This window comes from Poromitra crassiceps (genome assembly GCF_964638095.1).
Source record: "Poromitra crassiceps genome assembly, chromosome: 6".
In the NCBI taxonomy this organism is placed as follows: domain Eukaryota; kingdom Metazoa; phylum Chordata; class Actinopteri; order Beryciformes; family Melamphaidae; genus Poromitra; species Poromitra crassiceps.
In genome coordinates, this window is record NC_139627.1 from 61,790,670 (window position 1) to 61,859,058 (window position 68,389).

General features: G+C 43.8%; 4 protein-coding genes across 4 annotated transcripts; all 4 read right to left on the reverse strand.

The window, feature by feature from the left end:
* Positions 1–16,703: 16,703 nt before the first annotated feature.
* LOC310778012 (WD repeat-containing protein 76-like) lies at positions 16,704–25,826 on the reverse strand (the record flags this gene model as incomplete). Its single annotated transcript, XM_083638331.1, has 7 exons — positions 24,831–25,826; positions 23,464–23,625; positions 20,981–21,096; positions 20,640–20,747; positions 20,323–20,475; positions 20,174–20,227; positions 16,704–16,959 (listed from the first exon to the last, which is right to left on the reverse strand). Exons 1-7 carry the CDS (start codon positions 24,960–24,962, stop codon positions 16,704–16,706), a joined length of 981 nt encoding a protein of 326 aa, XP_083494457.1. The 5' UTR covers positions 24,963–25,826.
* Positions 24,891–35,323, reverse strand: LOC310778921 (WD repeat-containing protein 76-like). The gene is made up of 8 exons (XM_083639394.1): positions 34,278–35,323; positions 32,911–33,021; positions 30,428–30,543; positions 30,087–30,194; positions 29,770–29,922; positions 29,621–29,674; positions 26,136–26,406; positions 24,891–24,993 (listed from the first exon to the last, which is right to left on the reverse strand). Exons 1-7 carry the CDS (start codon positions 34,407–34,409, stop codon positions 26,151–26,153), a joined length of 930 nt encoding a protein of 309 aa, XP_083495520.1. The 5' UTR covers positions 34,410–35,323; the 3' UTR covers positions 24,891–24,993; positions 26,136–26,150.
* LOC310778923 (WD repeat-containing protein 76-like) lies at positions 34,338–46,396 on the reverse strand. Its single transcript, XM_083639397.1, has 8 exons — positions 46,213–46,396; positions 44,846–44,956; positions 39,875–39,990; positions 39,534–39,641; positions 39,217–39,369; positions 39,068–39,121; positions 35,583–35,853; positions 34,338–34,440 (listed from the first exon to the last, which is right to left on the reverse strand). The coding sequence occupies exons 1-7, from the start codon at positions 46,342–46,344 to the stop codon at positions 35,598–35,600; spliced, it is 930 nt and encodes a 309-aa protein (XP_083495523.1). The 5' UTR covers positions 46,345–46,396; the 3' UTR covers positions 34,338–34,440; positions 35,583–35,597.
* LOC310778920 (WD repeat-containing protein 76-like) lies at positions 46,273–60,554 on the reverse strand. Its single transcript, XM_083639393.1, has 9 exons — positions 60,525–60,554; positions 54,752–54,905; positions 54,338–54,499; positions 51,810–51,925; positions 51,469–51,576; positions 51,152–51,304; positions 51,003–51,056; positions 47,518–47,788; positions 46,273–46,375 (listed from the first exon to the last, which is right to left on the reverse strand). The coding sequence occupies exons 1-8, from the start codon at positions 60,542–60,544 to the stop codon at positions 47,533–47,535; spliced, it is 1,023 nt and encodes a 340-aa protein (XP_083495519.1). The 5' UTR covers positions 60,545–60,554; the 3' UTR covers positions 46,273–46,375; positions 47,518–47,532.
* Between the last annotated feature and the right edge of the window lie 7,835 nt (positions 60,555–68,389).

Sequence of the window (68,389 nt, forward strand, 5' to 3'; positions counted from 1 at the left end):
CTATAATCCACACAGAATCTAAGGGCACCTCCCTTCTTTCGCACTGGCACAATTGGTGCGGCCCAGGGGCTACATGAGGGCCGTATGATCCCATTTCCCTGCATCTGTTTTATATGGTCTGAAACCTCCTGTTGGATATGCAGGGGAACTCTTCGGGGCCCCATCTTAATAGGTCTTGCATCGCCAGTGTCAATTTGGTGTGTTGTAAGATGAGTTCTCCCTAGGTCAGTGTCGCCAGTGCTGAAGACCGAAACATGCCTGTGCAGGAGGTCACGAACAGACTGCACTTGGACAGGAGTGAGGCCCTTCTCGTCCAAACCAAACTCCCTGAGCAAGGAATCACCTGACCAAGCGCATGTGGTGGAAACCCCTTGCCCACTGTACCATCCATAATGGTTATATCAGAGAACAATTTGCCAATTTTCATGCCCTGTTTTAAGGTGAGGGGGTCGTCTGTGACATTAATTACTCTGACAGGCACTAAACCCTGCTTCACAGTGTTTAGATATAGAGGCCAAAGGCTCCATCATACCAGTAGTACATGCCCCGGGGAGCCCTTCAACAGCCCCTGAAATTATAAATTCACTACGGGCGGGCACAATGGTGTCTGTGTGAACAGTCACCACCTGTGGTGTAACTACATCAGGGGCAGAGACTAGTGGAAACTTTTTCCCCAGCAGATGGCAGCATTGTTTACCCATATCAACAACAGCCCCAAATTTGGACAACAAATCGAAACCCAGTAATATGTCTGGTGTTGGAACATCAGCCACCAAAAACTCTGTGACCAGGGCCAAGGACTCAAATTGGCAAATAGTCTGCCACCGCCCCACTACACACATGGGACCCCCATTGGCGGCAGATGCATCACCAGCATACTCCATTAACTCCCCCCCATTAGTCAGTTTCAACCATATTGATTTGGGGATAATGGAGGCGTTAGCCCCCGTGTCTACTAACACATAAGAATCTAACCCACCTATTTTAGCACGGAGATACATGGCAGACTCATTCTGGTTCGACAAGGCCATCTTGACAGCAGAAGGAAAGGGGGCGGGCATAACATATCTGCCTAGTTTCCCGGCAGATAGGGACAGTCTTGCCGCAGATGTCTATTACAGCCGCACTCCCAACACACCTCCCCCCGATTGGGCCCCCAGCTGCTCTGTGTACGGGGAGCTGACGCGCCAGGACGTACAGAAGTAGTGACTGTGGCCCTATCAACAGGTGTTTTAATGGACTGCACAGTGCTCTGTAATGTTTTAACTTCTTGGCGCAGTCCCTCAACTACTCCCAAAAGCAGCTCCATCTGTTTGTCACTTGGGGATTTTTCTATAACCCCATAGCTCAAGTTCTGATGCGAGATTAATTGCAGTCTCTAAAGTGAGGGGCTTGGCGCTACGAAGGTTCACACGCAACTCCCCACTGCCAACATGCTCAATGAAGTGGTCTCTAGCAAAAAGATCGCGAGTATCGGTGTCTGCATTGGGGTATGATTTAATTATCAATCTGCGTAATGCATTACCAAATTCTCGTGCGCTCTCATTGTGCAAGCGCCGCCGGGCGAGAAAACTCGCCCTGTTCCAATCAGCACTGTCACAGGGCTCTAAGCATCTCCCCAATGCGTCTTTCAGCTGTGCATAATCCGCGCGGGACTCTGGAGAGAGACCATTATAGATATCTCGAGCCCGGCCGGCCAATAACAGAGACATACATTTGAGCCTCAAATCCTCATTCCAGTGATTCACCTCCGCAGCTATTTCAAATTGACCTACCCAATCCGACCACTCTCGCCCAATGCCAGTAAAAGTCTCGGGCATAAACACAGGGCGTGCGGTATTCATAGTGGAGGAAGGGTGCTGATTTAACGCAGGTGTGTGGTTCAGCTCAGCTGATGAGCTCGCTGGGATTTGTGCGTCGCCCTCCGTCATAGTGGGACTGGTTCAAATTAAATCCCACCACTGCCACCAGTGTAATAAACCAGCCCGGAAAGGGCTCTGACGGAGGCAAGCAACACAAATCTCAGGAGTATATAAAAATAGATAGCTTTATTATTACAGGCTATTGGCAACAGAGTAAAACACAGAGGTGATCACAGGTGAGTATCAAATACGCTTCCCAACGGTCCCTGGGGTCTATCATAAGGCAACACCACTACACACATGAAGATGAAATCACTGCAAACTGGGCCACAACAGGAGAGGGGGTTGTATCATTTTTTAGTGGTCTGTACAGACCATTGGTCAGTACCACTAGGGGGTGCTAAAGCGAATGGTCCGGACCAGTTGGTGTGGTCCGTCACTGTACCACGGACCACTAGTGTGGTCTGTCACGTGGTCCGTCAGTGTTCCTTCTCCTCTTAATGCATCGCAGTCAGCGTACAGACGCTCTGACCATGGTCCGGACCATCAGTGTGTGGTCAGTCAGGTGGTCAGTGTGGTCTGTCACGTGGTCCGTCAGCGTTCCTTCTCGTCACAATGCATCAGTCAGCGTACAGACGCTCTGACCATGGTCCGGACCACCAGTGTGTGGTCTGTCACGTAGGCTACGTGGTCCGTCAGTGTTCCTTCTCCTCTTAATGCATCGCAGTCAGCGTACAGACGCTCTGACCATGGTCCGGACCACCAGTGTGTGGTCGGTCAGGTAGTCTGTCACGTAGGCTAGTGGTCCGTCAGTGTTAATTCTCCTCTTAATGCATTGCAGTCAGCATACAGACGCTCTGACCATGGTCCGGACCACCAGTGTGTGGTCTGTCACGTAGGCTACGTGGTCCGTCAGTGTTCATTCTCCTCTTAATGCATCAGTCAGCGTACAGACGCTCTGACCATGGTCCGGCCGTGGTCAGTCAGGTGGTCAGTCAGTGTGGTCTGTCACGTAGGCTACGTGGTCTGTCAGTGTTCCTTCTCCTCTGTGTGTGGTCGGTCATGTGGTCTGTCACACGTGGTCCGTCACGACAAATCCCCCCCAATATTTAAGCCTGATAAAATGTGCCCCCCCAATAAATTGATGTACAAAAATGAGAAAACAGAGATTTACTGCGCGATACAGCTGTTCGTGGCATTACCGCGGAGCCAGCGCTCCTAGGGGAGAGCAGAGCAAGGAACTAACCATTCTACTAACACGGAAATTGATGTAAGGGGTATATATACCACTCCCATAACATGTGTGTATCACTTAGGGTGTCGAGTCATAGTCTATTTTTAATTTATCTTCATTGAATGTTTCAAAACTACATGATCTGGTCCGGCCCATCCACCACCCTGTTGGAGTTTCATACACTCCTCAACACCTGGAATCCACACCTCCGGTTTACCATTGATCACCACCCAGATCGTATCAATTTCCTGGATGTCACTGTATACAAACAGCAAAACAAACTACATTCATCCATCTTTCGAAAACCCACGGACAGAAATACCCTGCTCCATGCCTCCAGTTACCACCCCTCACATCTAAAAGAACCTCCCCACAGGCCAATTCATGCGCCTCCGGAGATTATGCAGCGACAAATGTGACTTCTTGAATAAAGCCACACAGATGAAATTGAGGTTTCAGGAGCGTGGATATGGGCGGAGACCCATCTCACATGCGTACAAACGCGCACTACACTCCCACCGTGACATCCTGCTCCAGCCCAGAACATCAGACCCCCCCTCGCCTAGGGTGACAGCGACCCTGCAGTACTCCCCCTTGGCCAACAGAATCAAGCGGAGCCTGCTCAAATTCTGGAGAGTGCTACAGGTCCATGATGTCTTCGCCACACCCCCCAGGATCGCCTTCTCCCGAAATCAGAACATTAGGGACTGTCTAGTCAAGACGCTTGTCACCCCCAACATAATAACACAAACCACGATCGATTCCCGTCCTCCCCCTATAGGTCATTTCCCGTGCGGACACTGCGCTTGCTGCCCACAGACCACCAAGGTTAAAACACTCATTTTCACCAACGGACACACTGTCCATCTCAAACACCTCACCACCTGCGCCTCGCAGGGAGTGGTGTATGCCATCTCTTGCCCCTGCCCGCTCTGGTACATCGGGAAGACCTTGCGTCCGTTACGCACACGGATCACGGAGCACAAGAGCGCGCTCCGGCGCCAGGACACCAAGGCCCCTATCGTTGATCACTTTATTCGACACGACCATAGTGTTTCAGACCTCCGCTTCTGGGCCATAGACATTGTCAAACCCCACCCGAGGGGTGGCGACCTAGACAGGACGCTTCTCCAGCGCGAAGCGCACTGGATCCACAGGCTGGATACCTCCGCTCCTAACGGACTCAATGAGGAGCTGGACCTTGCATGCTTTATTTAGGTAGATCTTGAAGTCTGTAGTATTGGAAGCGCACTACTGTTATGCTATATTTATATTTATATTATTCATTAATTAGATGCATTGCCCTATGTGATTCTCACATCATATCCTTGCGTGATTTTGCTGATATGTTTGACATCAACATCAACATGATAGGACCTGTATTTTCCTACAGCATTATTGATGTGACATGTAGCCTATTTTTGCATTAGTATTTTTGTAATATATCATCATGTATGTATCTCTGCTAGTTCTGTCTATCCTAGTAGAGCAGACCATTTCCTCTGACGTCAGGGCTCTGCCCCCTTCACGTCACTCCACACTACCTGTGCCACGTAGGCTATGTTCTCTATATAACCTGGTGCGGTGGCCGACGCCCTCCCATACAGCCTGATGAAAACCAACGGTTGAAACGCGTTGCGTTTGTGCCTTGCCCGTATCACCTATTTGAAGATGTACACTGTTAACTGTGAAGTACGCAGGTACAAATTACTTCTTATTAAATTGATTTATCTTTAAAACTCTAAGCAGCTCATTTTTTGCTTTGATATTATAGTTGCCTGCTGAGTTGCTTTGGTCCACACCTTTTTGTGCTTTCCTATATTGTACAGTCTGGCATACTGTCAGTGGACATGACCGGTACCGATACCCACGTACCCGTTTGGGAAAACATACTGAGCTACAGCTCTGAGGACATCGAGTCCCTTCTGGCAACGGGTCCGTCTCTCTTTGAGACCCAACCCGCTTCGCCTGTGTCCCAGGATTGGATTAATATCCTGAGACTGGAGAAAAGAGTAGCTCGCCTCTCACTGCATGCGGGCACCCTGTCTGAATACTGCCGCGCCAAGAGAATCCCCCGTGGACTACGTATACAAAAAGCACCCACGGCATTCCAAGACAATACGGACTTCTCAAACAAATGGTGTGCTATCCTCAATAAATGCTCACTGGACCTGATGATCCTCCTTATCCACACCTCTAACTCTGAGGCCAGTAGGCTCAAAACTGAGATTGCTTCCAACATCACCTCCGTGAAAGACAAGACGACACCTGAGGACTTCAACACCCAGGCCTCCAACATCCAGGAGGCGATCAATAAATTGAAGGAGGAGACAAAAGCCTACAAATATAAGAAATTTGTACGCGACATTAACGACTACCAAAGAAACCACGTCTACCAGTGGCTGAACCCAGCTACACGCAGACCCAGGAGAGTCACCTTTAGGGACTCATCCCCCGACTACACCTGCTCCAGCGGCGATGATTCAGAGGGATATGCACCCTTCCCTGCATCAGCCTCCTCCTCATCGGCCCCTTTTTTTAGACCAAGGCCGTTCCGCGCGGACAGGACGGCAAAAACGAGGCTCCGGCACGAAGCCTCCTCCGTACCGAGGCGGTGTTTCCCAACCCCAGACCCGCTACTACACCAGGAGTGTGTCCCCCAACCCATACCTGTGATAAATCTCTCCTGCAAAGCATTAACACAATCACACCTTGATCTGCTATCTAAAGGTTTGTCTTTTGTCCCCACTGCCAAGTACCAGCCATTTAACACAAGAGTCAATCTACATAAATTCATTCGCAAACTCAGGCTTAGACTGTACTTTAGGCAACATAGCAGCAGTGATAACACCCCTCCAGCTTTGGCACCCCCCTCCTCTTTCATTCCACCTGGACCTATAGACTCTGCCATTGATACCTACAGTAAGCTCATACATCAGGACATTTCCGCGCTGGAACAGAGCATCCCCTCTGTTACACATAACATTACGCGCAGGGAAAGAGCATCTCTTACAGATTTACAAAGGGATGATTCTATTGTCATTCGACCAGCCGACAAAGGTGGAGCTGTTGTGGTCCAGAACCGTGCTGATTATATCACAGAAGCCATGCGTCAACTCTCTGACACATCTACTTATAAGCGTTGCATTAGTGACCCAGGTCCCCGCACCCGTACGACCATTAAATCTGTGATCGACACTGCACTGCAGGCGGGACAGATCACTAAACGCAACCATAGATTCCTGTTACACAAACACTATAGGACCCCAGCATTCTATCTCCTCCCCAAAATCCATAAAAACATAACCCCGCCCCCTGGCCGGCCTATCGTTTCTGGCAACGAGCTTACTCGAGCCTCTTTCTATATTCATCGACCACCACATACAACCTTTTGTACAGAGTCTACCAGCGTATATCCGGGACACGTCTGACTTTTTACGGATCATTGAGCAAATTGACATTGATGTGCCATCTGCCTTACTTGTCACCATGGACATTGAATCCCTGTATACCAACATTCCACAGCAGGGGGCAGTAGATACCATCAATCACACACTGACAGGTAGAATATCCACTCACCCCCCCAATGATTTCATATCCACACTGGCCGACATTAGTCTACGTAACAACTATTTCTTGTTCAACGGAGACTTTTATCTACAGACCTCTGGTGTTGCTATGGGGTGTGCCGCGGCTCCCAGTATTGCCAACCTGTACGTAGGTGCCTTTGAAAGAGACTTTGTTTACAACCCCAGCGTCAACCCCTTCATCTCATCCATCACCCTGTGGCGCAGATATATAGATGATGTGTTCATGATCTGGTCCGGCCCATCCACCACCCTGTTGGAGTTTCATACACTCCTCAACACCTGGAATCCACACCTCCGGTTTACCATTGATCACCACCCAGATCGAATCAATTTCCTGGATGTCACTGTATACAAACAGCAAAACAAACTACATTCATCCATCTATCGAAAACCCACGGACAGAAATACCCTGCTCCATGCCTCCAGTTACCACCCCTCACATCTAAAAGATAACCTCCCCACAGGCCAATTCATGCGCCTCCGGAGATTATGCAGCGACAAATGTGACTTCTTGAATAAAGCCACACAGATGAAATTGAGGTTTCAGGAGCGTGGATATGGGCGGAGACCCATCTCACATGCGTACAAACGCGCACTACACTCCCACCGTGACATCCTGCTCCAGCCCAGAACATCAGACCCCCCCTCGCCTAGGGTGACAGCGACCCTGCAGTACTCCCCCTTGGCCAACAGAATCAAGCGGAGCCTGCTCAAATTCTGGAGAGTGCTACAGGTCCATGATGTCTTCGCCACACCCCCCAGGATCGCCTTCTCCCGAAATCAGAACATTAGGGACTGTCTAGTCAAGACGCTTGTCACCCCCAACATAATAACACAAACCACGATCGATTCCCGTCCTCCCCCTATAGGTCATTTCCCGTGCGGACACTGCGCTTGCTGCCCACAGACCACCAAGGTTAAAACACTCATTTTCACCAACGGACACACTGTCCATCTCAAACACCTCACCACCTGCGCCTCGCAGGGAGTGGTGTATGCCATCTCTTGCCCGCTCTGGTACATCGGGAAGACCTTGCGTCCGTTACGCACACGGATCACGGAGCACAAGAGCGCGCTCCGGCGCCAGGACACCAAGGCCCCTATCGTTGATCACTTTATTCGACACGACCATAGTGTTTCAGACCTCCGCTTCTGGGCCATAGACATTGTCAAACCCCACCCGAGGGGTGGCGACCTAGACAGGACGCTTCTCCAGCGCGAAGCGCACTGGATCCACAGGCTGGATACCTCCGCTCCTAACGGACTCAATGAGGAGCTGGACCTTGCATGCTTTATTTAGGTAGATCTTGAAGTCTGTAGTATTGGAATGCCTACTGTTATGCTATATTTATATTTATATTATTCATTAATTAGATGCATTGCCCTATGTGATTCTCACATCATATCCTTGCGTGATTTTGCTGATATGTTTGACATCAACATCAACATGATAGGACCTGTATTTTCCTACAGCATTATTGATGTGACATGTAGCCTATTTTTGCATTAGTATTTTTGTAATATATCATCATGTATGTATCTCTGCTAGTTCTGTCTATCCTAGTAGAGCAGACCATTTCCTCTGACGTCAGGGCTCTGCCCCCTTCACGTCACTCCACACTACCTGTGCCACGTAGGCTATGTTCTCTATATAACCTGGTGCGGTGGCCGACGCCCTCCCATACAGCCTGATGAAAACCAACGGTTGAAATGCGTTGCGTTTGTGCCTTGCCCGTATCACCTATTTGAAGATGTACACTGTTTGTTAACTGTGAAGTTCGCAGGTACAAATTACTTCTTATTAAATTGATTTATCTTTAAAACTCCAAGCAGCTCATTTTTTGCTTTGATATTATAGTTGCCTGCTGAGTTGCTTTGGTCCACACCTTTTTGTGCTTTCCTAAATAAGAATAGGCTAATTATTATTTTACACCCACCACTCATTTATTTTGGTTAGTTACTTTCATGTAAAAAGGAAGGAACAAGCGGGGAGAAATATGCAAATGTATTTGTCCAATGTGGTCCAATGACATTGCTCTCTGTCAGAACTTGTTTGGATGTCCTTGTTGGTCTTGTTAGTTATGCCACCACTCTGTGTGTCTGATTAGGGGCAGTTCATTCATTCATACTGTGAGCTGCTGTGCTTTTGTTGATGGCTATTGAAAATTGAAAATATTGGAAATGAAATGGCTAAACTTAAATCTTGGTTTGATGAAAATAAGTTATCGTTAAATTTGAAAAAAAACTAAGTTCATGGTTTTTGCTAATAAAAGAAAGGATGAAGTCTCACTATCTATTGATGGAGTTAACATTGAGCAAGTTTCTGAGTTTAGGTTTTTGGGAGTTACAATGGATGAAAAATGTACATGGAAATCCCATATATCATTATGTTAAAAAAAAGGTGTCAAAGAATATTTTTATTTTGAACAAAGCTAATGTGTTAGATTGTAACACAATGAGAATGTTGTACTGTTCACTTAAACTGCCCTATTTTAGTTATTGTGTTGAAGTGTGGGTAACTCATATATAAGCAATATAATGCCATTGTTTTTATTACAGAAAAGAGCAGTTAGAATCATTCACAAAGTTGAATTTAGAGAACATACTAATAGTTTATTTATTAAGTCAGGGTTATTGAAACTTAATGAGATAATAGAACTGCAGACATTATTAGTTACTGTATATGTTTAAAGCCAAAAATAGGGTATTGCCAGAGAACATGCAAAAATTGTTTGTTTACCTCAGAAGATGAAAGTCACAGGAGGAGATTTGATTTTAAGCATCAAGCTACTCGGACCACTTTAAAACAAATGTGTATTTCTGTTATTGGTGTAAAACTTTTGAATTCTCAACAGAAGGACCTAACGGGTTGTACAAATATTTTTCAGTTAAAAAAGTTTTTATAAAGAGAGACAAATTAGACATTATGCACTTGAAACTTAATTGGATGTTAGTTTTATTTGATTTAAGCTTGCAATCTTTTTTTTCCTTTTATAGGTTATTTTTGTTTATGTTGTTGTAATCACGGTGTTGATGGTGTAGGTATCTGTAAATGACAGACCATTTAAGATTCTTTGTGTTCAAGTAAGGGCAGATACAAAATAAGAATTATATTCTTCTTTCTGCTCCTTTTCAGTCATGAAAAGCATTGATTTCAAACATGTATTTTGATGTATTGTGTGACCAAATTTATATTGTACTATTGTGCATTTTCATGACAGGAACAAATAAAAAAATGAAATGAAATGAAAACTAATTACCGGTAGTTCACTTAGTTAAACAAACTTCTCTTCAAAAGTACTTTGAATACTTCTCAATTGACTGCATAAAGTAATTTTACACTTGAAATGATTGGCTACAGATTCCAAACAGCCGACAGTGGTGAGAGTGTTGCTAGCCGACATGGCTTTTGACAGAGTGGACCATGCTAAGCTGCTACAACACCTGGTCGACATGAATCTGTGCCCAAGACTCCTGGCCTGGATACACAGCTACACCACAGGAAGGAGCCAGAGGGTAAAGGCCAATGACACCTATAGCTCCTGGACAGAGGTAATGTCTGGTGTGCCGCAAGGAGGGGTGGCCTCCCCATACAGTACTTATTCCTCCTGTGCATGTCAATCAGAAAAACAGCCTTCAGCGACACTCTGGACACTGGGTATGCTGATGGTATGGCCGGTCTTTCCCGGGCCATACCACTGACCAACATCTACAGCGACAGGTCAATGGAGATGGAGGCCAAGCAGCTGGATGACTGGGCTGCAGAGATGAGAATTTGTTTCTCCACAAACCCTCTGCAGCTGCCCCCTCTCTTCCTGGGAGGACAGGAGGTTCCCATCGTCACCACAACCAAATATCTTGGTTTCCACCTGGACAATGACCTCAGTGGAAACACTCAAGTGGAACAGTCAGTGAAGAAAGCTTCAAAAAGGTTACACTTCCTGACTGTGCTAGCCAGGCAAGGCCTACCCTGCGAAGATCTGGTGACCATCTATACCACCCAGGCCTTGTCTGGAATATGGAGGAGTCCTAGTGGGATGCAACAAAAAACAGACAGCACAACTGGAGAGAGTGCAAAGGAGAGCCATCAAAATCATCTCCAGAGGCAATCTGATTCAGCCTCAACTCCCATCCCTACAAAGCAGGAGAGAAGAGACAACAATAAAACTGGTCAAGGACATGATGAACACACATCACCCACTGCATGACCTGCTCCCACAGGACAGAGCCAGCTGCACTGGCCGGACACTGCGGAGTGGCAGACAGCTCACGACCTTCTTGGCCAGGACAAAACGCCTGACAACAGCAACCCTGCCCACTCCTGTGAGACTCTTTAACACTCAGTCTTAAGAGACTCTTGTGTCTGTGTTTGATGTAGGCTATTATTGTGTTTCTATGTCCTGAAAATGTGACCTGTGATATGTAATCTATTTTTATAATCTATTTTCTTGTTTTTAGCTAGATCTTAACAGTTCTGTGTGTAAATTCTGCTTTTATTCAGTGAATACTGTGAGCAAGAATCAAATAAACTCAAACTCAAATCAACCCCCCCCCCCCCTTTTTTTTTTTTACCCAAATGCATTCTGGAAATAAAGGTGTATGCTACTGTTCTTTCTTTTGTTCAATTCTTTCAGATGTTTTTAAAGGTCCATTTTCATGTACAAGATTTCCCATTTCCTGTTCGTCATTAGTGCTAAGATGTGTAAGGGAAATTAATTTATGATGCTGTAAGGCCTTGGACCATGGCATATAACATATATCCATATAATATACTGTATATGGAAATAACAGGGAAGCATGTGGAAGTCTTGTTTTGATTCAATAAAACTGCCTTAAAAATCTAACTCAGAGTGGGATACTTCCAACACCAATATCTTTTTGATCATAAATTGATCATAAATTACCATTATATTGGTTGATAAGCCTATGATACATATAATCTCAACAGACAACAAAGTATAGAGAGTGATTTCCATAACAACAACTGGCATGTATTTGGCTCATAGTCATAAGGATGTCTTTTGCTTTAACTTGTGTGTTCTGTATGTATCTTAAATAATCAAACATCAAAGCTTAATATTGTCATATCACAGCAGTCATATAGCCTAATAATCTATATAATTATATTTGATGATTCACTATTTTTATTTATTATTATTATTATTATTATTATTATTATTGTAACAGACTGTTCTGTATGTTATTGTGTACTCTTATTGTGAAGTCCGGAAGAGGAAGTGGACAGTTGGTTCACTCTCTGTATCTCTCTCGCCCCTGACCAAGTAAATGAGTGGCTGCAGCTCCCAACAACAAGCGGTCTCTGACTCATTTCTTCACCATAAACAATATATAAAGAACCCAAAACACTCGGTTACATTTGTAATATCCAGTGTACGTTTACATTGAGGCCATCGGCCATTGTTGATGACGTTTCACTGTGCGACACTCAGTTACTCCATGTCAGAAATAAAGATGGACGCACGTCGTATACCAGTCAAACTTATGTCTGTTTATTTAGACAATTATATGTCAATAGAACAGTAAACATAACATTATTATTATTATATTGATATTATTAATTTAGTAACGTTACTTAGTAACGTTAGTAAATGCCCAACAATGATGGTCATTGAAGCATGCATTTAGACGAGAAGGAACACGGACCACGTAGGCTACGTGACAGACCACAGGCACACATGACGGACCACACATCAAGACAAGTGGTCGTGTACACTGACTGACGATGCCTGACGACAAGGAACACTGACGGACCACGTAGCCTACGTGACAGACCACCTGACCGACCACACACTGGTGGTCCGGACCATGGTCAGAGCGTCTGTACGCTGACTGCAATGCATTAAGAGGAGAATTAACACTGACGGACCACGTAGCCTACGTGACAGACCACCTGACCGACCACACACTGGCCTAACCACTGCTCGTCTGTACAAGTCGACGAATCACAGGGCGAAGTCAATCTTTCTAAAGCCAACCACATGCCGAGCCGAATCTTTCAAGAACCAACCACATGGCGAGCCTAATAATTCAGAAGCCTATCAAATGACCAAGTGAATCTTTCACAAAGCCATCCAATCAGAAGGCGAATCCAATCTTTCATTCAGCCAATCCCAGCGAATCCAACCGCCGAGAGGTCACCGCCCTCTTCTTCTTCACTACGGAAGTACCCCAGTGTGTGGTTTGTTTGGCTAACGGATAGCTAGCCATTAGCTCTTATTATTATCCCTACACAACGTTACAGGTAAGCAACTGCCGATCCTTTTCATGTTTTAATTAAATACACATATTTCACGTCCACTTTGGCCATATCGTTGATATTTGCGCATATTTTTGATCGCGGTCTTTGACGTAAATATCACAGCATAACGTAACGAGAAGCTAACTAGCGTTAGCTGTGGCTGTGTTTTCGCTATCTGAACCCAAGTTCACGCTAACGTTAACAGCTAAATAAGAAATAGTAAACCTTGTTATCAGTAATCTGCATAATGAGAAACTCATACACAGATAAAAGTAACAGCAGGTACTGATATAAACAGTAGCCTAAATGCCTGTCTATGCCTGTGTTTCCGTGTGCATGTTTTTAGTATCTAATGTATGTTTGTTTATTGCTGTAAGTATAATTTAGTCTACTGTACATAATTTCAGATGTCATTACGAAACAACAAGGCTATGGCAGGTGACACTGAGTGGCTCTCTACTGGGGCGTCTGGTATGGCCATCCAGTGAGGGAAACATACCTGCTCCTTGCCCAAAAAAAGAGAGATGGCATGACCTTTATAAGGTAAGATTATATATATGGCTTATCCATGTTCAAGTTAACAACATGACCCTAACACAATACACTGTAACATCAGGTACAGTATGTGATGGTACATATATGCAAGTCCAGTTAAGTTACCGTATGTGCATTGTGTGTTTCAGACTGCCACAGCCAGGTATCTGCACAGCTCAGGGATTACTGAAGTATCCCAGCAAGATGGAGCAAGGTGACCCTCTACTCCAAGCAGGGCTTCAGGTATGACCTCACCTTCACCCACTCATGCCTCCTTGGCCAACAAGGTGAAATAGTCATATTTAATTTCACTGGGACTTATTTTTCCCTCTGTGTATCTTTCTCAAGGTGAGCGCCTACACTCCAGACAGCGTGTCCCAGGCATTGGAGTATCTGAAGGAGGTCCTGATCGTCATCCACCAGCACAACCACATCCTGTCTGCACGGGCACACATCCCACCTGCTACAGCGAGCGTGGACCAGCCTGCACAACTCTTGACAGTGAGTACCTGATTGTGTCTCCTGTCCAGATTGTGTTAAAAACATTTTATACAACCTCACACAGACAAGACTCAAGTCATTACTATTGCTTCAGACAAAATCATTTCCAAGGTTGCTCAGTGTTTAACTGTATGGTCTAATCTTAAAAATATTGGTGTTATTTTGATCAAGTTAAGTCATTGTCCTGTACATGCCACCCCCCACCCATTTTAGAAACAAACACTCAGGTCTGTTGTGTCTGGCCTTGGTCCGGACCATGGTCAGAGCGTCTGTACGCTGACTGATGCATTGTGACGAGAAGGAACGCTGACGGACCACGTGACAGACCACACTGACCACACACTGATGGTCCGGACCATGGTCAGAGCGTCTGTACGCTGACTGCGATGCATTAAGAGGAGAAGGAACACTGACGGACCACGTGACAGACCACACTAGTGGTCCGTGGTACAGTGACGGACCACACCAACTGGTCCGGACCATTCGCTTTAGCACCCCCTAGTGGTACTGACCAATGGTCTGTACAGACCACTAAAAAATGATACAACCCCTGCTGCACAACAGGCCAATGATTATGCACACACAGCACACGTGAGAAACTCCAAAGGCACGGTTAGCGTGCAATAGATGCAGTAGCTACACAGCAATTAGGCTACATTTCCACACAGGGCTACCCCAAACCGCCCGGGTTATGCACAGCAAGCAAAGAGCAAACATTCCACACAGGGCTACCCCAAACCGCCCGGGTTATGCACAGCAAGCAAAGAGCAAACAAATATGACACTGACCCCCTTGGAACAATTGGCCGCCTACTAGGACCCCCCGGATCATCTGTGGCTACAAGAAGAATAAACAAATAAACCAAATAAACAAACCAAATAAACAAACAAACATAAACAAGATAAGACTTAAAACTTAACTCGCCTGTCGGCGAGACCCCCCCCCGGGGTCTGAGCTAGGCACCGTCCGACTGGGGATAAACGGCTGGTCGGTGGTGCTGGCAGCGTACGGCGGCGGGCCGGACGCTGGTCTTGGCTGGAGAGCGGGTGGTGACCGAAGTGGACTGTACGGACTCCCCGGCCCTATATCTGCTGAGAGGGAGGCAGCTGTCCTCCTCATGGGCACGGGACACACAAGCACGAAACTCTCCAGCAAACCCCGAATCACTGGCAGGCTCTGCTCTTTAACCCAGAGCCTCACCCCCACCCCACGGCTGGAGGCAATCACCCCAATCAGTCCCCAATCAGTCCTGGCACATAACCCCCCCCCCACACAGGTTTACCACAACATGTTATTCATTTGAACCCAACCTCATTCGGGTGACCGATGCTAGACTGTTGCCCTAGTTGTTGTTTTTCTCATGGTTAAGGTAGTTTTCATTGCATGTACCGGTAGCAGAATTTTAATACTGCAAAATGCTGCTGATTAAACTATACTTGCATCCGAGATGAAGAATGAATGGTGAGTCTCGCTTTGGTTCCCCATGGTGTTCCCCAGCTTTTCTGTTTTATCTTCCCTGACCCATTGGGTGTACATTTTTCCAACTCCAAATTCTATCAAATATAATGAAACCACAAAGATGAACTGTAAAAGACCACACAAAAATATATTGTATAGTCAATTCTATTTAAACGCCCAGCGATGCATCAACATTTTTTTTTTTTTTTACAAATGTCAGATGTCTAAATATTCAGACTTAAACATCATAAACAGTCAGGACACAAAGTGACAAACAGGAGTCATGAGGTAAAGTTGTTTGAAGCCACTGTAGTTATCATAGTCTGAAGTCTCTAGTCGACTAGTCAACGGTGGGACTGTGAGCCGGGTCCCGCCTGCTCTCTGCAGCCCTGTGCAGGTGTTGCTCTCTGGTACAACACACAATCTCCAGCTCTTTCTACGGGTGCTGGTACTGTTCTTTATCAGCCAGCTGGTTGTTATCCAGCCAGGCGATGGCCTGGTGGCACCTCTCCGCACCTTCCTCTGGTCCTCCTCGCTAATCTTGCCCTTCACGTTGAAGGCGTATGACTCCAGGGATTTTTTTTTATTATTTTTTGTGCATTCGTGCAGGACTTCACCTGGGAGGATCGACAGGCAAGGGAACAACTGTGGCCGAAAATCAAGCAAGCCAGATCGCTGGGTAAGGTGGCTTTCTACAAAGGCCACGTCGCAGTAATTGATGGACGTACAGTAAAGGCTTAATGTATTAAATGCAAACAGCAGTCAAAAGAAACAAGAAAAAAAACATATAGACAATATTCCAAGGTTTGGCCTGCCATTAAGAGAACAGTATAAAACTCAATCAATTGCGACTCCAAGAATGAACAGTCTAAATTCTTCGCCATACGGTGCATTACGCAAAACAGCCAGAAGATGGCGATGTTGCCCAAGGCAAACAGCCTGGCAGATAGCTAAAACGTCTAAAACAAGCAGCTATTGACAGCTGTCTATTTTTGAAAGAGCAGTTGGAGTATCAGGATGTTGGAAATAGTCCTGAAAGTGAGACAAATAGTAAAGGGAGAAACTAGGTTTTCTGAAGCTTTGAACCAATTGTGAACCTGGGGACATCTGCTGGTCAAATTTGAAACAGGATGCCCCCTAAAAACAATGATTTAGTAGCCTAGTCTACATTATCCTGAAACAAATCCAATTTGTGGGACTTCATAATAGACATATGTAGGCATTTATAAATGGTGGCGTTGTTCGTGCACGTTTTGGTCCTGGTCTCAGTTGGTGAAGACATGCAGGCGTCCTGAGTTGTTGCCGCCCAGCAAAGCATTCCTTGTAGGATGGAAGGCTGTGATGGACAGCACCGTGCTGAGGTGGTGGTCGTCTCTGAAGGAGTGCTGCAGCTGGCCGCTTTCGTGGAAGACCTGCACCTGGCGAGGCCGCTCCATGCTTCCCACCACAAAGCAGTCCTCTTGTTTAGGGTCCCACACTGCTGATAGCTTCGTCAGCCATCGGCCTGTGTTCAGGTTATGTCTGAAAATAAATTTCAGACAACTTAGCATACAGTATAGTCTGATGAAGAATGTGTTACCCACTTCTAGTAAAATCTGACTGGACTCACTGTAGCAGGAGTAATGGCATGTAAACAATTGCATTGCCTTTTCATGTGGTTTTTTCTACCAAAGAAAAAGAAAAGGAAATCCGCACTGTTTTTTAAGCTCCCACGTGAGTTTTTTAATTACAAAAAAGCAACGGGTCTTCATCAGGCAGTACAGAGAACAAGCTCTCTGTGCATGGGCATATATATAACCTCACATGGGGTGGTGGTGCCCCAATCAGGTGACGACAGACACCTGTGATCATTACAAAATACATAATTGTTGAAAGAGTCCACAAGAATACAACTTTTTTTAAAGATCATATAATAACAGAGGTAAACAAATTCTAAAATACCCGATACAAAAGAAATACAAGAAGTAAAACATGCAGGTGAATATTATTATCCCTATCTATACCAATAAGAAACCAAAGAAATGTAAAAGTATAGTACGGTAGGCCAAGGTAGGTTCAGGCAGGGTTTGAACCCAGGACTCCCAGGTGAGAGTCGTACGTGCTACCCACATGACCGAAGAGCCAGGCACATGTCTACAATGGCCAAGGTGTATACATATAACAACAGAATATAATAAAGTTAAAACATCACAGCAATGGCTTGACGTCTAGTTCTTCATTGAGGCCATACGGTGCCAACGTGTTGAGTGTATATATGTGAAAAGCCACACGTTGTAAAAGTCATTGTTCGTGGTCACCTCCTCTAGGGGGCTTTTCAACCTTCTCTATCCCCATGTACCGGAGTGAGGAGATGCTGTGTCCTGCTTGTTTGAAGTGGACTGCAACAGGGTTACGTTCATCACCGCATCTGATGTTGCTGCAATGCTCGCTAATCCTAGTGCGGAGGGCTCTAGACATTTTCCCCACATAAGCTAATCCACAAGGACATTTTATCTTTAAAAAAGTTGTATTCTTGTGGAAAGACCTACTCTTTCAACAATTATGTATTTTGTAATGATCACAGGTGTCTGTCATCACCTGATTGGGGCACCACCACCCCATGTGAGGTTATATATATGCCCATGCACAGAGAGCTTGTTCTCTGTACTGCCTGATGAAGACCCGTGAGGGTCAAAATGTTGCTTTTTTGTAATTAAAAAACTAACCGTGGGAGCTTAAAAAACAGTGTGCGGATTTCCTTTTCTTTTTCTATACGCGTATTTTTTCCAGCACCTGTTGAAATAATCTTGGATGTGCGTGCACTCTACTCTTCTGCATATTTCTACCAAAGACACACAATTGTTAATTTTGGTTTGACATTTTTTTTATGTACGGTAATTTAAGTGCCGAGTTGGAAAGGCTTGTTGTCGCTGTGATACTGGCTTATAATAAAACTGTAATAAAAATAGAAACAGTGATAAGTATTATGATGACCTGAGATAAACCTTCTACTACCCAAAACTCAAATGTATCAATCACTGTGGCACTGATGAAGATCCGCCATTAGGCCCTCTCTGCACTTTCACACAGAACCAAGCAGCCCTGCCATACAGGAGTGTGCTTTAGATAGCATCCACCCCTCCCGGATTGAAATTAGGCGTGAACCATGGGCGTTAAGCTTATTATGTCTGAGGAGTCTATTTATTTAATTTTATTTTGCCTTTATATAAACAGGTAAATCAGTGCGACCTGAATTTAACGAGCAACTTTCAATATTCGTCTGATCGACTTTATGGATCACAAAGGCAGCATCATGTATTACAAGCTACACGTAACGGAAGGCTTTCTTACCTTTGGTTCCAGTTTTTTTATAAAGCATATACCCATGTTGTGAAGTAGCCTAATTAAGTCCGTTCTGAAAGCGTGTTGACTGGAAGAAAAAAAGTGTGAAACAGCTGCAGTCTGATTTTAATAACGTTATCGACGGCGTCATTATAGACCACTTGGTTTCTACTTCTGGTTATGTCACTTTCAGAAGAACAGAGCGAATCTCAGGCACAGTGGGCAACGCAAGGCACACACCTGCTCAAGTGACTCGGGCTATAGTAGGAGCACAGTCTGAATGCTAACATTAGTTGTTTTTCGTAAGGGAACGCACAACAGGCGAGACAGCCTGCAGATATGCTTCGGTTAACTTATTTCTGATCGGAGAACTTCAATCTGGAGGTTGTTTTCCCTCAGTCCTCCTGTCATTTCTTTATGAATGAGCCGAGATTGCCGTCTTCCCGCGGCTTAGCCTTTTAGACAGACGTCGATTCTGCGCTGATACTACCTCTACCGGGGGAACGAAAGGCGTAACAAAATGACACGCCATTCCGTTCTTGCGACTTTTATACAGGAGGCATCATTCTACAGGCGGCGCCCCCGCCAGGCCAGTAAAATAATTGCAATTTGTTTTTTTGTTTTTCTGCTCTCCCCAAAATTTAAATATACCTTTATGGCATATTATTACAATTACAATATAGCAATAATGGTGTTGACAGTAATAGAAGATGCCAAATCATTCAAAACAATCAGCATTTTGCTTTTAGGAGCATTGTGCCAGCGTGCGGCGCTGTTCCAAAACATGTAAACGTGTCGTTGCCTGCGAAACGCTCATCCCATAATACAAATGTTCGCATCGCATCCCATAATAGTATGATGATACTTGGGATGCCATTGCGAACATAGATGCGAACAGGTTAGCTAAAAGTTTAGCGTCACCAGCGAGGGGCCCCACCGTTGCGGTCGAGGTACATTTCGAAATCCCTCCAGGCCTGAAAATCTTTCTAGGGGAAACACTGCAGGAGGCGAGACATAACGCTGCAACGAACGCGGCTTTCACAGTCTGTGTTAAAGGGGCTATAGATTGAGACAGCTTTCCTGATTTCCCCTCCCCTGATCAGGTAACATAATGACTTTGGAAAAACAGTTAGCAAGCACGACTCCCATAAAGATATATAAAAAGTATACAGGTGCCTGGGTCGGAGGATACTAGTAGGTGACAGATGTCCCGGCACACGCGGTTTAAGAAAAAATATCTTATTTATTGTGGGCAAGCAAGGTGATGAACGTTTCGCCTAGAAGCCTTCTAGGCGAAACGTTCATCACCTTGCTTGTATAATAAGATATTTTTTCTTAAACCGTGTGTGCCGGGACATCTGTAACATAATGACTTTCCCACACTGAGAGGCTATGTTCAAGTGAGTGGATGTACCCGATGGAAGTCAGCAAAGGAGCTGTGGTGGTCATTGCTGAGGTGTCATATATCCTATGGAAAAAGAAAAGAAAATGCACATTCAATTTAGAGATGTAATTCCAAAACAAGTAGTGCAGTGCAAGTGCTTTAAGCTGTGTCAGCCCCACCTAATCGTGTTGTCCATACAGGAGCTGAGCACTCTGTTCCCTGTACTAGGGGAGAAATAAGCACTGGTTATGCTTAAAGAGTGGCCGTGCAGCTGGCAGACCGCCTGGCTCTCGGTCTTCTTCAGACAGCGGCTATCGTAAATACTCACAAGCCTGCAGAGAAGAAGGAAAATTAGTTTGGACTATTTATAGACTGGACAGACTACAGCTGAACTGACTACAAGCAGGCAATCCAATTTAACAACTTTAGAAAACAAATGATCAAAGTGATTACTGCTCTGGAGAAAATATAAATTAATCAAAGATATGAGTCATACCTGCTCTCGGCCACTGCAAAGTACTGCTTGTTTAGTGGATGGACGCTAACACAGTGAAGGCTCTTGGGGTTGAGGGTGTAGAGGGTGTGGAGGGACTCATGGGAGTTGCTGCAGAGAAATTAAAAACATTAAGAGATTAGAAGCAGCTTTGTACCAGTCTGGAAAACATTATGCATGTTTCTGACAATGTTGTTTATGATTAATAAAAAAAGAGAGCAGGCGGTTAGCACTCTTCATGCTTACTGACATTCAACATGATGAAGAGAGATGGTAAAGAATAGAGAAGTGCTGCATTTTTTAAATCATTAATACAACAGTTGAAGAAGATGGCAGTATGTTACCCTGGGGTGCGCCTATCCACAATGGCAACATCTCCACCAAATTGCCCGACAACTAGTGTCATACAGTCATGTGACAGGAAGTCAAAGGTTTTCAGGCCATCTTCAATAGAATACACCTGGTAGGAAGTAGAAAATGATTCAGATCAGCTGGTGAAGTAGGAATATCTTAAAACTGGAGTGGGTTTACAATTCATGCACGATTTTACATCAACTTAATGAGGACATGGAATGTTTTTTTAAACATCTCCACTGATTTATAAGTTTGTTGCAAAGCAGTAATGAGTAAGTCCAGAATATTTCAGCAAAATTAACAGATGTTGTGCTTGAGGGCGGCTGTTCCAACTACAGATTGTTTATTTTTTCTATATGCACACATCCAGGGAGAATCGAATTGAAAACCTTAACAAGCGTTAATGACCCATGCCAGCAGGCGGGGGAGGATTTCTCAATGCAGAAAATATATAGAGAATATATAGAGAAGGTAAACACTGTCCATCTGCTTATATTACGGAGATTGTAAACTGATGCAAAGTGGGTTGAAAATCGGCAAAGCCTTCCTTTAATTACACATAGCTGCATCAAGACTTGTTTGTGTAAAAACTGTTCCTGAAATGGAACTGTACACCTGTGATGTCAGCCCCAGCAGAATGTCCAGCAACAAGTGATGTCACAGGTGTTTAACACCCATTTAGAATCCTACCCTTTTCTCCATACTGTATTTCTGCCCTGGGGGCCTGTATCTTATTATAATATATATAGGGGGGGGGGGGGGGGAGGTTCATAATGATCATGAGCCCAAAATGTAAATTCATTACCCCCGCCCCCCCCAAAAATAAAATAATAATAACACCGCGCTCTTCAAGTTAAAAGGTATTGGTTCAAACTGTACTTACTGGCTGAAATTATGATTATTATTATCATTATATATACAGTATATATATATTGTTACAGAGTGATATGTGATTGACATGTGATTGTCAGGGACCCCCTTGTTTAACTCATTGAGTGCCAATGACGTCGATCGACGTCAAATGCGTTTTTTGACGGTGGGACGTGGATCAAAGCCTCCTGCATCTCCTGTACAAATATTGTAGCTATTGGATGTGTATAACCTATTTTACGGACTCATTAGGTGGCGACAGTGCTCTCCAGATTAGAGAAAGGTCAGGAAAACAGTAGGAAAAAGCCCCGTGATGAAAGTGAAACCGCTCATGCTGCAGGCGGAGCCATATAGATTGCTCTGGCTGCAGCTGACGTTGGCTGCGAACAGCAGTCAATCCGCTCCCACAACTGAGCCCCTCTGCCTCTGTCTGTCTGTCTGCATAGTTTCTCCACACGATTAGCCGCCAGAAAAGCAGCACCCGACACTGAAAAGCCAAACAATTCTCAGCAGTCCGGTTTGGCTTTTCCGTGTCGCGCTGGGAGCCGGCGCACAAAAACGGAGCACTCCGAAAATAGACGCTGGGTGCGTGAGGCTGTGTGTTAGTGTGGGGAGGAGTTTGCAGCTGAGGGGGGGGGAGAGGGGGGTGGGGCACGCAGGGCACCACACAACTACACCACGTCACTACATCAGAAAATATTAGCTAGAGTCAGTGAATGTGCTTGAAATGCTTCATTTCACAAAAGGCTGAATAACTCAGCTTCTAATTTGAAACGCCTGAAAACGCTGAAAACAACCTATCTTCTCCGGCTCATAACTAAAGAACGGAAAATGGTATCAATAAACTTTTTTTTGCTGATGATACAATAGAGTCTCCTTGTTCTTTGTGCGTGTTCGGTGTTTACATAGTAATATCACACAATATTCTGTGGGCCTCGAGAAATCACTGAAAACGCTCTGAAACTCTGGCACTGGGAGCGTCCGTTCTCCAAAAGTGGCTGGCACTCAATGAGTTAATTATAATATGTCAATTTACGTCTTTGCATCAGAGGATCAAACAGGAAGTGGGAGTGGCTTAGAGATTATATCCGTGGCATTTCAGGTGCGCAGGCCCCCCCCCCCCCCTCTCTGCCATGTTGGTCTGCTAGTCTGATCAGGAAGCCATGTATCGCTCCTGTTCCCCAGTGCTCTATTGATCCCTCCGTTTCCACGTGTATGGGTGTGACTGTGTGTGTGAGATATTATTTTGAATTAGCGTCCCCAATCTACTGAACGGGAGCTGCTGATGGCCCGCTCCACACTACCGACTGAGCTGTCCACACAAGCCGGGCTGTCTAGGTGTCATCGCCCCATGCTGATAGCAGGTGAGCTGCTCCCATTCACTTTGTGACTTCTTGTTTGATATTTCTGTGCAAAGACGTTCTGTGTTGTTGTGGCAGGTGTGGACTGACTAGACACGAGCTTGATCCTATTTTGAGAGCCAGATCTGTCACAATATATATATATATATATATATATATATATATATAGTAAATTCGTAGATAGATGCCACTGGGGAAGGGGGGGTGATCAATAAAACTACATTTTATGGAACAAAATTTACATCTTCAAAGAGGGCCTTCTCTACATCCATGCAGCGTAGAGATCCATCGTAGCTGAGGGTCAGCAGGTGGCTAGGATGAGTCCTGGAGAACATCATGCAGCTCACTGGACGCTGAGAGTGGGGCTCAAAAAGCAGCACGCCATCATCACCGTAATCACCACCCTTAACTCATTGAATGCCATGGACGTCCTTCGACGTCCAATTAAATAGTGACGTAGAGTGCCACGGACGTCCTTCGACGTCCAATGCGTTTTTTGACGGTGGGACGTCGATCAAAGCCTTCCGCAGCTCCTGTACAACTATAGTAGCTATTGGAGGTCTATAACCTATTTTACAGAAGCCTTAGGTGGCGACAGTGCTCTCCAGATTACAGAAATGTCAGGAATACACAGCCTGAAATAGCCTTGATGAAAGAGAACCCGCTCATGCTGCAGTCCAGAGCCATGTAGATTGTTCTGGCTGCAACTGACGGTGCGTGCGAACACAGTCAATCCGCGCACACAACTGAGTCCTTCTGCCTCTGTCTGTCTGTCAGCATAGTTTCTCCACATGATTAGCCGCTAGAAAAGCAGCAGCGCGACACTGAAAAGCCAAACCTTTCACTGCAGTCCGCGTGTGGCTTCTCCATGTTGCGCTGCCTGGGAGGCGGCGCTTCCCAGGCTTCCTAGACGCTTGGTGCGAGGCTGTGTGTTACTAGTGTGGGGAGGAGTTTTCAGCTGAGGGGGGGGAGGGGGGGAGGGGGGGTGGGGCACGCAGGGCAGGACACAACTACACCACATCACTACATCAGAAAATATTACCGTATCTAGAGTCAGTGAATGTGCTTGAAATGCTGCATTTCACAAAAGGCTGAATATCTCAGCTTATAATTTGAAATGCCTGAAAACGCTGAAAACAACCTATCTTCTCCGGCTCATAACTAAAGAACGGAAAATGGTATCAATAAACTTTTTTTTGCTGATGATACAATAGAGTCTCCTTGTTCTTTTTGCGTGTTCGGTGTTTACATAGTAATATCACACAATATTCTGTGGGCCTCGAGAAATCACTGAAAACGCTCTGAAAACTCTGGCACTGGGAGCGTCCGTTCTCCAAAAGTGGCTGGCACTCAATGAGTTAAAGAGTAAATAATAAATCAATCAAGTTGTACTGTAACACTGTACTTTTCCCCTAAGTGTCCAGTCATTGATGTTTTACTTCAGGAACTCATTTCCTTGTCATTTTAGCGGACATCCACAGGCTGGCAAAAGTAGGAACCAAATTTATGTATTTTTTGTGTCACTGGAATACGATTCAGAACATCCAAACTCCCAAATTCTAAAAAGATGGTGTTAGCAAATGGTTATGATCAAAGCAAAGAAACTCACCAAGTTCCAGAGTCCTACATGCCCCCATTTATCTCCTGCAGCCATGAGCAGACTGCTAGTGCAGGGGTGGAAGGCAGCAGAGTATATGCGTTGTTGAACCACTTTGGCCACTTGATCTTCAGTTATCCTCATGGTCTTAAGGGAAGAGCGATACCTGCATCACCTGCAACCACAAAGATGAACTGTAAAAGACCACACAAAAATATATTGTATAGTCAATTCTATTTAAACGCCCAGCGATGCATCAACATTTTTTTTTTTTTACAAATGTCAGATGTCTAAATATTCAGACTTAAACATCATAAACAGTCAGGACACAAAGTGACAAACAGGAGTCATGAGGTAAAGTTGTTTGAAGCCACTGTAGTTATCATAGTCTGAAGTCTCTAGTCGACTTCCTCAACGGTGGGACTGTGAGCCGGCTCCCGCCTGCTCTCTGCAGCCCTGTGCAGGTGTTGCTCTCTGGTACAACACACAATCTCCAGCTCTTTCTACGGGTGCTGGTACTGTTCTTTATCAGCCAGCTGGTTGTTATCCAGCCAGGCGATGGCCTGGTGGCACCTCTCCGCACCTTCCTCTGGTCCTCCTCGCTAATCTTGCCCTTCACGTTGAAGGCGTATGACTCCAGGGATTTTTTTTTATTATTTTTTGTGCATTCGTGCAGGACTTCACCTGGGAGGATCGACAGGCAAGGGAACAACTGTGGCCGAAAATCAAGCAAGCCAGATCGCTGGGTAAGGTGGCTTTCTACAAAGGCCACGTCGCAGTAATTGATGGACGTACAGTAAAGGCTTAATGTATTAAATGCAAACAGCAGTCAAAAGAAACAAGAAAAAAAACATATAGACAATATTCCAAGGTTTGGCCTGCCATTAAGAGAACAGTATAAAACTCAATCAATTGCGACTCCAAGAATGAACAGTCTAAATTCTTCGCCATACGGTGCATTACGCAAAACAGCCAGAAGATGGCGATGTTGCCCAAGGCAAACAGCCTGGCAGATAGCTAAAACGTCTAAAACAAGCAGCTATTGACAGCTGTCTATTTTTGAAAGAGCAGTTGGAGTATCAGGATGTTGGAAATAGTCCTGAAAGTGAGACAAATAGTAAAGGGAGAAACTAGGTTTTCTGAAGCTTTGAACCAATTGTGAACCTGGGGACATCTGCTGGTCAAATTTGAAACAGGATGCCCCCTAAAAACAATGATTTAGTAGCCTAGTCTACATTATCCTGAAACAAATCCAATTTGTGGGACTTCATAATAGACATATGTAGGCATTTATAAATGGTGGCGTTGTTCGTGCACGTTTTGGTCCTGGTCTCAGTTGGTGAAGACATGCAGGCGTCCTGAGTTGTTGCCGCCCAGCAAAGCATTCCTTGTAGGATGGAAGGCTGTGATGGACAGCACCGTGCTGAGGTGGTGGTCGTCTCTGAAGGAGTGCTGCAGCTGGCCGCTTTCGTGGAAGACCTGCACCTGGCGAGGCCGCTCCATGCTTCCCACCACAAAGCAGTCCTCTTGTTTAGGGTCCCACACTGCTGATAGCTTCGTCAGCCATCGGCCTGTGTTCAGGTTATGTCTGAAAATAAATTTCAGACAACTTAGCATACAGTATAGTCTGATGAAGAATGTGTTACCCACTTCTAGTAAAATCTGACTGGACTCACTGTAGCAGGAGTAATGGCATGTAAACAATTGCATTGCCTTTTCATGTGGTTTTTTCTACCAAAGAAAAAGAAAAGGAAATCCGCACTGTTTTTTAAGCTCCCACGTGAGTTTTTTAATTACAAAAAAGCAACGGGTCTTCATCAGGCAGTACAGAGAACAAGCTCTCTGTGCATGGGCATATATATAACCTCACATGGGGTGGTGGTGCCCCAATCAGGTGACGACAGACACCTGTGATCATTACAAAATACATAATTGTTGAAAGAGTCCACAAGAATACAACTTTTTTTAAAGATCATATAATAACAGAGGTAAACAAATTCTAAAATACCCGATACAAAAGAAATACAAGAAGTAAAACATGCAGGTGAATATTATTATCCCTATCTATACCAATAAGAAACCAAAGAAATGTAAAAGTATAGTACGGTAGGCCAAGGTAGGTTCAGGCAGGGTTTGAACCCAGGACTCCCAGGTGAGAGTCGTACGTGCTACCCACATGACCGAAGAGCCAGGCACATGTCTACAATGGCCAAGGTGTATACATATAACAACAGAATATAATAAAGTTAAAACATCACAGCAATGGCTTGACGTCTAGTTCTTCATTGAGGCCATACGGTGCCAACGTGTTGAGTGTATATATGTGAAAAGCCACACGTTGTAAAAGTCATTGTTCGTGGTCACCTCCTCTAGGGGGCTTTTCAACCTTCTCTATCCCCATGTACCGGAGTGAGGAGATGCTGTGTCCTGCTTGTTTGAAGTGGACTGCAACAGGGTTACGTTCATCACCGCATCTGATGTTGCTGCAATGCTCGCTAATCCTAGTGCGGAGGGCTCTAGACATTTTCCCCACATAAGCTAATCCACAAGGACATTTTATCTTTAAAAAAGTTGTATTCTTGTGGAAAGACCTACTCTTTCAACAATTATGTATTTTGTAATGATCACAGGTGTCTGTCATCACCTGATTGGGGCACCACCACCCCATGTGAGGTTATATATATGCCCATGCACAGAGAGCTTGTTCTCTGTACTGCCTGATGAAGACCCGTGAGGGTCAAAATGTTGCTTTTTTGTAATTAAAAAACTAACCGTGGGAGCTTAAAAAACAGTGTGCGGATTTCCTTTTCTTTTTCTATACGCGTATTTTTTCCAGCACCTGTTGAAATAATCTTGGATGTGCGTGCACTCTACTCTTCTGCATATTTCTACCAAAGACACACAATTGTTAATTTTGGTTTGACATTTTTTTTATGTACGGTAATTTAAGTGCCGAGTTGGAAAGGCTTGTTGTCGCTGTGATACTGGCTTATAATAAAACTGTAATAAAAATAGAAACAGTGATAAGTATTATGATGACCTGAGATAAACCTTCTACTACCCAAAACTCAAATGTATCAATCACTGTGGCACTGATGAAGATCCGCCATTAGGCCCTCTCTGCACTTTCACACAGAACCAAGCAGCCCTGCCATACAGGAGTGTGCTTTAGATAGCATCCACCCCTCCCGGATTGAAATTAGGCGTGAACCATGGGCGTTAAGCTTATTATGTCTGAGGAGTCTATTTATTTAATTTTATTTTGCCTTTATATAAACAGGTAAATCAGTGCGACCTGAATTTAACGAGCAACTTTCAATATTCGTCTGATCGACTTTATGGATCACAAAGGCAGCATCATGTATTACAAGCTACACGTAACGGAAGGCTTTCTTACCTTTGGTTCCAGTTTTTTTATAAAGCATATACCCATGTTGTGAAGTAGCCTAATTAAGTCCGTTCTGAAAGCGTGTTGACTGGAAGAAAAAAAGTGTGAAACAGCTGCAGTCTGATTTTAATAACGTTATCGACGGCGTCATTATAGACCACTTGGTTTCTACTTCTGGTTATGTCACTTTCAGAAGAACAGAGCGAATCTCAGGCACAGTGGGCAACGCAAGGCACACACCTGCTCAAGTGACTCGGGCTATAGTAGGAGCACAGTCTGAATGCTAACATTAGTTGTTTTTCGTAAGGGAACGCACAACAGGCGAGACAGCCTGCAGATATGCTTCGGTTAACTTATTTCTGATCGGAGAACTTCAATCTGGAGGTTGTTTTCCCTCAGTCCTCCTGTCATTTCTTTATGAATGAGCCGAGATTGCCGTCTTCCCGCGGCTTAGCCTTTTAGACAGACGTCGATTCTGCGCTGATACTACCTCTACCGGGGGAACGAAAGGCGTAACAAAATGACACGCCATTCCGTTCTTGCGACTTTTATACAGGAGGCATCATTCTACAGGCGGCGCCCCCGCCAGGCCAGTAAAATAATTGCAATTTGTTTTTTTGTTTTTCTGCTCTCCCCAAAATTTAAATATACCTTTATGGCATATTATTACAATTACAATATAGCAATAATGGTGTTGACAGTAATAGAAGATGCCAAATCATTCAAAACAATCAGCATTTTGCTTTTAGGAGCATTGTGCCAGCGTGCGGCGCTGTTCCAAAACATGTAAACGTGTCGTTGCCTGCGAAACGCTCATCCCATAATACAAATGTTCGCATCGCATCCCATAATAGTATGATGATACTTGGGATGCCATTGCGAACATAGATGCGAACAGGTTAGCTAAAAGTTTAGCGTCACCAGCGAGGGGCCCCACCGTTGCGGTCGAGGTACATTTCGAAATCCCTCCAGGCCTGAAAATCTTTCTAGGGGAAACACTGCAGGAGGCGAGACATAACGCTGCAACGAACGCGGCTTTCACAGTCTGTGTTAAAGGGGCTATAGATTGAGACAGCTTTCCTGATTTCCCCTCCCCTGATCAGGTAACATAATGACTTTGGAAAAACAGTTAGCAAGCACGACTCCCATAAAGATATATAAAAAGTATACAGGTGCCTGGGTCGGAGGATACTAGTAGGTGACAGATGTCCCGGCACACGCGGTTTAAGAAAAAATATCTTATTTATTGTGGGCAAGCAAGGTGATGAACGTTTCGCCTAGAAGCCTTCTAGGCGAAACGTTCATCACCTTGCTTGTATAATAAGATATTTTTTCTTAAACCGTGTGTGCCGGGACATCTGTAACATAATGACTTTCCCACACTGAGAGGCTATGTTCAAGTGAGTGGATGTACCCGATGGAAGTCAGCAAAGGAGCTGTGGTGGTCATTGCTGAGGTGTCATATATCCTATGGAAAAAGAAAAGAAAATGCACATTCAATTTAGAGATGTAATTCCAAAACAAGTAGTGCAGTGCAAGTGCTTTAAGCTGTGTCAGCCCCACCTAATCGTGTTGTCCATACAGGAGCTGAGCACTCTGTTCCCTGTACTAGGGGAGAAATAAGCACTGGTTATGCTTAAAGAGTGGCCGTGCAGCTGGCAGACCGCCTGGCTCTCGGTCTTCTTCAGACAGCGGCTATCGTAAATACTCACAAGCCTGCAGAGAAGAAGGAAAATTAGTTTGGACTATTTATAGACTGGACAGACTACAGCTGAACTGACTACAAGCAGGCAATCCAATTTAACAACTTTAGAAAACAAATGATCAAAGTGATTACTGCTCTGGAGAAAATATAAATTAATCAAAGATATGAGTCATACCTGCTCTCGGCCACTGCAAAGTACTGCTTGTTTAGTGGATGGACGCTAACACAGTGAAGGCTCTTGGGGTTGAGGGTGTAGAGGGTGTGGAGGGACTCATGGGAGTTGCTGCAGAGAAATTAAAAACATTAAGAGATTAGAAGCAGCTTTGTACCAGTCTGGAAAACATTATGCATGTTTCTGACAATGTTGTTTATGATTAATAAAAAAAGAGAGCAGGCGGTTAGCACTCTTCATGCTTACTGACATTCAACATGATGAAGAGAGATGGTAAAGAATAGAGAAGTGCTGCATTTTTTAAATCATTAATACAACAGTTGAAGAAGATGGCAGTATGTTACCCTGGGGTGCGCCTATCCACAATGGCAACATCTCCACCAAATTGCCCGACAACTAGTGTCATACAGTCATGTGACAGGAAGTCAAAGGTTTTCAGGCCATCTTCAATAGAATACACCTGGTAGGAAGTAGAAAATGATTCAGATCAGCTGGTGAAGTAGGAATATCTTAAAACTGGAGTGGGTTTACAATTCATGCACGATTTTACATCAACTTAATGAGGACATGGAATGTTTTTTTAAACATCTCCACTGATTTATAAGTTTGTTGCAAAGCAGTAATGAGTAAGTCCAGAATATTTCAGCAAAATTAACAGATGTTGTGCTTGAGGGCGGCTGTTCCAACTACAGATTGTTTATTTTTTCTATATGCACACATCCAGGGAGAATCGAATTGAAAACCTTAACAAGCGTTAATGACCCATGCCAGCAGGCGGGGGAGGATTTCTCAATGCAGAAAATATATAGAGAATATATAGAGAAGGTAAACACTGTCCATCTGCTTATATTACGGAGATTGTAAACTGATGCAAAGTGGGTTGAAAATCGGCAAAGCCTTCCTTTAATTACACATAGCTGCATCAAGACTTGTTTGTGTAAAAACTGTTCCTGAAATGGAACTGTACACCTGTGATGTCAGCCCCAGCAGAATGTCCAGCAACAAGTGATGTCACAGGTGTTTAACACCCATTTAGAATCCTACCCTTTTCTCCATACTGTATTTCTGCCCTGGGGGCCTGTATCTTATTATAATATATATAGGGGGGGGGGGGGGGGGAGGTTCATAATGATCATGAGCCCAAAATGTAAATTCATTACCCCCGCCCCCCCCAAAAATAAAATAATAATAACACCGCGCTCTTCAAGTTAAAAGGTATTGGTTCAAACTGTACTTACTGGCTGAAATTATGATTATTATTATCATTATATATACAGTATATATATATTGTTACAGAGTGATATGTGATTGACATGTGATTGTCAGGGACCCCCTTGTTTAACTCATTGAGTGCCAATGACGTCGATCGACGTCAAATGCGTTTTTTGACGGTGGGACGTGGATCAAAGCCTCCTGCATCTCCTGTACAAATATTGTAGCTATTGGATGTGTATAACCTATTTTACGGACTCATTAGGTGGCGACAGTGCTCTCCAGATTAGAGAAAGGTCAGGAAAACAGTAGGAAAAAGCCCCGTGATGAAAGTGAAACCGCTCATGCTGCAGGCGGAGCCATATAGATTGCTCTGGCTGCAGCTGACGTTGGCTGCGAACAGCAGTCAATCCGCTCCCACAACTGAGCCCCTCTGCCTCTGTCTGTCTGTCTGCATAGTTTCTCCACACGATTAGCCGCCAGAAAAGCAGCACCCGACACTGAAAAGCCAAACAATTCTCAGCAGTCCGGTTTGGCTTTTCCGTGTCGCGCTGGGAGCCGGCGCACAAAAACGGAGCACTCCGAAAATAGACGCTGGGTGCGTGAGGCTGTGTGTTAGTGTGGGGAGGAGTTTGCAGCTGAGGGGGGGGGAGAGGGGGGTGGGGCACGCAGGGCACCACACAACTACACCACGTCACTACATCAGAAAATATTAGCTAGAGTCAGTGAATGTGCTTGAAATGCTTCATTTCACAAAAGGCTGAATAACTCAGCTTCTAATTTGAAACGCCTGAAAACGCTGAAAACAACCTATCTTCTCCGGCTCATAACTAAAGAACGGAAAATGGTATCAATAAACTTTTTTTTGCTGATGATACAATAGAGTCTCCTTGTTCTTTGTGCGTGTTCGGTGTTTACATAGTAATATCACACAATATTCTGTGGGCCTCGAGAAATCACTGAAAACGCTCTGAAACTCTGGCACTGGGAGCGTCCGTTCTCCAAAAGTGGCTGGCACTCAATGAGTTAATTATAATATGTCAATTTACGTCTTTGCATCAGAGGATCAAACAGGAAGTGGGAGTGGCTTAGAGATTATATCCGTGGCATTTCAGGTGCGCAGCCCCCCCCCCCCCCTCTCTGCCATGTTGGTCTGCTAGTCTGATCAGGAAGCCATGTATCGCTCCTGTTCCCCAGTGCTCTATTGATCCCTCCGTTTCCACGTGTATGGGTGTGACTGTGTGTGTGAGATATTATTTTGAATTAGCGTCCCCAATCTACTGAACGGGAGCTGCTGATGGCCCGCTCCACACTACCGACTGAGCTGTCCACACAAGCCGGGCTGTCTAGGTGTCATCGCCCCATGCTGATAGCAGGTGAGCTGCTCCCATTCACTTTGTGACTTCTTGTTTGATATTTCTGTGCAAAGACGTTCTGTGTTGTTGTGGCAGGTGTGGACTGACTAGACACGAGCTTGATCCTATTTTGAGAGCCAGATCTGTCACAATATATATATATATATATATATATATATATATATAGTAAATTCGTAGATAGATGCCACTGGGGAAGGGGGGGTGATCAATAAAACTACATTTTATGGAACAAAATTTACATCTTCAAAGAGGGCCTTCTCTACATCCATGCAGCGTAGAGATCCATCGTAGCTGAGGGTCAGCAGGTGGCTAGGATGAGTCCTGGAGAACATCATGCAGCTCACTGGACGCTGAGAGTGGGGCTCAAAAAGCAGCACGCCATCATCACCGTAATCACCACCCTTAACTCATTGAATGCCATGGACGTCCTTCGACGTCCAATTAAATAGTGACGTAGAGTGCCACGGACGTCCTTCGACGTCCAATGCGTTTTTTGACGGTGGGACGTCGATCAAAGCCTTCCGCAGCTCCTGTACAACTATAGTAGCTATTGGAGGTCTATAACCTATTTTACAGAAGCCTTAGGTGGCGACAGTGCTCTCCAGATTACAGAAATGTCAGGAATACACAGCCTGAAATAGCCTTGATGAAAGAGAACCCGCTCATGCTGCAGTCCAGAGCCATGTAGATTGTTCTGGCTGCAACTGACGGTGCGTGCGAACACAGTCAATCCGCGCACACAACTGAGTCCTTCTGCCTCTGTCTGTCTGTCAGCATAGTTTCTCCACATGATTAGCCGCTAGAAAAGCAGCAGCGCGACACTGAAAAGCCAAACCTTTCACTGCAGTCCGCGTGTGGCTTCTCCATGTTGCGCTGCCTGGGAGGCGGCGCTTCCCAGGCTTCCTAGACGCTTGGTGCGAGGCTGTGTGTTACTAGTGTGGGGAGGAGTTTTCAGCTGAGGGGGGGGAGGGGGGGAGGGGGGGTGGGGCACGCAGGGCAGGACACAACTACACCACATCACTACATCAGAAAATATTACCGTATCTAGAGTCAGTGAATGTGCTTGAAATGCTGCATTTCACAAAAGGCTGAATATCTCAGCTTATAATTTGAAATGCCTGAAAACGCTGAAAACAACCTATCTTCTCCGGCTCATAACTAAAGAACGGAAAATGGTATCAATAAACTTTTTTTTGCTGATGATACAATAGAGTCTCCTTGTTCTTTTTGCGTGTTCGGTGTTTACATAGTAATATCACACAATATTCTGTGGGCCTCGAGAAATCACTGAAAACGCTCTGAAAACTCTGGCACTGGGAGCGTCCGTTCTCCAAAAGTGGCTGGCACTCAATGAGTTAAAGAGTAAATAATAAATCAATCAAGTTGTACTGTAACACTGTACTTTTCCCCTAAGTGTCCAGTCATTGATGTTTTACTTCAGGAACTCATTTCCTTGTCATTTTAGCGGACATCCACAGGCTGGCAAAAGTAGGAACCAAATTTATGTATTTTTTGTGTCACTGGAATACGATTCAGAACATCCAAACTCCCAAATTCTAAAAAGATGGTGTTAGCAAATGGTTATGATCAAAGCAAAGAAACTCACCAAGTTCCAGAGTCCTACATGCCCCCATTTATCTCCTGCAGCCATGAGCAGACTGCTAGTGCAGGGGTGGAAGGCAGCAGAGTATATGCGTTGTTGAACCACTTTGGCCACTTGATCTTCAGTTATCCTCATGGTCTTAAGGGAAGAGCGATACCTGCATCACCTGCAACCACAAAGATGAACTGTAAAAGACCACACAAAAATATATTGTATAGTCAATTCTATTTAAACGCCCAGCGATGCATCAACATTTTTTTTTTTTTACAAATGTCAGATGTCTAAATATTCAGACTTAAACATCATAAACAGTCAGGACACAAAGTGACAAACAGGAGTCATGAGGTAAAGTTGTTTGAAGCCACTGTAGTTATCATAGTCTGAAGTCTCTAGTCGACTTCCTCAACGGTGGGACTGTGAGCCGGCTCCCGCCTGCTCTCTGCAGCCCTGTGCAGGTGTTGCTCTCTGGTACAACACACAATCTCCAGCTCTTTCTACGGGTGCTGGTACTGTTCTTTATCAGCCAGCTGGTTGTTATCCAGCCAGGCGATGGCCTGGTGGCACCTCTCCGCACCTTCCTCTGGTCCTCCTCGCTAATCTTGCCCTTCACGTTGAAGGCGTATGACTCCAGGGATTTTTTTTTATTATTTTTTGTGCATTCGTGCAGGACTTCACCTGGGAGGATCGACAGGCAAGGGAACAACTGTGGCCGAAAATCAAGCAAGCCAGATCGCTGGGTAAGGTGGCTTTCTACAAAGGCCACGTCGCAGTAATTGATGGACGTACAGTAAAGGCTTAATGTATTAAATGCAAACAGCAGTCAAAAGAAACAAGAAAAAAAACATATAGACAATATTCCAAGGTTTGGCCTGCCATTAAGAGAACAGTATAAAACTCAATCAATTGCGACTCCAAGAATGAACAGTCTAAATTCTTCGCCATACGGTGCATTACGCAAAACAGCCAGAAGATGGCGATGTTGCCCAAGGCAAACAGCCTGGCAGATAGCTAAAACGTCTAAAACAAGCAGCTATTGACAGCTGTCTATTTTTGAAAGAGCAGTTGGAGTATCAGGATGTTGGAAATAGTCCTGAAAGTGAGACAAATAGTAAAGGGAGAAACTAGGTTTTCTGAAGCTTTGAACCAAATGTGAACCTGGGGACATCTGCTGGTCAAATTTGAAACAGGATGCCCCCTAAAAACAATGATTTAGTAGCCTAGTCTACATTATCCTGAAACAAATCCAATTTGTGGGACTTCATAATAGACATATGTAGGCATTTATAAATGGTGGCGTTGTTCGTGCACGTTTTGGTCCTGGTCTCAGTTGGTGAAGACATGCAGGCGTCCTGAGTTGTTGCCGCCCAGCAAAGCATTCCTTGTAGGATGGAAGGCTGTGATGGACAGCACCGTGCTGAGGTGGTGGTCGTCTCTGAAGGAGTGCTGCAGCTGGCCGCTTTCGTGGAAGACCTGCACCTGGCGAGGCCGCTCCATGCTTCCCACCACAAAGCAGTCCTCTTGTTTAGGGTCCCACACTGCTGATAGCTTCGTCAGCCATCGGCCTGTGTTCAGGTTATGTCTGAAAATAAATTTCAGACAACTTAGCATACAGTATAGTCTGATGAAGAATGTGTTACCCACTTCTAGTAAAATCTGACTGGACTCACTGTAGCAGGAGTAATGGCATGTAAACAATTGCATTGCCTTTTCATGTGGTTTTTTCTACCAAAGAAAAAGAAAAGGAAATCCGCACTGTTTTTTAAGCTCCCACGTGAGTTTTTTAATTACAAAAAAGCAACGGGTCTTCATCAGGCAGTACAGAGAACAAGCTCTCTGTGCATGGGCATATATATAACCTCACATGGGGTGGTGGTGCCCCAATCAGGTGACGACAGACACCTGTGATCATTACAAAATACATAATTGTTGAAAGAGTCCACAAGAATACAACTTTTTTTAAAGATCATATAATAACAGAGGTAAACAAATTCTAAAATACCCGATACAAAAGAAATACAAGAAGTAAAACATGCAGGTGAATATTATTATCCCTATCTATACCAATAAGAAACCAAAGAAATGTAAAAGTATAGTACGGTAGGCCAAGGTAGGTTCAGGCAGGGTTTGAACCCAGGACTCCCAGGTGAGAGTCGTACGTGCTACCCACATGACCGAAGAGCCAGGCACATGTCTACAATGGCCAAGGTGTATACATATAACAACAGAATATAATAAAGTTAAAACATCACAGCAATGGCTTGACGTCTAGTTCTTCATTGAGGCCATACGGTGCCAACGTGTTGAGTGTATATATGTGAAAAGCCACACGTTGTAAAAGTCATTGTTCGTGGTCACCTCCTCTAGGGGGCTTTTCAACCTTCTCTATCCCCATGTACCGGAGTGAGGAGATGCTGTGTCCTGCTTGTTTGAAGTGGACTGCAACAGGGTTACGTTCATCACCGCATCTGATGTTGCTGCAATGCTCGCTAATCCTAGTGCGGAGGGCTCTAGACATTTTCCCCACATAAGCTAATCCACAAGGACATTTTATCTTTAAAAAAGTTGTATTCTTGTGGAAAGACCTACTCTTTCAACAATTATGTATTTTGTAATGATCACAGGTGTCTGTCATCACCTGATTGGGGCACCACCACCCCATGTGAGGTTATATATATGCCCATGCACAGAGAGCTTGTTCTCTGTACTGCCTGATGAAGACCCGTGAGGGTCAAAATGTTGCTTTTTTGTAATTAAAAAACTAACCGTGGGAGCTTAAAAAACAGTGTGCGGATTTCCTTTTCTTTTTCTATACGCGTATTTTTTCCAGCACCTGTTGAAATAATCTTGGATGTGCGTGCACTCTACTCTTCTGCATATTTCTACCAAAGACACACAATTGTTAATTTTGGTTTGACATTTTTTTTATGTACGGTAATTTAAGTGCCGAGTTGGAAAGGCTTGTTGTCGCTGTGATACTGGCTTATAATAAAACTGTAATAAAAATAGAAACAGTGATAAGTATTATGATGACCTGAGATAAACCTTCTACTACCCAAAACTCAAATGTATCAATCACTGTGGCACTGATGAAGATCCGCCATTAGGCCCTCTCTGCACTTTCACACAGAACCAAGCAGCCCTGCCATACAGGAGTGTGCTTTAGATAGCATCCACCCCTCCCGGATTGAAATTAGGCGTGAACCATGGGCGTTAAGCTTATTATGTCTGAGGAGTCTATTTATTTAATTTTATTTTGCCTTTATATAAACAGGTAAATCAGTGCGACCTGAATTTAACGAGCAACTTTCAATATTCGTCTGATCGACTTTATGGATCACAAAGGCAGCATCATGTATTACAAGCTACACGTAACGGAAGGCTTTCTTACCTTTGGTTCCAGTTTTTTTATAAAGCATATACCCATGTTGTGAAGTAGCCTAATTAAGTCCGTTCTGAAAGCGTGTTGACTGGAAGAAAAAAAGTGTGAAACAGCTGCAGTCTGATTTTAATAACGTTATCGACGGCGTCATTATAGACCACTTGGTTTCTACTTCTGGTTATGTCACTTTCAGAAGAACAGAGCGAATCTCAGGCACAGTGGGCAACGCAAGGCACACACCTGCTCAAGTGACTCGGGCTATAGTAGGAGCACAGTCTGAATGCTAACATTAGTTGTTTTTCGTAAGGGAACGCACAACAGGCGAGACAGCCTGCAGATATGCTTCGGTTAACTTATTTCTGATCGGAGAACTTCAATCTGGAGGTTGTTTTCCCTCAGTCCTCCTGTCATTTCTTTATGAATGAGCCGAGATTGCCGTCTTCCCGCGGCTTAGCCTTTTAGACAGACGTCGATTCTGCGCTGATACTACCTCTACCGGGGGAACGAAAGGCGTAACAAAATGACACGCCATTCCGTTCTTGCGACTTTTATACAGGAGGCATCATTCTACAGGCGGCGCCCCCGCCAGGCCAGTAAAATAATTGCAATTTGTTTTTTTGTTTTTCTGCTCTCCCCAAAATTTAAATATACCTTTATGGCATATTATTACAATTACAATATAGCAATAATGGTGTTGACAGTAATAGAAGATGCCAAATCATTCAAAACAATCAGCATTTTGCTTTTAGGAGCATTGTGCCAGCGTGCGGCGCTGTTCCAAAACATGTAAACGTGTCGTTGCCTGCGAAACGCTCATCCCATAATACAAATGTTCGCATCGCATCCCATAATAGTATGATGATACTTGGGATGCCATTGCGAACATAGATGCGAACAGGTTAGCTAAAAGTTTAGCGTCACCAGCGAGGGGCCCCACCGTTGCGGTCGAGGTACATTTCGAAATCCCTCCAGGCCTGAAAATCTTTCTAGGGGAAACACTGCAGGAGGCGAGACATAACGCTGCAACGAACGCGGCTTTCACAGTCTGTGTTAAAGGGGCTATAGATTGAGACAGCTTTCCTGATTTCCCCTCCCCTGATCAGGTAACATAATGACTTTGGAAAAACAGTTAGCAAGCACGACTCCCATAAAGATATATAAAAAGTATACAGGTGCCTGGGTCGGAGGATACTAGTAGGTGACAGATGTCCCGGCACACGCGGTTTAAGAAAAAATATCTTATTTATTGTGGGCAAGCAAGGTGATGAACGTTTCGCCTAGAAGCCTTCTAGGCGAAACGTTCATCACCTTGCTTGTATAATAAGATATTTTTTCTTAAACCGTGTGTGCCGGGACATCTGTAACATAATGACTTTCCCACACTGAGAGGCTATGTTCAAGTGAGTGGATGTACCCGATGGAAGTCAGCAAAGGAGCTGTGGTGGTCATTGCTGAGGTGTCATATATCCTATGGAAAAATAAAAGAAAATGCACATTCAATTTAGAGATGTAATTCCAAAACAAGTAGTGCAGTGCAAGTGCTTTAAGCTGTGTCAGCCCCACCTAATCGTGTTGTCCATACAGGAGCTGAGCACTCTGTTCCCTGTACTAGGGGAGAAATAAGCACTGGTTATGCTTAAAGAGTGGCCGTGCAGCTGGCAGACCGCCTGGCTCTCGGTCTTCTTCAGACAGCGGCTATCGTAAATACTCACAAGCCTGCAGAGAAGAAGGAAAATTAGTTTGGACTATTTATAGACTGGACAGACTACAGCTGAACTGACTACAAGCAGGCAATCCAATTTAACAACTTTAGAAAACAAATGATCAAAGTGATTACTGCTCTGGAGAAAATATAAATTAATCAAAGATATGAGTCATACCTGCTCTCGGCCACTGCAAAGTACTGCTTGTTTAGTGGATGGACGCTAACACAGTGAAGGCTCTTGGGGTTGAGGGTGTAGAGGGTGTGGAGGGACTCATGGGAGTTGCTGCAGAGAAATTAAAAACATTAAGAGATTAGAAGCAGCTTTGTACCAGTCTGGAAAACATTATGCATGTTTCTGACAATGTTGTTTATGATTAATAAAAAAAGAGAGCAGGCGGTTAGCACTCTTCATGCTTACTGACATTCAACATGATGAAGAGAGATGGTAAAGAATAGAGAAGTGCTGCATTTTTTAAATCATTAATACAACAGTTGAAGAAGATGGCAGTATGTTACCCTGGGGTGCGCCTATCCACAATGGCAACATCTCCACCAAATTGCCCGACAACTAGTGTCATACAGTCATGTGACAGGAAGTCAAAGGTTTTCAGGCCATCTTCAATAGAATACACCTGGTAGGAAGTAGAAAATGATTCAGATCAGCTGGTGAAGTAGGAATATCTTAAAACTGGAGTGGGTTTACAATTCATGCACGATTTTACATCAACTTAATGAGGACATGGAATGTTTTTTTAAACATCTCCACTGATTTATAAGTTTGTTGCAAAGCAGTAATGAGTAAGTCCAGAATATTTCAGCAAAATTAACAGATGTTGTGCTTGAGGGCGGCTGTTCCAACTACAGATTGTTTATTTTTTCTATATGCACACATCCAGGGAGAATCGAATTGAAAACCTTAACAAGCGTTAATGACCCATGCCAGCAGGCGGGGGAGGATTTCTCAATGCAGAAAATATATAGAGAATATATAGAGAAGGTAAACACTGTCCATCTGCTTATATTACGGAGATTGTAAACTGATGCAAAGTGGGTTGAAAATCGGCAAAGCCTTCCTTTAATTACACATAGCTGCATCAAGACTTGTTTGTGTAAAAACTGTTCCTGAAATGGAACTGTACACCTGTGATGTCAGCCCCAGCAGAATGTCCAGCAACAAGTGATGTCACAGGTGTTTAACACCCATTTAGAATCCTACCCTTTTCTCCATACTGTATTTCTGCCCTGGGGGCCTGTATCTTATTATAATATATATAGGGGGGGGGGGGGGGTTCATAATGATCATGAGCCCAAAATGTAAATTCATTACCCCCGCCCCCCCCAAAAATAAAATAATAATAACACCGCGCTCTTCAAGTTAAAAGGTATTGGTTCAAACTGTACTTACTGGCTGAAATTATGATTATTATTATCATTATATATACAGTATATATATATTGTTACAGAGTGATATGTGATTGACATGTGATTGTCAGGGACCCCCTTGTTTAACTCATTGAGTGCCAATGACGTCGATCGACGTCAAATGCGTTTTTTGACGGTGGGACGTGGATCAAAGCCTCCTGCATCTCCTGTACAAATATTGTAGCTATTGGATGTGTATAACCTATTTTACGGACTCATTAGGTGGCGACAGTGCTCTCCAGATTAGAGAAAGGTCAGGAAAACAGTAGGAAAAAGCCCCGTGATGAAAGTGAAACCGCTCATGCTGCAGGCGGAGCCATATAGATTGCTCTGGCTGCAGCTGACGTTGGCTGCGAACAGCAGTCAATCCGCTCCCACAACTGAGCCCCTCTGCCTCTGTCTGTCTGTCTGCATAGTTTCTCCACACGATTAGCCGCCAGAAAAGCAGCACCCGACACTGAAAAGCCAAACAATTCTCAGCAGTCCGGTTTGGCTTTTCCGTGTCGCGCTGGGAGCCGGCGCACAAAAACGGAGCACTCCGAAAATAGACGCTGGGTGCGTGAGGCTGTGTGTTAGTGTGGGGAGGAGTTTGCAGCTGAGGGGGGGGGAGAGGGGGGTGGGGCACGCAGGGCACCACACAACTACACCACGTCACTACATCAGAAAATATTAGCTAGAGTCAGTGAATGTGCTTGAAATGCTTCATTTCACAAAAGGCTGAATAACTCAGCTTCTAATTTGAAACGCCTGAAAACGCTGAAAACAACCTATCTTCTCCGGCTCATAACTAAAGAACGGAAAATGGTATCAATAAACTTTTTTTTGCTGATGATACAATAGAGTCTCCTTGTTCTTTGTGCGTGTTCGGTGTTTACATAGTAATATCACACAATATTCTGTGGGCCTCGAGAAATCACTGAAAACGCTCTGAAACTCTGGCACTGGGAGCGTCCGTTCTCCAAAAGTGGCTGGCACTCAATGAGTTAATTATAATATGTCAATTTACGTCTTTGCATCAGAGGATCAAACAGGAAGTGGGAGTGGCTTAGAGATTATATCCGTGGCATTTCAGGTGCGCAGGCCCCCCCCCCCCCCTCTCTGCCATGTTGGTCTGCTAGTCTGATCAGGAAGCCATGTATCGCTCCTGTTCCCCAGTGCTCTATTGATCCCTCCGTTTCCACGTGTATGGGTGTGACTGTGTGTGTGAGATATTATTTTGAATTAGCGTCCCCAATCTACTGAACGGGAGCTGCTGATGGCCCGCTCCACACTACCGACTGAGCTGTCCACACAAGCCGGGCTGTCTAGGTGTCATCGCCCCATGCTGATAGCAGGTGAGCTGCTCCCATTCACTTTGTGACTTCTTGTTTGATATTTCTGTGCAAAGACGTTCTGTGTTGTTGTGGCAGGTGTGGACTGACTAGACACGAGCTTGATCCTATTTTGAGAGCCAGATCTGTCACAATATATATATATATATATATGGTGAAGAGAGGATTCCCATGTGCACAGCCAGTAGAAAAATCAGGTGCTGGTCGGTTGCAGGATAAACATGAAATGAAAAATTAAAGGAACCACCGCAACACTGAAAATGACTTACTGATGTTTATTTGTGAACAACGCGTTTCGCGTGCAGCTTCATCAGGTTCACAGAGAATGCAATTAACACCGACAGGTGAGTTAAATACATTAGGCAGGGTCACATGACCAATTATCACAGTCATCTTTTTTAAAGATACAAGTTACAAAACGAGTTTTTCAAAAGAGTGACATGTATTTACCAATATATCACAATTATGGCAGTTAATTTACATAGTATATCAAATATTTTTGAAGATATTTAAGATTTTTCAAAGGAAAAAATACATTAAGAAAAGTAAAGAGTTAATATTCAGTTACAGAATGAGAACATATTTTTTTTAAGACTAAGCATCTGCACTCCTTCTATCACTAAAGGGGGGGAAAAGTGTAATGGGACTTAGTGGCTCGTCTCTTCCTAGGCTCCAGATCACCTGTAGGAAGAGACAAATATTAATATAGGTCACAAAAAACAACTAAAATCTTGCATTTCATTAAGGCCAAAGGGTTCAATGGTGTGTAATTCAAAAATCCAGAAAGCCTCTCGTCTCAGAAGTTGATTGACCAGATTGCCTCCTCTTGGGTTGGGCTGTATTTTTTCTATGCCAACAAACTTGAGGGAAGTGGCTGCACCGTGATTCTTTTCTTTATAGTGTCTGGCAATTGCATAGTCCATGTTACCATTTCTGATAGCAGCTTTATGCTCGGCAATTCTCACTTTAAGATGGCGTTTAGTTTGCTAACAATATAACAATATTGTAACATTATCATTATGCTAACAATATCTTGTTTTTCAGAATGTATATTGATGACATCATTATGGGGTTTGCAGGCTCTGTAAATGAACTTAGGGCTTTTAGTGACTATATAAATAGCACTCACCCCACTTTGCATTTTACCATGGAATACAGTTGTGAAAATATCCATTTCCTGGATCTTTCGATAACTATCAATGAAAACAGAAAATTGGATACATCTATTTATCGAAAAGAAACTGACAGAAACACCATTCTGCATTCTACCAGTTTCCATCCTGACCATATGATCAGCAACATCCCTTATGGTCAGTTTGTGAGACTGAGGAGGATCTGCAGCAAAGTGGAGGATTATCAATCCAAAGCTAACAAAATGTCCCAGCGCTTTAAACAAAGGGGGTACAACCAAAAACTTATTGATCAAGCGGTTGAAAAAGCCAGTAGACGAGACAGGGGAGAATTACTGCACCCTGTCCCTAGACAGACTGAAAGTAGAGTCACTTTTGTGTCTGAGTATTCAACTGCTTCTAAACAAATCAAACGCATCATAAGTAAACATTGGCGTATTTTAGAATGCGACCCTAGTTTAAATCATTTGTCATCCTCTAGACCTCAGTTTTGTTTTAAAAGAGGCAGAAATGTAAGAGATGGTGTTATTAATTCTATGTATAAAGAACCTACTCCAACTAATTGGCTTTCTCAACAAGTATATGGTAATTACAGATGTGGAAAATGTGCACACTGCTCTAACACATTTGACACCAAGTCATTTAACCATCCACATTCAGGTAAGAAATATGCAATAAAAGAATTTATTAATTGTCTTTCCACCCATGTTGTTTATGCCTTGAAATGCCCCTGTGGCCTCATGTATGTGGGTCAAACTAAACGCCATCTTAAAGTGAGAATTGCCGAGCATAAAGCTGCTATCAGAAATGGTAACATGGACTATGCAATTGCCAGACACTATAAAGAAAAGAATCACGGTGCAGCCACTTCCCTCAAGTTTGTTGGCATAGAAAAAATACAGCCCAACCCAAGAGGAGGCAATCTGGTCAATCAACTTCTGAGACGAGAGGCTTTCTGGATTTTTGAATTACACACCATTGAACCCTTTGGCCTTAATGAAATGCAAGATTTTAGTTGTTTTTTGTGACCTATATTAATATTTGTCTCTTCCTACAGGTGATCTGGAGCCTAGGAAGAGACGAGCCACTAAGTCCCATTACACTTTTCCCCCCCTTTAGTGATAGAAGGAGTGCAGATGCTTAGTCTTAAAAAAATATGTTCTCATTCTGTAACTGAATATTAACTCTTTACTTTTCTTAATGTATTTTTTCCTTTGAAAAATCTTAAATATCTTCAAAAATATTTGATATACTATGTAAATTAACTGCCATAATTGTGATATATTGGTAAATACATGTCACTCTTTTGAAAAACTCGTTTTGTAACTTGTATCTTTAAAAAAGATGACTGTGATAATTGGTCATGTGACCCTGCCTAATGTATTTAACTCACCTGTCGGTGTTAATTGCATTCTCTGTGAACCTGATGAAGCTGCACGCGAAACGCGTTGTTCACAAATAAACATCAGTAAGTCATTTTCAGTGTTGCGGTGGTTCCTTTAATTTTTCATATATATATATATATATATAGTAAATTCCTAGATAGATGCCACTGGGGAAGGGGGGGTGATCAATAAAACTACATTTTATGGAACAAAATTTACATCTTCAAAGAGGGCCTTCTCTACATCCATGCAGCGTAGAGATCCATCGTAGCTGAGGGTCAGCAGGTGGCTAGGATGAGTCCTGGAGAACATCATGCAGCTCACTGGACGCTGAGAGTGGGGCTCAAAAAGCAGCACGCCATCATCACCGTAATCACCACCCTTAACTCATTGAATGCCATGGACGTCCTTCGACGTCCAATTAAATAGTGACGTAGAGTGCCACGGACGTCCTTCGACGTCCAATGCGTTTTTTGACGGTGGGACGTCGATCAAAGCCTTCCGCAGCTCCTGTACAACTATAGTAGCTATTGGAGGTCTATAACCTATTTTACAGAAGCCTTAGGTGGCGACAGTGCTCTCCAGATTACAGAAATGTCAGGAATACACAGCCTGAAATAGCCTTGATGAAAGAGAACCCGCTCATGCTGCAGTCCAGAGCCATGTAGATTGTTCTGGCTGCAACTGACGGTGCGTGCGAACACAGTCAATCCGCGCACACAACTGAGTCCTTCTGCCTCTGTCTGTCTGTCAGCATAGTTTCTCCACATGATTAGCCGCTAGAAAAGCAGCAGCGCGACACTGAAAAGCCAAACCTTTCACTGCAGTCCGCGTGTGGCTTCTCCATGTTGCGCTGCCTGGGAGGCGGCGCTTCCCAGGCTTCCTAGACGCTTGGTGCGAGGCTGTGTGTTACTAGTGTGGGGAGGAGTTTTCAGCTGAGGGGGGGGAGGGGGGGAGGGGGGGTGGGGCACGCAGGGCAGGACACAACTACACCACATCACTACATCAGAAAATATTACCGTATCTAGAGTCAGTGAATGTGCTTGAAATGCTGCATTTCACAAAAGGCTGAATATCTCAGCTTATAATTTGAAATGCCTGAAAACGCTGAAAACAACCTATCTTCTCCGGCTCATAACTAAAGAACGGAAAATGGTATCAATAAACTTTTTTTTGCTGATGATACAATAGAGTCTCCTTGTTCTTTTTGCGTGTTCGGTGTTTACATAGTAATATCACACAATATTCTGTGGGCCTCGAGAAATCACTGAAAACGCTCTGAAAACTCTGGCACTGGGAGCGTCCGTTCTCCAAAAGTGGCTGGCACTCAATGAGTTAAAGAGTAAATAATAAATCAATCAAGTTGTACTGTAACACTGTACTTTTCCCCTAAGTGTCCAGTCATTGATGTTTTACTTCAGGAACTCATTTCCTTGTCATTTTAGCGGACATCCACAGGCTGGCAAAAGTAGGAACCAAATTTATGTATTTTTTGTGTCACTGGAATACGATTCAGAACATCCAAACTCCCAAATTCTAAAAAGATGGTGTTAGCAAATGGTTATGATCAAAGCAAAGAAACTCACCAAGTTCCAGAGTCCTACATGCCCCCATTTATCTCCTGCAGCCATGAGCAGACTGCTAGTGCAGGGGTGGAAGGCAGCAGAGTATATGCGTTGTTGAACCACTTTGGCCACTTGATCTTCAGTTATCCTCATGGTCTTAAGGGAAGAGCGATACCTGCATCACCTGCAACCACAAAGATGAACTGTAAAAGACCACACAAAAATAAATTGTATAGTCAATTCTATTTAAACGCCCAGCGATGCATCAACATTTTTTTTTTTTTACAAATGTCAGATGTCTAAATATTCAGACTTAAACATCATAAACAGTCAGGACACAAAGTGACAAACAGGAGTCATGAGGTAAAGTTGTTTGAAGCCACTGTAGTTATCATAGTCTGAAGTCTCTAGTCAACTTCCTCAACGGTGGGACTGTGAGCGGGCTCCCGCCTGCTCTCTGCAGCCCTGTGCAGGTGTTGCTCTCTGGTACAACACACAATCTCCAGCTCTTTCTACGGGTGCTGGTACTGTTCTTTATCAGCCAGCTGGTTGTTATCCAGCCAGGCGATGGCCTGGTGGCACCTCTCCGCACCTTCCTCTGGTCCTCCTCGCTAATCTTGCCCTTCACGTTGAAGGCGTATGACTCCAGGGATTTTTTTTTATTATTTTTTGTGCATTCGTGCAGGACTTCACCTGGGAGGATCGACAGGCAAGGGAACAACTGTGGCCGAAAATCAAGCAAGCCAGATCGCTGGGTAAGGTGGCTTTCTACAAAGGCCACGTTGCAGTAATTGATGGACGTACAGTAAAGGCTTAATGTATTAAATGCAAACAGCAGTCAAAAGAAACAAGAAAAAAAACATATAGACAATATTCCAAGGTTTGGCCTGCCATTAAGAGAACAGTATAAAACTCAATCAATTGTGACTCCAAGAATGAACAGTCTAAATTATTCGCCATACGGTGCATTACGCAAAACAGCCAGAAGATGGCGATGTTGCCCAAGGCAAACAGCCTGGCAGATAGCTAAAACGTCTAAAACAAGCAGCTATTGACAGCTGTCTATTTTTGAAAGAGCAGTTGGAGTATCAGGATGTTGGAAATAGTCCTGAAAGTGAGACAAATAGTAAAGGGAGAAACTAGGTTTTCTGAAGCTTTGAACCAATTGTGAACCTGGGGACATCTGCTGGTCAAATTTGAAACAGGATGCCCCCTAAAAACAATGATTTAGTAGCCTAGTCTACATTATCCTGAAACAAATCCAATTTGTGGGACTTCATAATAGACATATGTAGGCATTTATAAATGGTGGCGTTGTTCGTGCACGTTTTGGTCCTGGTCTCAGTTGGTGAAGACATGCAGGCGTCCTGAGTTGTTGCCGCCCAGCAAAGCATTCCTTGTAGGATGGAAGGCTGTGATGGACAGCACCGTGCTGAGGTGGTGGTCGTCTCTGAAGGAGTGCTGCAGCTGGCCGCTTTCGTGGAAGACCTGCACCTGGCGAGGCCGCTCCATGCTTCCCACCACAAAGCAGTCCTCTTGTTTAGGGTCCCACACTGCTGATAGCTTCGTCAGCCATCGGCCTGTGTTCAGGTTATGTCTGAAAATAAATTTCAGACAACTTAGCATACAGTATAGTCTGATGAAGAATGTGTTACCCACTTCTAGTAAAATCTGACTGGACTCACTGTAGCAGGAGTAATGGCATGTAAACAATTGCATTGCCTTTTCATGTGGTTTTTTCTACCAAAGAAAAAGAAAAGGAAATCCGCACTGTTTTTTAAGCTCCCACGTGAGTTTTTTAATTACAAAAAAGCAACGGGTCTTCATCAGGCAGTACAGAGAACAAGCTCTCTGTGCATGGGCATATATATAACCTCACATGGGGTGGTGGTGCCCCAATCAGGTGACGACAGACACCTGTGATCATTACAAAATACATAATTGTTGAAAGAGTCCACAAGAATACAACTTTTTTTAAAGATCATATAATAACAGAGGTAAACAAATTCTAAAATACCCGATACAAAAGAAATACAAGAAGTAAAACATGCAGGTGAATATTATTATCCCTATCTATACCAATAAGAAACCAAAGAAATGTAAAAGTATAGTACGGTAGGCCAAGGTAGGTTCAGGCAGGGTTTGAACCCAGGACTCCCAGGTGAGAGTCGTACGTGCTACCCACATGACCGAAGAGCCAGGCACATGTCTACAATGGCCAAGGTGTATACATATAACAACAGAATATAATAAAGTTAAAACATCACAGCAATGGCTTGACGTCTAGTTCTTCATTGAGGCCATACGGTGCCAACGTGTTGAGTGTATATATGTGAAAAGCCACACGTTGTAAAAGTCATTGTTCGTGGTCACCTCCTCTAGGGGGCTTTTCAACCTTCTCTATCCCCATGTACCGGAGTGAGGAGATGCTGTGTCCTGCTTGTTTGAAGTGGACTGCAACAGGGTTACGTTCATCACCGCATCTGATGTTGCTGCAATGCTCGCTAATCCTAGTGCGGAGGGCTCTAGACATTTTCCCCACATAAGCTAATCCACAAGGACATTTTATCTTTAAAAAAGTTGTATTCTTGTGGAAAGACCTACTCTTTCAACAATTATGTATTTTGTAATGATCACAGGTGTCTGTCATCACCTGATTGGGGCACCACCACCCCATGTGAGGTTATATATATGCCCATGCACAGAGAGCTTGTTCTCTGTACTGCCTGATGAAGACCCGTGAGGGTCAAAATGTTGCTTTTTTGTAATTAAAAAACTAACCGTGGGAGCTTAAAAAACAGTGTGCGGATTTCCTTTTCTTTTTCTATACGCGTATTTTTTCCAGCACCTGTTGAAATAATCTTGGATGTGCGTGCACTCTACTCTTCTGCATATTTCTACCAAAGACACACGATTGTTAATTTTGGTTTGACATTTTTTTTTTGTACGGTAATTTAAGTGCCGAGTTGGAAAGGCTTGTTGTCGCTGTGATACTGGCTTATAATAAAACTGTAATAAAAATAGAAACAGTGATAAGTATTATGATGACCTGAGATAAACCTTCTACTACCCAAAACTCAAATGTATCAATCACTGTGGCACTGATGAAGATCCGCCATTAGGCCCTCTCTGCACTTTCACACAGAACCAAGCAGCCCTGCCATACAGGAGTGTGCTTTAGATAGCATCCACCCCTCCCGGATTGAAATTAGGCGTGAACCATGGGCGTTAAGCTTATTATGTCTGAGGAGTCTATTTATTTAATTTTATTTTGCCTTTATATAAACAGGTAAATCAGTGCGACCTGAATTTAACGAGCAACTTTCAATATTCGTCTGATCGACTTTATGGATCACAAAGGCAGCATCATGTATTACAAGCTACACGTAACGGAAGGCTTTCTTACCTTTGGTTCCAGTTTTTTTATAAAGCATATACCCATGTTGTGAAGTAGCCTAATTAAGTCCGTTCTGAAAGCGTGTTGACTGGAAGAAAAAAAGTGTGAAACAGCTGCAGTCTGATTTTAATAACATTATCGACGGCGTCATTATAGACCACTTGGTTTCTACTTCTGGTTATGTCACTTTCAGAAGAACAGAGCGAATCTCAGGCACAGTGGGCAACGCAAGGCACACACCTGCTCAAGTGACTCGGGCTATAGTAGGAGCACAGTCTGAATGCTAACATTAGTTGTTTTTCGTAAGGGAACGCACAACAGGCGAGACAGCCTGAAGATATGCTTCGGTTAACTTATTTCTGATCGGAGAACTTCAATCTGGAGGTTGTTTTCCCTCAGTCCTCCTGTCATTTCTTTATGAATGAGCCGAGATTCCCGTCTTCCCGCGGCTTAGCCTTTTAGACAGACGTCGATTCTGCGCTGATACTACCTCTACCGGGGGAACGAAAGGCGTAACAAAATGACACGCCATTCCGTTCTTGCGACTTTTATACAGGAGGCATCATTCTACAGGCGGCGCCCCCGCCAGGCCAGTAAAAGAATTGCAATTTGTTTTTTTGTTTTTCTGCTCTCCCCAAAATTTAAATATACCTTTATGGCATATTATTACAATTACAATATAGCAATAATGGTGTTGACAGTAATAGAAGATGCCAAATCATTCAAAACAATCAGCATTTTGCTTTTAGGAGCATTGTGCCAGCGTGCGGCGCTGTTCCAAAACATGTAAACGTGTCGTTGCCTGCGAAACGCTCATCCCATAATACAAATGTTCGCATCGCATCCCATAATAGTATGATGATACTTGGGATGCCATTGCGAACATAGATGCGAACAGGTTAGCTAAAAGTTTAGCGTCACCAGCGAGGGGCCCCACCGTTGCGGTCGAGGTACATTTCGAAATCCCTCCAGGCCTGAAAATCTTTCTAGGGGAAACACTGCAGGAGGCGAGACATAACGCTGCAACGAACGCAGCTTTCACAGTCTGTGTTAAAGGGGCTATAGATTGAGACAGCTTTCCTGATTTCCCCTCCCCTGATCAGGTAACATAATGACTTTGGAAAAACAGTTAGCAAGCACGACTCCCATAAAGATATATAAAAAGTATACGGGTGCCTGGGTCGGAGGATACTAGTAGGTGACAGATGTCCCGGCACACGCGGTTTAAGAAAAAATATCTTATTTATTGTGGGCAAGCAAGGTGATGAACGTTTCGCCTAGAAGCCTTCTAGGCGAAACGTTCATCACCTTGCTTGTATAATAAGATATTTTTTCTTAAACCGTGTGTGCCGGGACATCTGTCACATAATGACTTTCCCACACTGAGAGGCTATGTTCAAGTGAGTGGATGTACCTGATGGAAGTCAGCAAAGGAGCTGTGGTGGTCATTGCTGAGGTGTCATATATCCTATGGAAAAAGAAAAGAAAATGCACATTCAATTTAGAGATGTAATTCCAAAACAAGTAGTGCAGTGCAAGTGCTTTAAGCTGTGTCAGCCCCACCTAATCGTGTTGTCCATACAGGAGCTGAGCACTCTGTTCCCTGTACTAGGGGAGAAATAAGCACTGGTTATGCTTAAAGAGTGGCCGTGCAGCTGGCAGACCGCCTGGCTCTCGGTCTTCTTCAGACAGCGGCTATCGTAAATACTCACAAGCCTGCAGAGAAGAAGGAAAATTAGTTTGGACTATTTATAGACTGGACAGACTACAGCTGAACTGACTACAAGCAGGCAATCCAATTTAACAACTTTAGAAAACAAATGATCAAAGTGATTACTGCTCTGGAGAAAATATAAATTAATCAAAGATATGAGTCATACCTGCTCTCGGCCACTGCAAAGTACTGCTTGTTTAGTGGATGGACGCTAACACAGTGAAGGCTCTTGGGGTTGAGGGTGTAGAGGGTGTGGAGGGACTCATGGGAGTTGCTGCAGAGAAATTAAAAACATTAAGAGATTAGAAGCAGCTTTGTACCAGTCTGGAAAACATTATGCATGTTTCTGACAATGTTGTTTATGATTAATAAAAAAAGAGAGCAGGCGGTTAGCACTCTTCATGCTTACTGACATTCAACATGATGAAGAGAGATGGTAAAGAATAGAGAAGTGCTGCATTTTTTAAATCATTAATACAACAGTTGAAGAAGATGGCAGTATGTTACCCTGGGGTGCGCCTATCCACAATGGCAACATCTCCACCAAATTGCCCGACAACTAGTGTCATACAGTCATGTGACAGGAAGTCAAAGGTTTTCAGGCCATCTTCAATAGAATACACCTGGTAGGAAGTAGAAAATGATTCAGATCAGCTGGTGAAGTAGGAATATCTTAAAACTGGAGTGGGTTTACAATTCATGCACGATTTTACATCAACTTAATGAGGACATGGAATGTTTTTTTAAACATCTCCACTGATTTATAAGTTTGTTGCAAAGCAGTAATGAGTAAGTCCAGAATATTTCAGCAAAATTAACAGATGTTGTGCTTGAGGGCGGCTGTTCCAACTACAGATTGTTTATTTTTTCTATATGCACACATCCAGGGAGAATCGAATTGAAAACCTTAACAAGCGTTAATGACCCATGCCAGCAGGCGGGGGAGGATTTCTCAATGCAGAAAATATATAGAGAATATATAGAGAAGGTAAACACTGTCCATCTGCTTATATTACGGAGATTGTAAACTGATGCAAAGTGGGTTGAAAATCGGCAAAGCCTTCCTTTAATTACACATAGCTGCATCAAGACTTGTTTGTGTAAAAACTGTTCCTGAAATGGAACTGTACACCTGTGATGTCAGCCCCAGCAGAATGTCCAGCAACAAGTGATGTCACAGGTGTTTAACACCCATTTAGAATCCTACCCTTTTCTCCATACTGTATTTCTGCCCTGGGGGCCTGTATCTTATTATAATATATATAGGGGGGGGGGGGGGGGGGGGTTCATAATGATCATGAGCCCAAAATGTTAATTCATTACCCCCGCCCCCCCAAAAAATAAAATAATAATAACACAGCGCTCTTCAAGTTAAAAGGTATTGGTTCAAACTGTACTTACTGGCTGAAATTATGATTATTATTATCATTATATATACAGTATATATATATTGTTACAGAGTGATATGTGATTGACATGTGATTGTCAGGGACCCCCTTGTTTAACTCATTGAGTGCCAATGACGTCGATCGACGTCAAATGCGTTTTTTGACGGTGGGACGTGGATCAAAGCCTCCTGCATCTCCTGTACAAATATTGTAGCTATTGGATGTGTATAACCTATTTTACGGACTCATTAGGTGGCGACAGTGCTCTCCAGATTAGAGAAAGGTCAGGAAAACAGTAGGAAAAAGCCCCGTGATGAAAGTGAAACCGCTCATGCTGCAGGCGGAGCCATATAGATTGCTCTGGCTGCAGCTGACGTTGGCTGCGAACAGCAGTCAATCCGCTCCCACAACTGAGCCCCTCTGCCTCTGTCTGTCTGTCTGCATAGTTTCTCCACACGATTAGCCGCCAGAAAAGCAGCACCCGACACTGAAAAGCCAAACAATTCTCAGCAGTCCGGTTTGGCTTTTCCGTGTCGCGCTGGGAGCCGGCGCACAAAAACGGAGCACTCCGAAAATAGACGCTGGGTGCGTGAGGCTGTGTGTTAGTGTGGGGAGGAGTTTGCAGCTGAGGGGGGGGGAGAGGGGGGTGGGGCACGCAGGGCACCACACAACTACACCACGTCACTACATCAGAAAATATTAGCTAGAGTCAGTGAATGTGCTTGAAATGCTTCATTTCACAAAAGGCTGAATAACTCAGCTTCTAATTTGAAACGCCTGAAAACGCTGAAAACAATTGTTTCCGGCTCATAACTAAAGAACGGAAAATGGTATCAATAAACTTTTTTTTGCTGATGATACAATAGAGTCTCCTTGTTCTTTGTGCGTGTTCGGTGTTTACATAGTAATATCACACAATATTCTGTGGGCCTCGAGAAATCACTGAAAACGCTCTGAAACTCTGGCACTGGGAGCGTCCGTTCTCCAAAAGTGGCTGGCACTCAATGAGTTAATTATAATATGTCAATTTACGTCTTTGCATCAGAGGATCAAACAGGAAGTGGGAGTGGCTTAGAGATTATATCCGTGGCATTTCAGGTGCGCAGCCCCCCCCCCCCCCCCCCCCCTCTCTGCCATGTTGGTCTGCTAGTCTGATCAGGAAGCCATGTATCGCTCCTGTTCCCCAGTGCTCTATTGATCCCTCCGTTTCCACGTGTATGGGTGTGACTGTGTGTGTGAGATATTATTTTGAATTAGCGTCCCCAATCTACTGAACGGGAGCTGCTGATGGCCCGCTCCACACTACCGACTGAGCTGTCCACACAAGCCGGGCTGTCTAGGTGTCATCGCCCCATGCTGATAGCAGGTGAGCTGCTCCCATTCACTTTGTGACTTCTTGTTTGATATTTCTGTGCAAAGACGTTCTGTGTTGTTGTGGCAGGTGTGGACTGACTAGACACGAGCTTGATCCTATTTTGAGAGCCAGATCTGTCACAATATATATATATATATATATATATATATATATATATATATATATATATATATATATATATATATATATATATATATAGTAAATTCCTAGATAGATGCCACTGGGGAAGGGGGGGTGATCAATAAAACTACATTTTATGGAACAAAATTTACATCTTCAAAGAGGGCCTTCTCTACATCCATGCAGCGTAGAGATCCATCGTAGCTGAGGGTCAGCAGGTGGCTAGGATGAGTCCTGGAGAACATCATGCAGCTCACTGGACGCTGAGAGTGGGGCTCAAAAAGCAGCACGCCATCATCACCGTAATCACCACCCTTAAAGAGTAAATAATAAATAAATCAAGTTGTACTGTAACACTGTACTTTTCCCCTAAGTGTCCAGTCATTGATGTTTTACTTCAGGAACTCATTTCCTTGTCATTTTAGCGGACATCCACAGGCTGGCAAAAGTAGGAACCAAATTTATGTATTTTTTGTGTCACTGGAATACGATTCAGAACATCCAAACTCCCAAATTCTAAAAAGATGGTGTTAGCAAATGGTTATGATCAAAGCAAAGAAACTCACCAAGTTCCAGAGTCCTACATGCCCCCATTTATCTCCTGCAGCCATGAGCAGACTGCTAGTGCAGGGGTGGAAGGCAGCAGAGTATATGCGTTGTTGAACCACTTTGGCCACTTGATCTTCAGTTATCCTCATGGTCTTAAGGGAAGAGCGATACCTGCATCAAGACAACAGCCCATATTTTAACAAGACTAGGTCAAAACCTGTGTGTGATGTGTTCATACTAACACTAAGTCTGTTGACTTAAAGTACATAGCTGGACTGTGTGTGATGTGTTCATACTAACACTAAGTCTGTTGACTTAAAGTACATAGCTGGACTGTGTGTGATGTGTTCATACTAACACTAAGTCTGTTGACTAGTACATAGCTGGACTGTGTGTGATGTGTTCATACTAACACTAAGTCTGTTGACTAGTACATAGCTGGACTGTGTGTGATGTGTTCATACTAACACTAAGTCTGTTGACTAGTACATAGCTGGACTGTGTGATGTGTTCATACTAACACTAAGTCTGTTGACTAGTACATAGCTGGACTGTGTGTGATGTGTTCATACTAACACTAAGTCTGTTGACTAGTACATAGCTGGACTGTGTGTGATGTGTTCATACTAAAACTAAGTCTGTTGACTTAAAGTACATAGCTGGACTGTGTGTGATGTGTTCATACTAACACTAAGTCTGTTGACTAGTACATAGCTGGACTGTGTGTGATGTGTTCATACTAACACTAAGTCTGTTGACTAGTACATAGCTGGACTGTGTGTGATGTGTTCATACTAACACTAAGTCTGTTGACTTCAAGTACATAGCTGGACTGTGTGTGATGTGTTCATACTAACACTAAGTCTGTTGACTTAAAGTACATAGCTGGACTGTGTGTGATGTGTTCATACTAACACTAAGTCTGTTGACTTAAAGTACATAGCTGGACTGTGTGTGATGTGTTCATACTAACACTAAGTCTGTTGACTTAAAGTACATAGCTGGACTGTGTGTGATGTGTTCATACTAACACTAAGTCTGTTGACTAGTACATAGCTGGACTGTGTGTGATGTGTTCATACTAACACTAAGTCTGTTGACTTAAAGTACATAGCTGGACTGTGTGATGTGTTCATACTAACACTAAGTCTGTTGACTAGTACATAGCTGGACTGTGTGTGATGTGTTCATACTAACACTAAGTCTGTTGACTAGTACATAGCTGGACTGTGTGATGTGTTCATACTAACACTAAGTCTGTTGACTTAAAGTACATAGCTGGACTGTGTGATGTGTTCATACTAACACTAAGTCTGTTGACTAGTACATAGCTGGACTGTGTGTGATGTGCTCATACTAACACTAAGTCTGTTGACTTAAAGTACATAGCTGGACTGTGTGTGATGTGTTCATACTAACACTAAGTCTGTTGACTAGTACATAGCTGGACTGTGTGTGATGTGTTCATACTAACACTAAGTCTGTTGACTAGTATATAGCTGGACTGTGTGTGATGTGTTCATACTAACACTAAGTCTGTTGACTTAAAGTATATAGCTGGACTGTGTGTGATGTGCTCATACTAACACTAAGTCTGTTGACTTAAAGTACATAGCTGGACTGTGTGTGATGTGTTCATACTAACACTAAGTCTGTTGACTAGTACATAGCTGGACTGTGTGATGTGTTCATACTAACACTAAGCCTGTTGACTAGTACATAGCTGGACTGTGTGTGATGTGTTCATACTAACACTAAGTCTGTTGACTAGTACATAGCTGGACTGTGTGTGATGTGTTCATACTAACACTAAGTCTGTTGACTAGTACATAGCTGGACTGTGTGTGATGTGTTCATACTAACACTAAGTCTGTTGACTAGTACATAGCTGGACTGTGTGTGATGTGTTCATACTAACACTAAGTCTGTTGACTAGTACATAGCTGGACTGTGTGTGATGTGTTCATACTAACACTAAGTCTGTTGACTAGTACATAGCTGGACTGTGTGTGATGTGTTCATACTAACACTAAGTCTGTTGACTAGTACATAGCTGGACTGTGTGATGTGTTCATACTAACACTAAGTCTGTTGACTTAAAGTACATAGCTGGACTGTGTGATGTGTTCATACTAACACTAAGTCTGTTGACTAGTACATAGCTGGACTGTGTGTGATGTGCTCATACTAACACTAAGTCTGTTGACTTAAAGTACATAGCTGGACTGTGTGTGATGTGTTCATACTAACACTAAGTCTGTTGACTAGTACATAGCTGGACTGTGTGTGATGTGTTCATACTAACACTAAGTCTGTTGACTAGTACATAGCTGGACTGTGTGTGATGTGTAGCTGGACTGTGTGTGATGTGTTCATACTAACACTAAGTCTGTTGACAAGTACATAGCTGGACTGTGTGTGATGTGTTCATACTAACACTAAGTCTGTTGACTTAAAGTACATAGCTGGACTGTGTGTGATGTGCTCATACTAACACTAAGTCTGTTGACTAGTACATAGCTGGACTGTGTGTGATGTGTTCATACTAACACTAAGTCTGTTGACTAGTACATAGCTGGACTGTGTGTGATGTGTTCATACTAACACTAAGTCTGTTGACTTAAAGTACATAGCTGGACTGTGTGTGATGTGTTCATACTAACACTAAGTCTGTTGACTAGTACATAGCTGGACTGTGTGTGATGTGTTCATACTAACACTAAGTCTGTTGACTAGTACATAGCTGGACTGTGTGTGATGTGTTCATACTAACACTAAGTCTGTTGACTAGTACATAGCTGGACTGTGTGATGTGTTCATACTAACACTAAGTCTGTTGACTAGTACATAGCTGGACTGTGTGTGATGTGTTCATACTAACACTAAGTCTGTTGACTTAAAGTACATAGCTGGACTGTGTGTGATGTGTTCATACTAACACTAAGTCTGTTGACTAGTACATAGCTGGACTGTGTGTGATGTGTTCATACTAACACTAAGTCTGTTGACTAGTACATAGCTGGACTGTGTGATGTGTTCATACTAACACTAAGTCTGTTGACTAGTACATAGCTGGACTGTGTGATGTGTTCATACTAACACTAAGTCTGTTGACTAGTACATAGCTGGACTGTGTGATGTGTTCATACTAACACTAAGTCTGTTGACTAGTACATAGCTGGACTGTGTGTGATGTGTTCATACTAACACTAAGTCTGTTGACTAGTACATAGCTGGACTGTGTGATGTGTTCATACTAACACTAAGTCTGTTGACTTAAAGTACATAGCTGGACTGTGTGTGATGTGTTCATACTAACACTAAGTCTGTTGACTTAAAGTACATAGCTGGACTGTGTGTGATGTGTTCATACTAACACTAAGTCTGTTGACTTAAAGTACATAGCTGGACTGTGTGTGATGTGTTCATACTAACACTAAGTCTGTTGACTAGTACATAGCTGGACTGTGTGATGTGTTCATACTAACACTAAGTCTGTTGACTAGTACATAGCTGGACTGTGTGATGTGTTCATACTAACACTAAGTCTGTTGACTTAAAGTACATAGCTGGACTGTGTGTGATGTGTTCATACTAACACTAAGTCTGTTGACTAGTACATAGCTGGACTGTGTGATGCGTTCATACTAACACTAAGTCTGTTGACTTAAAGTACATAGCTGGACTGTGTGATGTGTTCATACTAACACTAAGTCTGTTGACTAGTACATAGCTGGACTGTGTGTGATGTGTTCATACTAACACTAAGTCTGTTGACTAGTACATAGCTGGACTGTGTGTGATGTGTTCATACTAACACTAAGTCTGCTGACTAGTACATAGCTGGACTGTGTGTGATGTGTTCATACTAACACTAAGTCTGTTGACTTAAAGTACATAGCTGGACTGTGTGATGTGTTCATACTAACACTAAGTCTGTTGACTTAAAGTACATAGCTGGACTGTGTGATGTGTTCATACTAACACTAAGTCTGTTGACTTAAAGTACATAGCTGGACTGTGTGTGATGTGTTCATACTAACACTAAGTCTGTTGACTAGTACATAGCTGGACTGTGTGTGATGTGTTCATACTAACACTAAGTCTGTTGACTAGTACATAGCTGGACTGTGTGATGTGTTCATACTAACACTAAGTCTGTTGACTAGTACATAGCTGGACTGTGTGATGTGTTCATACTAACACTAAGTCTGTTGACTTAAAGTACATAGCTGGACTGTGTGTGATGTGTTCATACTAACACTAAGTCTGTTGACTTAAAGTACATAGCTGGACTGTGTGATGTGTTCATACTAACACTAAGTCTGTTGACTTAAAGGGTTCTTTGTACGTTTAATCGGGTAGGGAGCAACACTGAGGCAAACAAGGGGCCAAAACCATAAGATGAGTCATCAAGAGTTAATTAACAAAAAGTAATAGATACAATATTAAAATAATTTAAAATACAATACAAATATAAAATACTAAAACTATAAAAAGTTAAGAAGCTCTAGTGTCCCTTCAGTAATTGCAGGTAATGCTGGTGTTATCCATGAGCGTGGCTTGTTTATCAGTCGCCTGCTTGCGCGTCCTTCGCGGGGCCACTGTCCTCAGGTGGGCCACGACGTCCGCTGCTTACTGGTGTGGTCGCCTGCTGGCTGACCTGTGGTCCTTGTGTCATCTCCCTGTCATTGTTCCTCTCTGTCGTTTTCCCTTCTTTTCTGCTGGATGCTGCGCTCTCCTCATCCGCTCCAGGCAGCCACAGAGTGTGCAGGAGAACAGAGCGTCAAGGAGAGCACAGTGTCCAGTGAGCCTAACCGCTTCCCCCCCTCTTGATTACATAATTTGGCACTGTCCGCAGGATCCGGTTTTGGGAACAGCTGCGATAACCACTAGCTGATCGGTTAGCAGCTAGCAAGCTGTAGCTATCAGACTCTGCTGGTTTAACTAGCAGTGCTTACGCCTACATTCCACTAGGTCCGTGTTCGGTCCGTCTGCGCTGCGGTACGGCATTGGAGCCGATACGTTTCCACTCTAATCATTGTGTCAACTCCCACCTACTCCGCTGCGTTGCGTGTCTACTCCGTCCCAGCTCCGAAAAAGATACGCAAGGGTTCTATTTTTCACGGATGACGGAGCAAAGCCGCAGCAAGTTGGGCGGAGCCAGGCATGAAATCAACAGGGCAGAGGTGTTTACAGCATTCAATATCAAGCCAGAGGACAAATATGTATGAGGAAAAGTTCATAATTGAAGTGGAAAACCACAAAATAATATATGACACAACACATCCTTTTTACAAGGACAACACCAAGCAAGCCCACCCCTCCTCTGCTCCTCCAGTTGGGAACAATGATCTTCTGCCTGTTTGTCGTTGTATTTATCCCACATACAAATTGTCTCGCTCGATTTTACCGTGATAACCTGTGGGTCTCGTCACTCTAGCTGTCTGGCGGAGCAGAGCCGTGACGTGCTCTGCATGCAGCCGGTTAGTGTTGGCGCAGCACAGAGCACGGAGCAAAACCGGAGAACAGCTGCAACGCAACGCAATGCAACCAGTGCAATCCCGGCGTTACAGTGCCGCGCATGAGCCAACTGTCCTTATGTTACACCGTGTATGGGTGTGCCACGTCCCACCTCCACGGCCAACCAATGGTGTCATTTCACCATTCAGCCATTCGTATTTGTAGGGCTGGCCCTGCTGATGCGGTCCAACCAAAAATCTATCTCTACCAAGAATGCAGTGACCAAAAGATCAAACTGTTTTGCATGAGAAATCTTAGAAAACTTACTCTTTCAGATCAGGCTGCATCTTTTCTTCTTTTGTGGGGTCCTGTGAAAAGAATTACACAATTTCAAAAATGTACCAAATAGACCAGGGGCCGGTTGCACCAACTGGTCTTAACTATGCCTGGTCATAACTCCTACGTTGGTCTTAGTTAAGACCAGTCTTTAGAGTGGACTTACGCCTGTTGCACCGACAGGGCTTACGTCTGGTCTTAACTACGCCGGTCGTAGCGATGCGCGTCCATGTGAAAGCCACATTTCACGATGTATGTCTGAGTGGGCAGGTGGTTAAATTACACTTTACAAACCATTAACTCATTGGCTGCCAGCCACTTCTGGAAAACGGATGCTCCCAGTGCCAGCCCTTTCAGAGCGTTTTCAGTGATTTCTCAAGACCCACAGAATATTGTGTGATATTACTATGTAAACACCGAACACGCCCAAAGAACGATGAGACTCTCTTGTACCATCAGCAAAAAAAAGTTTATTGATATAATTTTCCATTCTTTAGTTATGAGCAGTAGGGCTGTTGAAACGAATTTTGATATTTGAATATTATTCGAATTTAATAATTATGAACGAAATTCGATTATTATTTTTTAAAAACGATTTTTTTTTTTTTTTTTTTAGAACACTAGAACAGTGACAAGTTCTGACAACATACTTGAAGAAAAGAGTGTTAACTGAAGTTGACTGTTGAAGCTGCTATACTGATGTAAACCTACCTGTAGCTCTTAAAATGTATGTTCATTCATTGTTAACTGAAGTTGACTGTTGAAGCTGCTATACTGAATGTAAACCTGTAGCTCTTAAGTGCAATACGTGACTGATTTTTTTTTGTTCATGGCTCATTGTTGTTTTGGCAAAGTTTACTTATTTGTTTATTGATAAGGAGCTCAAACAAAGGCTGTGTCTTTTTTATTATCAATTATTTTATTTTAGCATTTCAGACAGCACCAATACATCACTGATGAATATTAACTAAGCTCTGGTTATCTGACCTATTTTCTAATGCAATGAATGTATGTACATTGTACAAGGAACATGTTTTCTTAAATAAACATCATTGCTGGACTATTTGTGATAAGCCTAATATTATTTTGAATATTCATCCACCATTCACTTTTCCATCTACATTTGGTAAAATGCTTAGAAAAAGTTTTACTTGGTCAAACCCAAAGATTCAGCTATATTTAGAATCAGAACATAACATAAGAGAAGACAACAATTCACTCAGACCAATTTTTTTTTTTTTTTTTTTGAATTAAATTAAAAATTAATTAAAATATTCGAATATAATTCGAATATTAAAATGTATAAAGCACTGAAATTCGAATTTGATTATAGAGGGAGATTGACAGCCCTAATGAGCAGTAGAAGATAGGTTGGTTTCACCAAAAACAGACGTTTCAAACTAGAAGCTGAGATAATGAGCCTTTTGTGAAATGAAGCATTTCAAGCACATCACTGACTCTGAAGCTAATATTTTCTGATGTAGTGACACCTCAAACATAATTTCCTTCAATAAACCAGCGAAAACAAAGGAATTTTGATGGCAAAATAATATTTTTTAGCTGCAACCAGCAGCGCTGGCCCCTGCGTGCGCAGACCCTACACCTTCTTGCTGGTCTTGATTTACTGCTGGTGGGCATCAGGTTTTCCAGCTTGTGTTTGCCAATCTGTCCATCGAGCCTGCTGTCTGTGTCGGTGTTGTATGGTGCCCTGCATGCCCCACCCCCCTCAACTGCAAACTCCTCCGTGGGAGTGTCTCTGGTGGCTCTCTGCTGCACGAATTTTCTGCTGCACGTTTCAAAGTGCGCTGGCTGCACCCAGCCTATTTTCACAGCGTTCCGCCGTTTTTGTGCGCCGGCTCCCAGCGCTTCCAGCTGAGAATGATTTGGCTTTTCAGAAAGACGCTGGTGTCGGGTGCTCCTTTTCTGGCAACTAATCATGTGGAGGGGCTATCGCAGCGGAGACGGAGGGGCTCAATTGTGGGAGCAGATTGGCTGCTGTTCACAGCTAACGTTACAGCATGCGGATGGTGATGGTTTGTTAGAGGTGGTCAGGGGTAGGGGAGGTTGTAAGCTTGGGAGAACAGATAGGTTTTAAGTCGGGTTTTGAAAGTGGGGAGTGAGGGAGAGTCTCGGACAGTCTGGGGGAGGGAGTTCCAAAGTCGGGGTGCGACGCGGGAGAAAGCACGGTCACCAAAGGTTTTGAGTCTGGATGGGGGGATGATGAGGGTGGCAGTAGAAGAGGATCTTTCTCTAATCTGGAGAGCACTGTCGCCACCTAATGGGTCCGTAAAATAGCTTATACACCTTCAAAATCCCCCATACTTTTACAGGAGATGCATCAGGCTTTGATCCACGTCCCACCGTCAAAAAACGCAATTGACGTCTTTAGACGTCATTGGCACTCTACGTTACTATTTGAATTGACGTCTTTAGACGTCATTGGCACTCAATGAGTTAATGTCGTGCTATTTAATCATAGCATAAAGTAAAAGTTGAATCGTTTCTCTCCCCCCCCATCTGCCAGTTTGAAACCTCTCAATCAGCTCCTCGTCATTATACATGTCCAATGGATTGCTTCTGTCCCCAATTACTCTCTCCCGTCTAAATGCCCGCTCATTGTAGAGACGATACACAAGACAACGTGCCATTTTCAAGCTGCGCTGTCACTATACTGCACCTTAAGGCCTAAACATGGTCGTCCGTCAGAGCCTCGCCCCGCCCTCCCCGTATGACGGCGGGTGGAGCGCCGTCCTACGGGGAGGGGGCGCCGTCGGCTGACGGGGGCTGCTCGAAAATGTGACTTCACGGCGACGATACGTGCGTGACGTCAGCTGCAGGAGAGTTGTGATTGGCCGTTGACCTGGCTTATCGTCGTAAAGTCGCATTTCAAAGCATGATGTTAGATTATAACGAACTAGTTGTGTGGCTTAGCCTTCCCAAATGTTGAGGGTCGTTTTTTAGAATTTAATACATAGAATTGGGAACGTTACATTCAATTTCATTCAGACTGCCTGGCACACAATCTCCGCCATTTTCACACGGAGCTTCCACAGGAGGGAGGGAGGGCGTAGTGGCGTCCGAGCATGTAGGGCTAGCTGGCGCCGGCAGAAGGCGAGACGGCTCCAATTCGAGGCGGACGGACGACCATGTTTAGGCCTTTAGGCCTGCTCTGGAATAGGCGTAATATTTATGCCCGGTCTTAGTGAGAAGAAGGCTGTGTTGGTGCAACCGGCGTAGCTGTTAGGTCATAAAGTTATGACCGACTTAGCGTAAGACCAGTTGGTGCAACCGGCCTGAGCCGAGTGCACCAGCTGGGCATAAAAAAGTAGGTCTTAACTGTTACGCCGGTCTTAGCTATGCCCGACTTTGTGATTTGAATTTACACCGAGTGCACCAAGACTGACTTACCATGGTCGTAGCTGCGCCCGGTCTTTAGGCTGCGGACGTGCGCATCCACGTAAATACATGCTTGTTGCCAAGCAACACACTTCTCTCAGACGAGCTCGAGACAGCTCCAACTCTGCTCAAACTTATGGAGTTGTATTCAAAGCATAGAAACATTCTCACAGCTAAATTTAACAGCGCCAACACAAACAAACAGAAACAAGATGCATGGAAGATCGCATTCAGTACTGAATGCGATGGCGTACTGCGCACTGCGGGCAGTTGACGAAGTCAGGAGGAAATGGAAAGATCTTCCGACGCATTAGCTTTTAAAAACCCGCCGACAAGCGGAGATCCTGCGCCCAAAACGTCCATTTACAACACATATCAATTGATATTTTCTTAGAAGATTCCCCCGCATCACAGGACTGAACCGCACTGACAGCACAGAGCTGTCAGTCCCGACAGCGCAGATCAAGATGAGACAGCTGTCAGTCAGTACACCTTGGGTGTAACTTTTACGCCTGCTCCATACCAGACGTAAAAGTTACACCCAGGCGCAACACATACAGGGCTTAAGACTACATGTGCATTAGTCATAAAATTAAGTTAGTTGTAACTTTGAGTTCTACGTCGGACGTAGCGTTACACCTACATGTAGTTATTTTGCATCATGCAATCTGTACAAAATGGAGTAGGATTCATTATACAACAGGTTGTTTCAGTCAGCAATCTAATGAGTCCAGCCATGTTGATCATTCCTATTAACTCATTCACCGCCAAAGACGTCTTTGACGTGTTATCAGAAATAGCCATCCACGCCAAAGACGTGTTTGACGTGTTTTTGTTTTTATTGGTGCAGCGCCTGCAGCAAACACTTGCCCAGCCTGTGACACAGACACAGGTCCCTGCCTTCAAAGGGTAGCCGACAGCACGCGATCAAACACATACCGCAGCTGTTGTTTTGAAATTGAGCAAGAGGAAAAGCAGAGAACGGGTAACGCTTCCTTGTGCAGACAGGAGAAACGCCATTGAAACGCCCTCGGCGCGCTGCACGAGCTGGAGTCGCCTTCCTCTGTGCCAGCCAGGAGAAAACGGGAGAAAGTAATCAAGAGATGTGTTTGATCATCGGAGGAATGAGGAAATGATCGATCAGTTTGCGAGGGCGGTGAGGACGTGTTGAATAGCCGAGGGGAAAACGGGAACGATCAAATAGCAGAGTTGATATGACAGGGAGACATGGACGAGGACGGGTGTACACCAGAACAAATCAAAAATAAACACAGGAACAGCTAGGCAGCAGCGGGCAGAAGGCACTCACAGCAGCCCGCTGTCCTTCTCAAGAGCTCTTCAGTTGGTTCATGAAATCGCTGGGCTGCGTGCCCTCCAGTGTTGCTCCTGGCCAATCCCAGCGCCACAGGGCGTGGTTATTGCTTATCCTATGTTGGGTTAGAAATCTAAAAGGGGGATCGTGTGTGTGTGTGTGTGTGTGTGTGTGTCTGTCTGTCTGTCTGTCTGTCTGTCTGTCGGTGTGTCTGTCTGTCTGTCTGTCTGTCTGTCTGTCTGTCTGTCTGCACACTCACACCGAGTAAACTGTATTGTTGAATGTAAAAAAAAAGCACTTCATGTGTGTATATATATATATATATATATTTTTTTTTTTTGTCATTTGTGTCCTAACGAATAATATTTACATGTCTGATGTCAATACAGTTCAAAATAAAAGAATTGAGAGTGAGTTATGCCTGAGATTGTGCCCTTTTACAAAAATGCTTTTTTCTCCCTTTTCTCTTCCCAGACAGGCTTTTTTGGTGAACATGGGGTGTATAAAAAGGGTTATAAGTAGAGTACAGAACATGCTAAAAGCTAACTTTCTTTTTGGGGGTGAAAGTAGAGACTTAGATCTTCATTTCGAGGTATTGGACATCACTGTAGTCCTAGTACAGAATTTACTGTGGGTCTTGAAAGATGACCAAACATTATGGAAATACTTGGCCTGTGCCAAAAATGCCAGTCAGATATTGGCAGTGAATGAGTTAAGTACAGCTCTTGATGCTTTTTGGTTTCTATGCCAACTACTGTCATCATCTCTATCAAGCAATTATGGGTTATTATTACTATTATGTGAACTTCAGTTTTGCTGATGGTACTCAGCTATATTTTGTGCTTATTGTGTGTATATTTTGTGCTATTTTGTGCCCTGTTGTACCCATAATTATGCTAAAGAATTCCCTCTTGTGTATTACTGCTAAATTATATTTCAGATTTTCTGTTTAGCAAAGTATTCAGTCACAAAACATAAAGTGATCTTAACTCATTGAGTGCCAGCCACTTTTGGAGAACGGACGCTCCCAGTGCCAGAGTTTCAGAGCGTTTTCATATATATATATATATATATATATATATATATATATATATATATATATATATATATATATATATATTGTGACAGATCTGGCTCTCAAAATAGGATCAAGCTCGTGTCTAGTCAGTCCACACCTGCCACAACAACACAGAACGTCTTTGCACAGAAATATCAAACAAGAAGTCACAAAGTGAATGGGAGCAGCTCACCTGCTATCAGCATGGGGCGATGACACCTAGACAGCCCGGCTTGTGTGGACAGCTCAGTCGGTAGTGTGGAGCGGGCCATCAGCAGCTCCCGTTCAGTAGATTGGGGACGCTAATTCAAAATAATATCTCACACACACAGTCACACCCATACACGTGGAAACGGAGGGATCAATAGAGCACTGGGGAACAGGAGCGATACATGGCTTCCTGATCAGACTAGCAGACCAACATGGCAGAGAGGGGGGGGGGGGCCTGCGCACCTGAAATGCCACGGATATAATCTCTAAGCCACTCCCACTTCCTGTTTGATCCTCTGATGCAAAGACGTAAATTGACATATTATAATTAAGAGATATCCTTGTCAGTGGATGGCTGTTAAACACTGTCTGAAATTAAAAGACTACAGTTACCTTAGCAGGGGGCAGCTTCCGCTTCACTGCTCCTCCCTTTCCTCTGTCTTCACTTCCGGAATCAGAATCCACCTCGCTTGCCGAGTCAGCTTTCTGAGGCACCACAGCTTCTTGCTCCTCCTCCTCCTCGCTGCCTCCGCCAGCGTTACTGCCCTCGCTGTCAGACGAGCTGGCAGGCTGCAGATGAATCTGGATAAGGAGAGATGAGTACGTATGAATTTTCTCATTAAAACATACTGATATCTTAAAACCGTAGGTCCCTGGCACATCTGTCACCAAGTATTGTAGTTGACAAATGTCGACAAAATGTGTAACCCCCCCCAGACACACACACACACAGACACACACACACAGTGTCTCACACTTGCAATTGCAACATTTCAATAGGAAGAAATTCACAAGTTGATGTACAGTTGTTTTGCTAATGAGTTCTACAACAACGGACATGACGCAGACTACCACAGACATCACAGATTTCGACCAAATGATTATAGAAATGAGGATGATAAACGACAAAAGATCAACAGGCAGGTGAAAAATCTGTGGATAATACAGGATGACACCTGAAGGGAGAGTAACTGCTAAATCGATAGCAAAGGAATCTATCAGATTCTGTTTCAATTTACAAATATGCATATTTCCCTACTAGTAAACAAAGTTAGCCGGTGTGACAGCCTAACTGGTCGCTCCACTATCCTGTCTCCATACAATATGCGTGCGTGTGATTGTTGTTTACTGTGCGTGTGATTGTTGTTTACTTCCTGCAGCAGCTGTTGTGCACTTCTGTCCGCATATTCAACAACTCCACAATGAAACACTGAAGTCTCCGGCGGATGAAAACTACCCTTCTTTGCTTTTTTACCATCTTTTAATCTCCACTGTGCCTGTCCAACAAATAAATAAACTTAGGCTGTCACACCAGGGCTAGAGTCAGACACTCACGCCTCGCGCCACTTGGCGCTAATGGAACTAGGTTCCATTGCCGTTGCCACCCAGTGACGCGGTTTGTTTACCAAAATACTGCTCGGCTGATCCCTCGTATAGCACTTGTCTTAGTGACAAGCAAGACAACAGTAAACGGACAGGTTTTGGCATTGAGTTTGGCGTTAAGAGAGCGAGCTCCGACCCCCAGTAAAACAGCAGGAGTAACGTTAACTCTAGCCCCATAACATGACGCCACTGTACTTACTGTAGCCTACAGCAGTCAGTAAGTACAGTAAGTGGCGTCACGTTAACTCCAGAGTGTCCCTACTTAAGCTTAAGCTTAGTTTTCATTACATGTAGCAGCATTTAAATACAGTACTGCAAAATGCTGCTGATTAAACTGGTAGCTTGTTGGCTACCCCGCTAGCCGGGCGCTTCAGTATGAGTGAGAAACGCTCAGACTCGATAACCTTACCTTTAGTAATTGTATCTTCACTATGGCTCGTTTCATAATGTAGCGTTGTGATAAACCAGGCGGAGTCCGGATATAGTTACCACACTTTA

What these genes read in the sequence shown, in the direction of transcription:
- LOC310778923 (XM_083639397.1), bottom strand. Translation starts at nt 46,344, where the DNA reads ATGAGGATAACTGAAGATCAAGTGGCCAAAGTGGTTCAACAACGCATA. An exon ending in ATGTAGGACTCTGGAACTTG is followed by an intron (nt 44,957 to 46,212) that starts GTGAGTTTCTTT and finishes CCCCACTCTCAG; the next exon opens with CGTCCAGTGAGCTGCATGAT. An exon ending in CCTTTGCTGACTTCCATCGG is followed by an intron (nt 35,854 to 39,067) that starts GTACATCCACTC and finishes ATTTATTTTCAG; the next exon opens with ACATAACCTGAACACAGGCC.
- LOC310778920 (XM_083639393.1), bottom strand. Translation starts at nt 60,544, where the DNA reads ATGCAGCCTGATCTGAAAGA. An exon ending in GTGGATAGGCGCACCCCAGG is followed by an intron (nt 51,577 to 51,809) that starts GTAACATACTGC and finishes ATTTCTCTGCAG; the next exon opens with CAACTCCCATGAGTCCCTCC. An exon ending in TTTGCAGTGGCCGAGAGCAG is followed by an intron (nt 51,305 to 51,468) that starts GTATGACTCATA and finishes TCTTCTCTGCAG; the next exon opens with GCTTGTGAGTATTTACGATA.
- LOC310778921 (XM_083639394.1), bottom strand. Translation starts at nt 34,409, where the DNA reads ATGAGGATAACTGAAGATCAAGTGGCCAAAGTGGTTCAACAACGCATA. An exon ending in ATGTAGGACTCTGGAACTTG is followed by an intron (nt 33,022 to 34,277) that starts GTGAGTTTCTTT and finishes CCCCACTCTCAG; the next exon opens with CGTCCAGTGAGCTGCATGAT. An exon ending in TTTGCAGTGGCCGAGAGCAG is followed by an intron (nt 29,923 to 30,086) that starts GTATGACTCATA and finishes TCTTCTCTGCAG; the next exon opens with GCTTGTGAGTATTTACGATA.